This window comes from Lepeophtheirus salmonis, chromosome 7, assembly GCF_016086655.4.
Source record: "Lepeophtheirus salmonis chromosome 7, UVic_Lsal_1.4, whole genome shotgun sequence".
NCBI lineage: Eukaryota > Metazoa > Arthropoda > Copepoda > Siphonostomatoida > Caligidae > Lepeophtheirus > Lepeophtheirus salmonis.
In genome coordinates this window covers 14349392-14421480 of record NC_052137.2, presented here as the reverse complement: position 1 = coordinate 14421480, position 72089 = coordinate 14349392, and the positions used below count along the sequence as shown (strand labels likewise).

The 72089-nt window shown below is 31.5% G+C and overlaps 3 protein-coding genes across 3 annotated transcripts in view; 2 read left to right on the top strand and 1 right to left on the bottom strand.

Annotated features, from left to right (window-relative positions):
- Nucleotides 1–5664, bottom strand: part of LOC121121905 (uncharacterized) — a 13801-nt gene extending 8137 nt beyond the window's left edge. Inside the window, exon 1 of the mRNA XM_040716893.2 lies at nt 5287–5664. The gene's annotated coding sequence lies outside the window, so the exon portion shown is untranslated. The remainder of the gene's footprint in view (nt 1–5286) is intronic.
- Nucleotides 5665–26994: 21330 nt separating this feature from the next.
- LOC121122084 (uncharacterized) lies at nt 26995–39545 on the top strand. Its single transcript, XM_040717097.2, has 3 exons — nt 26995–27679; nt 38290–38532; nt 38591–39545. The coding sequence occupies exons 1-3, from the start codon at nt 27219–27221 to the stop codon at nt 39294–39296; spliced, it is 1410 nt and encodes a 469-aa protein (XP_040573031.1). The 5' UTR covers nt 26995–27218; the 3' UTR covers nt 39297–39545.
- A 6132-nt stretch (nt 39546–45677) lies between these two features.
- Nucleotides 45678–49588, top strand: alpha-Man-Ia (alpha-Mannosidase class I a). Its single transcript, XM_040716429.2, has 8 exons — nt 45678–45920; nt 46002–46310; nt 46380–46598; nt 46651–46830; nt 47049–47487; nt 47550–47833; nt 47886–48002; nt 48086–49588. The coding sequence occupies exons 1-8, from the start codon at nt 45813–45815 to the stop codon at nt 48221–48223; spliced, it is 1794 nt and encodes a 597-aa protein (XP_040572363.1). The 5' UTR covers nt 45678–45812; the 3' UTR covers nt 48224–49588.
- Nucleotides 49589–72089: the final 22501 nt, after the last annotated feature.

Here is a 72089-nt window from a genome sequence, read left to right as displayed (position 1 = left end):
TAAAGGGAGAGTGCACTAGGAGAGTGTGCCCCCTCAAAATGAAATATAAAGGTTGAAATTGTGACCATAGGCACTGGAGATGAAAGGGCAGGGGGTAATTTTCCCTCTCCAAAATGAGGGGAAACTGGGCAACAAATAATATATGATATATTCGCGGCAATATTTGATATTTCTAAAACAAGATCATCAACAAAATATATTTTAAAACAGACTATTCCAAATAATTTGCGTAACATTTTGTTACAACAAATCCCCTATGATGATTACTATGATTGTGACTAGTGTTGTATCGGTCTAGTCCAGTCTTAGGAATATTGGTCCTTGGGTCCGGTCTTTAGGACTGTCAGTATTTGAGACCGGTCGTAAATTGTAGGTCCTGGCAAGTTTAATAGAAATACAAAGGTATTTGATAACACGTGTACGACTGATGTTTGACTTCCACCACACTTTTGATATTGACATCAGTTTAGTAGATGAGTGGTTCCGTATATTGTCAAAATATGCCTGCCTTGCTTAGCAGTCGGTGCAATACATCAGATTAAAAATGATAGCAAACCCAATTACATGATGGTCTAACCTTGTATTTCTATTAACCTTGAGTCCTTAGAATGTTTTATTAAAAATCCCAATGGTTTATTCAGCCATATATTAAGATATATGAGATAGGTATAAGAAGCATTGAACATAACTTGCAAAAAATATTCATGTTTTCCATATAATATGAAATATTATTTTTTACTTAGTTATATAATAAATTTTACTGGGATGTACACTTATTATAGATTTTATTTCGAATTATTTTATTAATACACAAGCACGAACACGCTTTCTTAAAGATAACCAATGAAAAATAGCTTATATATGTTAAAATTATAAATTAAAACGATTTACTATAAACTATTAATTAAATGCTATGTAAATTTCTATTGTAAAACCTCCTTATCTATAACATTTTTGTTGTTTCAATCTGTTTGATGTAAATATAATCAAACCTACACACCCTCTCTTGACACTCTTGAAAATGCAACATATGTAAAAATACTGATTTTGGTAAATATAAAAGAATTTTTCAAATGTTTGACACTTTGATTTAATTATTGTCATTGCAATTGGTAATTTCTCATGTTCCTTCTTGGATCATAAATATAATGAATGTTGAAGATTCATACTAAGACTAACTCGCTCATCCTCTTCCTAATTCCCTTTTTTAATTCGTATTGAACATACGTTTTTCCTTTTTCTGTTACTAAGTGGGATATATGTACATCACACACCCACACATAAATTATTTTTATCATGTATATAGGATACTAAGGTGAACTTGCTAATCCTCTTCCGAATTCCCTTTTTAATTCGTAGTTAATATACATACATACATCTACATATTTTAGTGCAAACGATGAACCTATTTTACATTATTATACTAATACAAACTTGCCAATCCGCGTGACATACCTACAGGTATAATTTTATAATATAGTAGATTATGCAAGATTAATAGAAATACAAGGTTATACCATTACGCTTTTCCGACTGATGTTTGACTTCCACCACGCTTTTTACTAGTGACGTCATAGAGAACAAATGTTACTAAGAGTTGCTAAATATCGCCCTCCTTGACTGTTACTTTAAAGTACCACTATTACTCTCTATGACGTTAAAACTTGTGTGTCTTGCCTAGCAGTCGGTAATAAATCAAAATGAAAATTCTAGCAAGCCCGATGACGTTATTGTCTAACCTTGTATTTCTGTTAACCTTGGTACTATGTAACATTATAATTTAAAAAAATCCAAAATAACATTACGAGGAATATATTTTACTTTCTTTAAGGACCGACAAGTGGGGATTGAGTAGGTGGGGAAGACTAGAGTGAACCACGGTCCTCAGTGCTAAACAGTACTGACACAACACTAATTGTGACCACATCCAAGATATTTCTGTTAACCAATCGTTTATTTGAAATGTGTCCCATATCTTTGACTAATTGCAGGGTGTAGAATAACCTAAATGCTAAATAAATTGTTTTGTCTAAAGAAATACTATAACCTTCAAAATTGGGCTTTTATAAAAGAATAAAAATATGATCTCATGCTGGACAATCCCCCAAAGAAAAATTCCAATCTGGGTCTTGGACCCTATGGAATTTGGAGTGTTCGGCCTTGTTTATAGGTTTATTTATACGACACTGATTCCACTATTGGGTATTATTTGATTTGTGGTAGTCCTTATTGAAGACTGCAGTCCCGTCCAGTTCAGTCCTGGATATCAGTCTTAAAACTTAAAAAGTTCAATCCTTGATGACATCACTCAACTTTCTATGTATTTTTCTTTTTTTAAATCAGTTATAGTACTGACGGTCCCAAGGATTGATAGGATCAGTTCTAAGACTGGACCGAATAAGTAAGGACTTACACAACACTAGATATTATGAAACAATTTTATTATAAATTGTGTACTTTTATGAAGTCGTTACTTTAATTGTATCACGCAGCCTTTTATGCGAAAAGAGACATAAAAAAGGCCCAAAATCTGTTGGTAGATAGCCAATTCTTCACAACTATTAAATAATTGTTCACTGATTATTGAAACGTGATCCCAGCTTAACAACAGCTGATTCTATTCAACCAATCAATGTCCAGAAGACTGATTAAGAGAATTGAAGCAAAAAAGGCGGCAGCTGACAACAAAATACATTTTATATTTTTGTGTAAGTGAGGAAATTTCGTGATATATCAATTAACGTTGACACTCGGTACAAGACCGAACTTTTTTTTCGGTTTAGTATTAAAGAATTTTTGTCTACACCGAATTAGTAAAATTCTAGACCGGTCTAGAATTTCCAGACCGAAATTCTATATATATTACGTTTAAATTGTAAATGCTACTTTTTAGAACTGGGATTAAGAAAATGTGTTTGTTAAATAATAACTCGATATATATACCATAAATTCAAAGCAAATCATATTTCCATACAAAAGAAGTATTTTTAAGCAGCATATTAGTCATTTGTTAGGAAATAAATACAACTGTGTATCTAAGCTATACTATAAAAAATGCTCATATAAAATTTGAACAAAAATAGTTGCATGTCTACATATAATAATATATTGCATTATATTTATCGTTGGATTCAGACTTAAGATTGAGAAATGAAATACTCGTTGATATACTGGTTTGGGATGCAATTTACATTAGTGATGGGATGATTAAAAAAAAAAATCACAAATACAATTTTGATATCAGAGACGTCCAGAGGACTATATTTTAGAAGGGCCTTGTTTTTGGATTTTATTTGAAAAAAAAGTCCAAAAAATGAATTTTTTTGGAAAATAATTTGAAAAATCAAATTTCAAAAAATTCTAATCTACAATTTGATATTTAGTTTATTTTCAAAAATCTACAACTATTCATAATAAAATTAATTTTTTTGGAAAAAAATTTGAAATATGCAATTTTTGTAAAAAAAATTCAAAATCCCTAGCTACTCTCAATTTTTCCTTCTTTTTTAGAAAAATATTTCAAAAATTAAATTTATTATATAAAATTTTTTGAAAAAATAATTCAAATATTAAATTTTTGGTAAAAAGCCAAAATTTATCCTTAATTTTGTGGAGGCCTATATTTTTTCATAACCTAGAAAAGTAATAAATAGTTAAATACTCTAAATAAATTAAAAACAAAATTGCAAATTAAATATTATTTTCTCCATATCGATCCCGATGCCAGAAAAAAACATTCGATTAATCGTCCCCCATCACTAATTTATATTATTACTTTATTTTAAGATATTCAAAAATAGTGCTGGATTGCTCTAAATATACTAAAAAGACTGAAGTCTGGTCCTAATTGATTTTTTTATAGAGTGAGATATTGGTTTGATTTTGTTTTGATAAATTTTGCATTAAAATCATAGATTATAATGATAGAGATATTCAATGACAAAAAATATGGTGTAGGTCAACTAAAGTTTTTTATAAAATCAATTTTATTTCAAATATTAGCTGAATAACCATCAAATGATACATTATATTTATCCATTAGATGAGTGGCTTTTGAATTACAATCCAAAATGCAAGAATCTTTATGACGATTTTTGAGTAAATTTAACATGAAAAGGAGGTGATAACTTGACTTACAAATATATTTTTTCAAGGTTAGATGATTTTACATACAAAATTTTATTCCAATCAGAGGAGAAATATATAATTGAGTGTACATTATCCATAAAATGACTGTGATATTTAATTATTTAGGTATTATTTCGAGTATGTTTAAAACATACTTAGCAACTTTTTAGTCAAAATAAGATGAAAAAATCATCTCGTATGCCAAACAAGGGATACAATGGCTTTAATTTTAATTGTAAAGTAATAACATAAACAGATAAAAGACATTGACGTTTAAATATTTTATTTGTACTCATGGCTCTAATAACTGTTATTCGCTAACAAATTTTGTCTTATCTTTATTCAGTTACCATCCAGAATGATTTTTTTTTTTTTTTTTTTTTTTTTGGGGGGGGTTAGCTCCAAAAATTTACAAGACCGTTTTATAATTATATATATAAATAGGTTTACACCGGGCCAACTGTTATTATTACTTTCTCTATTACGCAAATTTTGAGAGATTAAGAGTAATTGTTTTACAAGATTAGCTATAGATTACTAGGAAAAACAATGTCCTATTGCCTACAAGGAGCACACAGTACGAGAAGATGATTGCTATAACAGCATTCCTCTGGACAGGATCGTCTCAGAAGGTCAACGGGGAGTAGATTTGGGCCTTAAGGAAGATGATTTACAATGCCTCTCATGGATGGGGAGTGGACTGAGCTTCTTTTTCGAGGCCCCAGTTTTCCCATCGATGACCTTTTGGGACAATCTTGTAGGGAGAAGTGCTGCTATCTTAATCCTCTTCTTGTACTTTGTGCTCTTGATGACGACTAGGACAATGTTTTCCATAATTATCGACAGGTAATTAAGTGTTACAGAACATTCTTTATAGAGAAATTATAAAAAACGACTCTTAACCAGTCAGAATTTGCATCATAAAGATGAATGAATAATAACGGTTGGCCCGGTATACATATATTATAACAATTTGGGAGGAGGCTTCAGTATCTTTAAGGGGACTCAAATACCCACAAAATGGGGCTAACGACGCCACTATACATATGCGTGTAATTGATTGGGTAACCCTGTTTAATTATATTGTGTTTTATGTTTAAGATAAATTTAATTAATTGGGTACTTTACATATACAAATGAATAAAGAATCAACCTTACCTTTTTAATCTAAAAAGAAATTCCTTCTTATAAAATATTTTAACAAGTAGAGATATTTTCTACTTTATAAAATATAGGTAAATAGACTGGGTACTGGAAGAGGAAGAGAGAGAAAAAAGGAAAAGGATGGAGCCTTAATCTAAGGAACTCTCAAAACTCTATTTATTTTCGGTCTTTTTTTTTACGCTTTGGATTTGGCACAACTTAACAAAAGTGATCAAGTATAAGAAGGTACAAATAAAAAGAACAGATATTGTTGATGAATATGCCTCGTGGTTTGCTGTTGGTTTCTTATAAAGAGGAAGGGCTGTTATATTCTAATGATTGGTCATCACAGAAGAAGAAGGGATGTTGCTCTTCCCAAAAAAATGTGTACTGAAAAAAAAAAAAAAAAAAAAAAAAAAAAGGAGAAAAGAATAGAAAGTGAGAAGTAAAGGAGAGACTGGAGAGAGGGAGCAGTAAAAAATAACACTCAGCTTACATATTGTATAGACAAACTACTTATATATATATATAGAGAGAGAGAGAGAAGGTTTCCTATGTAAAATTCCGCTTTCCTCTTGTATATACATACATATATATTTCTTATAATTATGATAATAAAAAGGCTTTCCAAAGATCCGCTGCATATTGATCCTCCTCTGTTTCGACATTAAGTGAAGGCTTTTTCGGCGGATTGTTTGGTGGGGAGTAGGATCAAAACAGTAGGCATTTAAGTATTATATATTTTGAAAGGGTGAATTATTGGAATATGTCTGAAAGTGGACGACGATGGGGTATGAAAAATAAAGTGTTTGATAGAGGAAGCATATTAGTGATGTACTTTTGTACATATTATCTATGTCTAAAGGGGAAAATAACATTAGTATCCGTAAAATGATGGCGTAAGTCCACACAGGAGGGTGTGGGACCCCGTCCCGCCCTTCATGGATTATTTGACTTTAAAAAATGGCATGACGGTCCGAAAAATTTGATTGTCTATATTAATAAAGCAAAGTTTATCTGTATGTATGTATTAAAACAGGCATAGGGTCCGCTGTCTATAGTGCTCCCTGAATTATACCATATATAATGAAAGTATGTGTGTAAAGAAAACACTAAATATAGCCATTATAAAAGGAAAACAGTCCATGAATGCGCTCTTAGTTCCTTTTTTTATCATTATTTAAACAGTCGTACGTGTATTAACATCTCACTCACTCTTTAAGCAGAATTTCACCTATCTTTGCTATAAATTGATTTAAAAAGGAATAATAAAAAACGTTCCCTCAATATTGCGACAGTATGATAAACGTATCAGTTGATATGAGTACTATAATTTATATTAATTCAAAAAAGTCCTTAGGAGCCGCGGTTTTAGGGTTAATTGAGCCTGATAAAAATTGGTTATTCGGTAACACTGATCATGAAAGATACTGAGACGTTATGACGGGAAAATTATTATGAAAGAAGAATATGTTCTTTTTGCCAGAATAGTGAAAAGAAGAAAGGGATTAGCTTGTCTAGAACATGCCTCACCAATTGAAATTGATTATATTGATGATATCAAAATTTGAATTTAAGTTCAAATACCAGACGATCAAATTGATTGAACTTGGATATAATATGTTCCTGTAAAAATTTAAACAATTATAAATCATATAAATTTTATTTTTCATAAAAAAAAATCCCAGATTGCTTTTATGTTATTGCCACACATATATGAGTTTAAATATAATGATAATATTTTCCCTGCACTAATGCTATTTTAAATATAGAAGGTTCTCCTTTTTACTGCAATAACTCATTTCCTCCCCAAAATATCATAAAACAGGCCGCTGATATTACATATTATTTAAATTTGAGGTGTACCATATGTCTCAATACAGTATAAAGAAAGAAAAAGGGAGTATAATATACTTTAGATATACCAATATATAATACCAATATTTAATAAATGGGGTCCACAGTATAAAATGAATTTAAAAAAATACAAAAAGGGAAGTACTTTATATAAAAAATTAATGTGATTTAGATGAGGTTTAATCACATTATTTTTTATTCTCAAACGGCTTTATTATTTTTTATTCTTAAGGAGAGAACGTATAGGTATTGAGGTAGTGGCTACGTGGAAGTGTGCCCACGAAAAACGGAGAGTAACACCAAGGATTTTTTGGGAGTTACCTGATATATTATTAAAGCAAAATTTGTATGTTTGTCTACGACTAATAATCCGAGAAATGCCAGGTACTGCCACCTCAATATGTAATAAAGAGAAAAACATTTCATATTTGAGTATGAAAAAATGGATGTCAGTGTAAAATTATGAGGAAAAACAACAACCCGCCAAGACAACCCCTAACGACGACCCTGACTCCACTACTAAAATGTATTTTAATAATAAATATTAGTAGATTAAAGTTATATGTCAAAATAATAAGTAATAATATCAATTGACATCATATTTTAGCCGGATATGTCCTCTTTTAAGATTGTGTTCCTAGTTGAAGAATGATTTATGTAAATAAATGTAAAATTGGAAATAAAATATGATCCAAAAACAAACCAGGAATCAAAATTTATTAATATTTTATTCATTTCGAAATATTAAAAAAACCTAAAACTAATAGAAAAAGAAGATACTAAGTGAAGTCTAAGTAAAGAACTATAAATGTCATTCAGAATTCATAAATACTGCTTCAAATCAGAATATATTTTATCCATAGAATAGGGACCCTAAACTTGCAGTACACTTTAATAACGATTTTATCCACGTAGTTTTAAATTTACAATGTGCCATTGCGTAACTCGACGATAGCTGAAACAAGAATAAACCATATGCAATCTCCTCCGCACCTGTGTCAGTGACCCAAAGGGTGCAGAGACCGTTGGCATCTCCATCCGACACTTTTCTAGGCCTGACCTCCACCCCCTGGATTTTGCCCTTGGGGTGTTTTAGAGAAGAATACCTGCCGCACCTCTAATCTAAATTTGGATTCATTCTGAGCTGCCATAATGACAGCGTGGTACACCATGGACGCGTCTTTCATCGACAAGAACTGCTAATCTGTTTGCCGGCGTGTCGAGGCTGTTATTGGTTACTGTTTAATTTCTTGTAAACAGCTGTGGATTTTGTTTTTCTCAGAAAAATTTAATATTTGAAATTTTTTTTTCCAAAACTTTAATTTTTTGTGAATAGCTATAGATTTTTGAATTTTTTTTTCCGAAAATTTAATATTCGAAATTTAATTTTTCAAATTTATTTTAAAAAAAATTTAATTTTTGGATATTTTTTCCAAAAACCACAGACCCTCAAAATATAATCCATTGGACGACCCTGATATCAAATATTGGTATTCAAGACGAGTTATAAAATAGTTGATATTCCTTATAATTTATTTTATATCCAAGATATGCTGTTTTAATTAAAAGTATATAACTTTTAATTAAAAAATATAGTAATGTTAATTAAAGAGCCACCAATAAGCAATTTGGCCGATTACTAATTATTCATTAATATAGCTATTGATGAAAATCGGGTGTATGTTTTAGATGTCAATTTTTTTTTTTTTTGAGCTGTTGTCATTACTACTTACCCCTCGAGTAGTGAACTTCCTTTCCTATTACATTATATTATATTCAACCCTGATTGAACATATTTTGTGTGCTCATAAAAGAGTAAGAGTTACCTTTTGGATTTCTTGTGGAGCTATAATTGTAAGTCCTTCTTGGACTCAAAGTAGAATTAAGGATTGACATCGCAGTAATTTTTGCCAATGCTCTTGTTTACTTCCTTCTGCCCCTCCTCCCGCGTTACAGTAGACTGTAGCTCATCCAATGAAACGTCATGACACCTAAACTGTTCTCCTTTAAAACATTTTTATAATTGTCATGTTTATTATGAGGTTTCATTTTTTTAACATGCCCAAAATACACACAATTTTCATCACTACTTATTAGTTATAACATTGTAAAATCTGATAGGCGGGACTCTATTAGCAATTAAACTCCAACTATAGTATGATGAAATGAATTATTGCACAACAGGAAGCGGTTTATGCATATGGTACTACTGAATAAACGCCCTAAATAATTAGGAGGACCTTCTACATTTAAAAAAACATTTGAGGATGAAAAACATCATAATGATAAATTTTACATTTTCTTTACATTAGGAATCTTACTACGACCTATTAAAAAAGAAGAAAAGAAGAAGAAAGATTACACGCAACAACCGTTTTTCCTTTTCTAGTTCTAAAATTAGTTTTTTCGTTACAAAATGTCATCTCTACATATACTATAGATGCAAATATTGCTTCATGATGAAGGGAGTCTTACAGAAAAAAATCTTCACTTTTTCGATCCTTTAAAAAAAATACTGTTCAAGTACGCAAAAGAGAAGCCACTTAATTATCGCCTTTTTACTGATTATTGATTAGTTGCAAATTAATCAGTGCATCGTTCCTGTTAATTATATATACAAATAATATAAATAATGGGTTGGATTATAATTTAGACCATATCAAAATCGTGAAAGTATTCAACAACTTAGAATTTAATGATTTTTTAGTTTACAAACTTCAAGTCTAATCGTTTTTGCAATTAGATGATTAGTCATGAGATATATAATTCTTTATTTTTACAATTTTAGAGACACTGCTATGCAAACCAAATTTCAAATGATCATATCTTCTGAACCTATGTTTCAATTTCAACAAATAATATATTTCATGAACAAGGCAATACATGTGTCGGACGGGTTATCACTCGAAAGGAATATGTCAACTCACCAATCATCGGTCACATCGATGCAACGAGGCATCGGTCTTTTAAACAGAAGTATTTGCCATCTTACAATCAGTTGAAATTTTTCTCAAGCAAGAAGAACCGGCAAGAAAGGCTACAATTCGATGAGATTATCAATGAGCAATTGCTGTTATTCTCAATCCAAGTACTACTAGTGATAAAGTCAAAAAGTGCCAACAAATATTGAACAGAGAAGAAAGTAAGTAAATTATTAATCCGGACAAGTACAAAGGTCATAATGATATAACAGGAAATAAATTTGCAGATTACCTATCAAAAATAGGCACTAAGAACCAAAGTGGGTTGGAATGCCTAAAAGCTACGTTAAGAGGGTGATACGGGATTTCTTCTACGAAGTCAGGTGCAAGTGATATAAAGAAGATCAAAATATAAAACAAACAAACATCATGGTGAAAGAGTGTCCAACTAAGGGGAGAAAAGATGAAACTTCTACTACAGCCTTACACAGATCACGGGTTATTTCTGGCCCACCTGAGTAAATGGAAAAATATACATTCAACATTAATAAAATTACCGTAAGGAAGAATCGCAGAGTGCAAATTATCTTATAAACAGATGTCCTTCACTCTTGTGTGAAAAGTATCAAGTAATGCAAGAAGAAGATATGTTCGTGTTTAAATTTAATGAAATGTTCAAAAATTTAAAAAAAATATTGCTAATAATTAAAAATGCCGGACAAGTAATCCGGATCTGCTGTAGTAGCACATCCCAATATGTGGTCGTGTTCTTTACCTTAGTATTTGTATATTTTTTTCTCATGTATGTCTACAATAAACAGCAATAACTTTTAACTAAAAACACAAACAGAGGTCATTGTATATGGGCCGATACTCTTTCGCTTCGTGTTGCACAACAATGGTTTGAGCAATCTCGTTCTGGTGTAGTGGAAATGAATAGTGCACCACACACTTTGTAGACCTATTGCAAAAATGTCTATACAATGATGAAAAATATCGAGATAGACCTGCATGTTAATAGTCGTAGCATCTCACAGGAGCTGAACATCTATCATAAAACCGTTTTGAACCATTTGCAGAAGGCTGAATACAAAAAGTAACTCGAATAGGAGAGGAATCGTGATTCATCAAGACAATACTAGGCCACTCACATCTTTGATGGCGTGCAAGAAGCTCCGGGAGATCAGATGGGAACCGCTTATGGATCCAACTTATAGGCTGGACCTGGCACCCAGCGACTACCACCTGTTCTTGACCATGGTAATAGTGCTTGGGGTTACAAATTTGTGCTCAATAGAGCCAGCCCTGTGAAAATTTATTGTCCGAGTTGGTTTCCAATAGAGACAAGGGTTTTTACGAAAAGCCATTATGAACTTGGATTCTAGTTGGTAACTAGTTATAACAATAACGGGGTATATATCATTAAAATTGGATAATTATAAAGCATTGAAATAAAGTGAAAAATACGAAATTACTTTTTCCCCAGCCTAATATTTTGATTTGATCTAGAAATGCCTTGTACTATACAGATTTTCTATTTAATAATTGTCAAATACACAATTATCAAGAACAAGATATTAAATATTAATTAACACATGCCATTCTAGGAATTTTTAATTATTTTTTTCATCTTCTGGAAATTTCCTAACGTTAAGTAGTCTAGACAAGACCTATAAATATATATTAAACTATGAATGTATTTTATATTTTTCCATTTGATTTGGAATGTGAGTACATATATTTTAAATTTTAATGAGCTATACATATGTATTTCGTCCTTATAAGTTATAGGTATGTACTTCACTAACACAAAAATACACATGGTTTTTTGTTGTCAGCTGTTGATCTTTCTGCTTATTCCCCATATCTTTGTCCTGTAGGTTTATTGGTTGAATTAGAATAGTTCAACTATGATCATTTCCCAATAATTAGTCAATAATAATTGTTTGTTTGAAAGAACTCTCCAACTATCAAATGATTTTGAGACTGTTTTCGGGCAAAAGGTTGCGATATGCAATACAAGCAACGACAAGCTAAAAAAATTGACCAGATTAGTGACTTTAGTATAAATAATTATGACCTTTAATTATTAAACAATCAAAACATGACAGAATCTTAAATTTTAAAAACTAATAGGATGTCAAACTTCTGTCAATAAATTCAAATTACACCATGGCATCATTTTCTCGTGATATAAACTTTGGAACTAGGTACTTTCGCCTTAAAATATTTTTCCTTAAAGCCATTATGTCTGAAGGTTATTTTGCCTTAAAATATAAATAAATAATAATAGAATTATTCCCCAAAGTTGCAATACTTACTCCTGTTATCGAAATCTCACTGGATAATGAATTCAAAAAAGAAATAAAAATAGTTGATCAAATTATTATAATATGAAAATAAAAATAAACAAACAAGACAACGATTCGAACGGAAGAAATGCTTATACACTATACAATAGACATGATGGATTTTTCATATTAGAAAATACTCATAGATTGACAAACAAGCATACTATACGGAAAGAGGATAATTCCTTAATTATTCATACGGAAAACAGCTATCTAGCACGTTTTATAGTATTACAAATTACATATTTTGATTATAAATATGCAAAGGGAACATGCATATTTTAACCAAAAATAAAGAATAACGACGTATAACCCTCATTTATTTATATTTAAAGGCGAAACATCCTTGAGCAAATTTGCTTTATGACAAAATGTCCTAAGCCTAAAGTACCAGATACCATAAACATTGCATTGAACTTGGATCTTTCATATTTCATAATGTATTCAATAATAATTATCGTTTAAAATCCTATTTTATTGTCCTGCGATAATAGTAATATGTATCTACAGACAAGTCGTGCCGGACTTTAAACCAGGGCTGTGGAGTCGGTACATAAAATACCCGACTCCGACTCCCACACAACATTTTTTAATAATGTATTTTATAGGCTATATAAGTATTATTGAGTCATTTAAGTCTAAAGACTGTAAATATAGATTTAATTTATAGCTATAAGTAGTTATTAGTTAAATGTAGTAAATAATTGTGCCAAGCATAAATAAAATATTTTCCATAAAATATATTTAAGAAGATAAATCACAAATAAAATGGATCAATATATATATATCGCTAATACATTTATAATTTTCTGAACTTAATTTATGCACTCGTAACTGAGGAACAACAATACAAAGCAACCTCTCACTGCAACGTATCAATTTTATACTAATGACATTGATTATTCACAAGACTAAGTCATGAACTAGCATGGCTAGTGGCTATGCTCTACCCAACATAATAATTTAGGCTTTGTAGATATTCGGGAATTGTGATTGTATAGACTATGGAAAACGTTTTAAATTTGTGAAGTAAACTTATAAATGAGTTAACCTTCAAGTGACATAAATTAATAGTACTTAATACCTATAATTTATATTAATTTAGAAAAAAAACTTTACAAACACTCAATTTATGCCTTAGATTATAAATAAATTTTATTTAGATAAATCACAAATTTTCTGACTCCTGATTCCGACTCCACCAAAAAAGGCACCGAATCCGCAGCCCCGTGTTAAAAAGTCCCTATGTATTTTTATTTCTTTCTCGAAAGGGGTTGTCTGCCTGACGGTTTTGCTCTAATACCAAAAATTACTCCTATGTCATCAATGAAACAATGATCCATTCTAGAATTTATTAATTAATTATTAATCCAAAAATATATAATAGATGAAAAAAATATATATATTCGTTCAATCTCTCGAGACATTCATTACACTATTTTTGTGATTCAATTCCCTTGTTGCTCGTTTATTTCATAACTATAATTTTACTAAGGTAAAAAAAAGGGAATGAAAGAAGAGTATACCCTTCATGTATGGAGTATTCCTTGGATAAATCATGGAACTCCAGATCAGTGGTTCCCAAAGTAGGGGTCGCAAGATAAATTCTAAAAAGAAGAATATAATTTAAATTCACATTCACTGGAGTGGGATCAAAGCTTAAATTATATTAATGAACATATTTTTTCTAAGTATTTTCTGGATTATTTTAAAAATTATTTCCCGGAAGATAGTGCTTTACAAAGCCATAACTGAATATGCCCCTTTTACTTTCACAACTAATCATCTGTCGTCTGTTAAGGAAAATGCCCTTATCAAACTTTCATGTGACATAAAACTAAAAACAGATTTTAATTCTAAAACACATGACGACGAACTCTAGATTTCAGTGATGAATAAGGGTGATAATTTTGGTAAGAATAGAAAAGCGTACGAGGAGAAGAGAAGAAATACTTATGGCATCATTGATTAAATAATAAACATCTTCTTCTATCAATCAAGAACGTTATCATTCCCGCCTTTATTATTCAATATTAATATAATAATATTAGATGGTGATAGTCTATAGAGAACTGAATAAAATGCCTAAAATAACGTCGCCTTCTGTCTGGATTTATGAAAATGGAGGCCCAGGAATTTGTAAAATACTTACCGGATGAGAAACAGATGGTTTGTCAGATTTGTCGATATAAATGTGCCTTTAGTCCCCTGTCTAGAATTACACGCCACTCATTATCCTCATCTCATATAAACAGCATGGATATTCATCTAAAAAATCAAGTTAATGATGAATACATCAAGTCAGACTTTAACTCTGAGCTCACAAAGATATTTATTGCATGTAATATAACCTTATCCATTGTTAATCATCTACGTTCAAAAAATTTATGGAGAAATACACGGGTAAACCTATCCCTTCCCGAGGAACCATCATTAAATTAATGGAGGATGTTGGTACTGATGTCATCCATAGAAATACATATAAAAATGTTTTGAGTCATCCACACCAAATTACGATCAAGTTATCAGTAAAAAGTATAAAATATTTACTAATTTCGAAATGGAACTCTGAATTTTGTACTATCTAACAGTAAGTATTCAATTTTTTTCAAATCTAACCCTAAAATATGATTCTATTGTAGCTAAACATACCAAGAATTATGATACACAACACATTAAATAGCAAAAACAACTGCTTAAATGGTCACAACAACGGGGGTAGTAGCTTTGGATGGTTCGCAACTAGTTTGTCTGAGACTAGTTTCTTCACTTAAAGACTTGGGTATGATAATTAGGTTTTCCAACATTACATATTTTATCAGTTAAGGCTTAGCTCTAAGAAATGGTGTTCAGAAAACTCATAAAAGACAAAAACAACTGCTTAAATGGTCACAACAACGGGGTAGTTACATTGGGTGTTGCATTATAATTAGCAATTGTGCGTATCCTTCATGATAATAGTATGTTGTTATATAAGCATAAATAACGGGGAAAATATCTTTTTTGATGCTCTTAATAAGGGATAATATCGCCGGACATTACTACATAATTGGCTTTTGCTCCAAATCTTTCAGATGGATTGATTTGTAACATTTTTTTTATTAGTATATTTATTGTCTAATTTTATGATTTTGGCATATACTTTATTATTAATAATTAGTTAGATTTCACCGGTAGAGATATATCTATCCTGTGCACAATTGTATATAGCAACTTCCACATGAAGAAGAGGGGTGATTATCTTTTTGATTAAACTCCACGTCTCGCTTGTGTTTTGCAACCTAAAGTTATGACATATTTAACTGGATTCCGATGTCAGAACAAAAAAATATTATTTAGATCAATCTATTATTTCAATATTCTGTATATATAATTTATTGTTATTAGTTATATGATTCCAATTGTTTAATTTTGTATATTTAACATAAATGTATGATGGTATATTTTTTATTATGTAGATTATATTTATTTAAAGCCTTCTTTTTTAAACTTGGAACTTCAAATATATTTCGAAATACCCTACTTTGTCGTTTCATTAGCTATTATTCTGAGAATAAGGTTCATAATGAATTATAATTTCATGGAGTGTGACGCTTTCAAATCTACTGTAACGAATTAAAAATGTCGAAGTTAATTATACGTAGTATATCTTCATTAAACATTTTGCTAATAAATGCTTTCGTTATACCCTCAAAAATAATAATAAAGCAGGCAGATGATAATCACATCAGTATTTTAAACAATGATACCATATGTATTCCCCCCCTTCTCCTTGCACGCGTTTTTCTCTACAATATTATCAACTTTAGTGATGAATGAGTATCATATGCTTAGGTTGATAATTTTGCTATGGATGCAAAAGCGTGCGAGGATAAGGGAAGAAATACTTATGGCATCATTGATAAAGTTGATAATATTGTAGAGAAAAACGCGTAAAATAATAAAGGCGGGAATGATAGCGTTCCTGTTTGTTAGAAGAAGATGTATATTATTTAATCAATGATGCCATAAGTATTTCTTCTCTTCGCTTCGTACGCTTTTCTATTCTTAATTATTAATTAAAATATAAACATCTTCCTCTATCAGGAACGTTATCAATTCCCGCCTTTATTATTCAATATTAATATAATATTAGATGTTGATAGTCGATAGAGAACTGAATAAAATGCCTGAAATAACATTGCCTTCTGTCTGGATTTCTGGAAATGGAGGCACAGGAATTTAGAAAATACTTACCGGGCAAGAAACAGATGGTTTGTCGGATTTGTCGATATAAATGTGGCTTTAGTCCCCTTTCTAGAATTAAACGCCACTCATTATCCTCATCTCATACCAAGAGCATGGATATGGGAGAAAACATTATTTGAATCTATCCATTATTTCAATATGCTGTATTTATAATTCATTGTTACTATTAGTTATATTATTCTATTTGTTTAATTTTGTATATTTAACATAAATGTTTAATGTTTATTTTTTAGTATGTAGATTATATTTAATTTAAGCTTTCCTTTTTAAACTTGAAACTTCAAATATATTTCGAAATACTCAACTTTGTCGTTTCATTAGTTATTATTCTGAGAATATGGTTCACAATGAATTACAATTTCATGGAGTGTGACGTTTTCAAATCTACTGTAACGGATAAAAAACGTCAAACGTAGCATATCTTTATTAAACATTTTGCCAATAAATACTTTTGTTATACCCTCAAAAATCATAATAAAGCAGGCAACTGATAATCACATCAGTATTTTAAACAATGACACCATAAGTCTTTCTCCCAACCCCCTTTTTCCTTGCACGCGTTTTTCTCTACAGGATTATCAACTTTACCAATGCTAGCTAAAGCAGCTTTAGATTTACTTATACCATTTGGCTGAACGTATTTGTGTTAGAAGACCTTTCCGTCTTAACTTATATCAAAAATCAATACAGATCGCAGCTGCACGTGTAGGATGATCTTCGAGTTTCTGTGTTCAAACTAAACCTAGAATAGACCTGTTTTGCTCAATACAAAGTGCATATCCATCACAATAAGCCCTTGATTCGTTTATAAAACTTTGTGCACATCCACAGCCTGTAATCTCATTTGTTTCTGAGTCTCCATTTTGACTTTATTTACCCCAAAAAGTAGCAAATATATCGTTAATTTTATATTGGAAATATATTCGATTACTTCGTCGTTGTATTTCTTATATTTTTAGATATATAATTTTTTTTTTAAATCAATATAGTCAAATAAATTCAATTACTTCTATTCTTAGCGTCGCTTCCATGGTTGTTGTGGATATTTTTCGACAAAATTGAGCATAATGGTAGTTAAGACTCTACCTCTCATATAACTATTTCCCTCTGGATTGACCCAAATAGGGTTGATATGCCCTTTAAGTAATCTATTTGTATTAAATGCACTCCAAATATTATGTTCATCTCTCAATGAGGGGTTGCACAATGTTTTAATGGTCGAACTGAAACAAGTTCGAGAACCTAAATACCTAGAATAAAGACAGCATTTTTCCTATAAAATGATAAAAATCTAGTCTATTTGTTAGCTCATCCGTGTTTTACTTTAAATTGGTAATCTCTATAATGAATTTTCTTTTCCACAGCTGTTGCCATTATTATTTAAATGAACTCCTGAGTAGTGAACTTCCTTTTTTACTATATTCAATTAAATTCAAAACCCGCATGTACTCATAAAAAACAAAGAGTAACCTTTAGGATTTCTTGTGGAGCTATAATTGTAAGTCCTTCTTGGACTCAAAGTAGAATTAAGGATTGACATCGCAGTAATTTTTGCCAATGCTCTTGTTTACTTCCTTCTCCCCCTCCTCCCGCGTTACAGTAGACTGTAGCTCATCCAATGAAACGTCATGAAACCTAAACTGTTCTCCTTTAAAACATTTTTATAATTGTCATGGTTACCATGTTTGTTTAAGGGTTTCTTTTTTAATCTGCCAAAGATACACACGATTTTCATTACTAACATCTATTATATAGAGGTCAAAAAACGCCTTTTGAAGTCTACAACTATACAAACATAAGTTTTTCATTAAAATACAACAGAATCGAAGTAATAAGTCACCCTAAAAATTGGACACCCTAGTACACACGCTAAAATCAAAATTTAAAAGAAGTTAACCTTTTGTGTGACCTTAAAACTGTACTTTATGAACTTAAAATGTTATAAAATGATTGCTTTAAGTATAAAAAGGCTTCAATGATAACAACATTTGCTATTTTCTTCTTGTTACTTTGAAAATATATTAAATAAATATGCATTAATTATGCTCTTGCATCCAAAAAGTATGGCAAAATTAAAATTTATTTCAATGCTCCACCCCCCTCCCCCTCACCTACTACTATAAGAATGAAAATGAAGGTATAACTTTCTTAACAAACATGTTTATAAATATATTTATGTTGTGAAGAAGTCTTTTTCTTTTTTTTCTAAGAATATGAGAAAACAGGATTCAATAGTTTCATGTATTAAAATCATAGTTTAATGAATTTTATATATTCCATGAATCAATAAGTAATTTGTACTACAGAGTCCACGCCACCGGAAGGGCCATGAGGGGTATCATCCCTCAATCCATTGCAATTTATATAGACATGACAATCTTTTTGAAAATAGTTAAAGGAATTAATAAATTATATCTTGACAACCGTCAGGAGCCAACATTTGAGCATTAAAAAATAGTTAAACAATTGGATATTAGTTCTAATTTCAAATATAAGTCATGAAATCAATTTATATGAATTTGAACAAAATTTGGTGTTCGAATATATTTATTATATTATTTCCCTCAAAATATGAGTGTGGTACAAAAAGTCTTACTCACATAGTCATCTGAGGGAGTCCATTTCTACAAATTTATTTTGCAGTGACATGTATTCCTAGATATATGTATATTTAATAGAATCTTTTCTACGATGAGTAACATCCACAAATGTTTGATTCAATAACTTAATACTTACAAAGAAGGAGCTTTATCTACATTTGAAAACCATACATTCCAGAGATATCCTTGAGATTTCCCACCCAATCTCTCAGTTAATTCAAACATAATTGTAAAAGTCATTGCTCTTCCCAAACTAAATGAAGGATTCCATCGATTTTAATATAATCAGCAGATTAATCCTTTCTAAACAAGATAAGTTTAGAAATGTATTAAATAATTCCTTAGATAAAAGAATTGGACCATCATTCAATATAATTTCAAAGGTTCTTGATGGTGTTATCTTACAAAGGAGAAACGATTATGAAATGACAACTTTTGTTTCAGATTATCTTTCTCCTGGACATTGAAAGTTGAATATAAATCAACTAGAACCAATAAATCATTCTGAATAATACCCCAAGTTCTATACTTTATAAAAATTGTTAACATTGAGCGATTTATTTTCAATGATAAGTACGACTTCAAAAATTTGTCCATATTCATTGAATTATCATATGAAAAGAGGATTTTGACCGCCTATCTATGTACATTATACTCCTTCAATAATAATTAATTTGGATATAATCTGGGAAATGAATTTATAAATAACTACATCATTCCAAAAATATACATAAAAACACTCTTTATGGTATTTGAATGACACTTTGATACCTTTCAGTATATTGAAACATTTTCCTAGAAATTTATTTTAGTTTCTTCTCTTATTTAATAAATAGTTACACTTATTAGCGGTTCTCCAGTTATGTATAGATTTTACTTTGAAATTCCACATAACAGTAGAATATATTACTTCAGCAACTAGCAATACAATTTTGGACTGAGCTTTGATACTTATTTGATTTCATTGAGAAGTCAGTATAGTGTTTTTGATCGTTTACATATCCGAAGAAGTTTGTTGGGATACAATTTGTTTTTCTTCAAAATGAAAAATTCTTCTGTATCACATGAGTAAAGGAACTTTTGAAATTCAGGATCATAAATTTAAAATTGAAACCTCTGAATCCCTTAATAACTAGATATATTTCTTTAAATGTCATTTTCAAATCACTCTAAAAGGTTACAAAACGGTTTTTAAAGACTGAAACATTTTAAACATAACTTTTTCATGAATAGACAAAAATTAGTAGTCGTATACGCAACAAAAATTGTACAAAAACGTTGAAAGCCAATTTATTACAAAAATATTATTCTAAACAAATTTAAAGCAAAATTATATCACTTGAATCACCTTCGAATTCAAAATTGTCATAAATTTACTCACATATTATTATTTTATGTAGAAAACCAGTAAATGCTACAATGAATAGAACTATTCATTTTAGAAACAACTAGCAAGGAGTTACTAGGCGTTGCTCAAGCCAAGGAGGGAGTGGCAAATAACATTGACAATGGTCAATGTTATTTCTTCTTAATTTTAAGACCCCTGTCGGTGCGGGTGAGCCTTATAATTATATAATTATAATTCATATTATCTGAAATTGATTATTATGAATTTAAACAAAAATAGTTTTACAAACTTCAAATAATATCCCAACACATATGTATGAAATTTTTGTCTGCATAAGAAGTTCATCTTGTATTTTTGACAAAATATTGACAAATCAAAATTCGCGAAGAGAATTAAAAAAAAACTGTTTTGCACAAATTTTGCCAAAAAAAGTAGTTCATATAATTAATCGGCATTGTAAAGTGGAATACAAACCTATCAAGTTTTTTTTCGTACTTGCAAAACTAAAAAAAGTTATGAAGAATAATGTTGTCGAAAAAAGAATCTTTAAGAACTGGCTCATTTTTGCAAATATTCTAAAAATTACCGAAGAAAATGCTCTAAAAATTAAAAATATGGATTAAGGCTTAATATTTTAGTTCAAAAATGCATCGTTTTATTACATTTCTTCTTAAAAATTAAAAATGTATGTTTGTTGAAAAGAAGTCAGTAATAAATTGAAAAATTATACTGAAATGACAAATATTTCAGTCAAACATCAATTTTTAAGTGTCAAAATTATATTCAAAGGAATGTCCTGAAAAATTTCTACGAATCCAATAGTAAGTTGGAAATCCATTTTTTTGCACCTGAAAAAAAAACCCCTACAATTATCCCTGATTTCTTTTTAAACCCCATAACTTTTGGATTTTGAATAAATTTATAAGTAAATGGCATGCACAAGCTCTATTATACACGTTTATATGTTGTATACAAATAATAACTTGGACTGTGTGTACACGTAACTTGCTCTGCGAGTGTTCTGCACTAAAGTGTCCATTTTCAATTTATATGTATAATGAGTAATGTCTTGGGGTGTGAGAAAGTTTTCTAATTTTGATTATTCCTAAAAGATTAATCAATCTCACCTCAGAGAGCATTGCACTGAGGCACATTGCAATGAACACATTTTTCTCATTAATTCATGCAATATGTTATGAATTAACAAAAAAACAATCTTTACCAAAAATCAAGAAACTTTTTTAATACTGTATATCGTGGGTCTAATGCAAAAGGGACGTAACTAAAACAAATTTTTAACACTATGCTTTCAAACTGATTCTAGCAGTGCGCAAACACTTTGCTGAAATAAATAATATATACATTTGATGATGATTCATGTTGTAATACTATGTAATTATGATTCCCAATCATAGTATGTACTCCAATTTTAGGAGATAAAATGATTAATTATTTGTCACGAGTTGCAATGATTATGTGTTAATTGATTCATTTAATTATGAGGATGATTTAAAAGTTGGATCAAACTTCTAATGAAACCGTTGGAACAAAAATCATGACAACCGCCCAATAAATATATTAGAAAGATAAAATATATTTAAAGAATAGAAGGAGTAAATGATTGAGATTCAATAGACAATGTGAATGGATCAATAGTTTAGATCGAATGTGCTGGAGCTACTCTGTACCTCGTCAAATCCTGACCGACACTTCTCTATTTTGAGTTCGTCTCTAACTAATTAATTATCAAGATGTTTTTTTCATTTGAGTAGTAAGGAACAGTAGTTCCACAAGTGGGGGTCACGAAAGGATTTCCAAAAAAGAATAATGTAATTTAAATTACTATAACTTTGAGTGGCATCAAAACTTGAATAATGATGCATATACATATAGTTTTTAAAAGTCTCTTCAGGATAATTGTAAAAAGCATTTTCCAGAATATATTTTTCAATATATGTAGAATTAAAATCTTAATTTTTTTATTAATAAAGTCAAATTAATTAGATTATATTCTTCTGGGTTGAACTTTATAGGATTAATATGGCCTTTAAGTAATCTAATTTATATTCATCTCTCAATGAGAGGTGTAAGGGTTGTACATGGTCTAGTCACATATTTTGAGGGTCGAACTCAATAAAGTTTGAGAACCACTGGTCTAAAAGATAATTACATAGTATTGCAGTATGAATCAACAATATATGTTTAATAATTTTGGGGCAAAGTGGTCATTTGCCAATGTGTCCTACACCCCCATACCCCCCCATTTTTTTATTTTTTATTTTCTTGTTGGGTCGGAAAAGTGGTTGTCGCCGATAAAGTTTTTGCCAAAGGGTACTAAAAATTGACAGCTACGTCAACTTTGCACTAACTCCACGGTATATACTAAATATATACATCCCAATTTGTAATAGATACATTTAAGTCAATCATCAGGGGCAGCCCTTATGGTGTGGGCTGGTGGGGCAGTAAAAATGTAAAATTTAATTTCTTGTGAGCACCTGTTAATTTTTGAAATTTTTTTTATGAATAGCTGTGGATTTTTGAAATTGTTCTCCTAAAAATTTAATTTTTCAAATTTCATTACGAAATAAATTAATTTTTACACCTATTTTCGTGACTTTTTTTTCATCCTAACCAAAAAAAACATCTAGAAACTAAAAATCCTTTTTTTTGGGGTGGAGTGGGGGGGGGGAGATTACAGCCCCTCCAGCCTACCCCCTGCAGACGCCCCTAATTACATTGCTATATAATACGGCCATATTAGTTTTTTACTTAGGTAGATAATTAATTATAGTGTATAAATGAATAATTAAAAAAGGAGAAACAATGACGAGGGATCGATTTTACCTTCTTTATGGATCAACAAGTGAGACTGGACTGCAGTCCTCGTTCCTCAATAAGGACTGGTATATCACTACACGGCACTCTAGTGCCCTTATAGTAACGACACTGTGTATCCCATTTCTGCCCCCAAAAATCTAAGGGGCCTGAGATAAGTTTAATGTAAACTGTTACCCTTTTTTAATGGATCAAGGAAATACATTTTTAATTTGATTAAAATAAAAAATAGAGAGAAGCTGTTGAAAATATCTTATTTTATGTCATTTAAAACAACATTAAAACTTAAGCGTTTTTCAGATATCCTCGATTAATTATTTAAATAAAGGTGCAGAAATAAGAATTGGAGATTGATGTATTTTTTGAAATTACTTCAAGGACGAGACAATACTACAGGGATTATCTACCTTGTTGAGTAATGCACCACGTATAAGATAATTTTACACCCAAGTGCCCCCTAACCAACACCAAGTATTTTTAGTTGAAAACAAAACAAAACTGGAAATTGTCTGTTTTATTTAACTTTACTCATTCTTCTTCTTTTCTTCTTCACTCCCAAAAAAAAAAAAAAAAAAAAAAAAAAAAAAAGATGGCGGGAGAGTCAGATACTAGATCTGTGGCCAATACACATTTAAATTGATGCTATTTTAAAGTATTTATATTTTTGAAAATTCTATTTTCCCTCTGGGGTGCCTTCAAGTACCCCAAGGGATATGTGTACCCTCAATAGAGAACCACTGCTGTACTAGACACGTTACAATTGTCATTGAATGATTGGAAATATATTTTTCAGTAGCAAGTTATAAAAGTCTCCTCTCGTGTACGAAATCAGTTTTTCCTTTACTCTCCCTACAATGGTACAAATAGTATTTTTTTTTTTACTCTCGCTCTTAAAGGGCGTCAACTGGGAAAAAACCACTTCAGACGTCCCTGTTATAGGATCCAGTTTAACCAAGACGAGCTTTCCGATAATGTCGGTAAGGGAAAAAAATCCAGAGCCAAATGCATCTAGCTTCTCTGGGTTTACCTCAAGAAGCACCATCTCCAGGACCTCACAAACAAACAAATTCTTTACTCTAGACAAGAAAATGACCAAGATTTTCGGAAAAGACAGAATCAGAGCTTCAAGTATCAATAAATTCCTCGAGGAGCATCTTCCGGATGAGATATAGATAACTATCAAAAATTCAAATACACGAAATTGAAGAGAAAAAAGATTCTAGAGCCAAATGCATCTACCTTCTCTGGGTTTACCTCAAGAACCACGGAAAAGGAAAAGACAGAATCAGATCTTTTGGTATCAACAAGGTCCTCAAGGAGCATCTTCCGGATTAGATATAACAAACTATTAAAAATTTCAAACAGACAAAATTGAAGAGAAAAATTTAACAAAAAAATAACAAAATAATTAAAGGGCAATTTTTCCACTATCGTTTTATATTGTAGCAGAGGGCCTACTTTTGTTTTCGTCCCTCCTTGTAAACAACTTACAAACAACAATTTTGTATCTATCTTATCATATAGGGTGCTACAAAATAATTTCCTTTTTTATAATGCGTGGTAATCAGACTGAAAATATAGTAACAAGGGGGACTTGGTTTTATTTTTAGATTCTAAAGTTTTCTTAGAAATAAAATCAGTTGATATCATGCCTTGGAATAGTGAAGAACGTGTGTTTGGCATCAAAATAAATAGTATAACCAAGAAAATGCTGTGAAAAACTATTATATAGAATGAAACTCACTTCAATTTAACACCCGATTTTTTATTGGTGCATTATAGGAAAATCCGATAATTACTTCAATTTTGTAATACCCGATTTTTTTAAATAATCATCATAATATGAAATTTGCAACGTTCCTTTAACGCAAATAACTCCACAGATAATCCTGCTAGAGGGCTAAATTTAGGACATCAGATTTGATGTCATACAAAAAATTTTAGATTCGTATAATTTGGGCAATTTATTCCTCAAAAACCAGCATTTTTAAGACCTTTACCAAATCGTCAATATTGTAATCAAAAAGGTTTTTGAAAAACCAAAAAATAATCATCCATAATTATAAAATACAGAAGTTCAGTGTATGTGTATGTTTTTTTTTCCCCCAGAAAATTTCATTTTCTGTGAATAAATAAGTATTTTTGAAACTTTTCTTTAAAAAATTTACTTTTAATATTTACTGCCGTTGTGAAACAAAAAAAACTTTTCTGATTAATAAAACTTGTCTTAAGACCTTTAGAAAAAAGGAAATTATGGTGTCGCAACCTGTATATATATATTGGTGATTAGAAGATTAATTGAAATCGAAACTCGGAGAATTGGGGTTTTTTTTTTCTAGAATCGGCATCGGGAAAATAATGTTTAATTTGTAATTCCGATTCTTATTTATTATTAGAATAGCCCCCTCCCCAAATTAAAAATGATATAAAGAAATGTTTACTTTTTACTACAAAATTTAATATTTAATTTAATTTTTCATATTTTTTTTTCAAAAAATTAAATTTTTCAATGTTTTTTTCCAAAAAAATTCATTATCTGTAAATTAGTAAGAAATTTTTCTCCATCAAATTAATTTTTTTGTGAATAACTGTGGATTTTTGAAATTTTTTTGTGGATTTTTGAAATTTTTTTGTGAATAACTGTGGATTTTTGAATTTTTTTTGAATATTTGTGAATTTTTGAAAAGTTTTAAACATCAAATTGTATATTTGAAATATAACGTTTGAATTGGGAAAAAAATTTAAAAATGAAATTTTAATTTTTCATCCGAATGATAATATTTTGATTTTTTTTGGAAAAAAAATCCAAAACTAAGCGGTACTTGCTAAATATATATATATAATCTGGTGGAAGCCCTGATAGCAAAAAGGCATTTTTTATAATATTATATTAACTATTAAAGAATCAGAATCGGTTTGGGGAATTTTTACTATAATCGCATGGGCATTGGGATTTTTTTTTTTTTAGAATCGTAAATATATATATATTATTTTAAAAGAGAGTGACTTGACTCAATTAACACAATAAAACCTAATTGTTTAGAAGATCAGTAGCATTTAACGATTTCGTCTCCATTGGATACATTTTCTGAATTAATATCATTACAATATTCTTAAATTCACATGCTTTCACAAAAAAAATAAAAAATTTTAATTTTAAAACTAGAAATATTTAAAATAATATATACGAGTACATTAATATATTAATAATAAAATATCAAAATATTTGATGTTTACAGGATCCTAATCTTATATAAATTCATAATTATGTATATTTAAAAAAAAAATGTGTTTTTTATTAATATATATTAATTGTAAAAAAAAGTTAGTTAAATAAGTATGTAATTATGATTTGATAAAAAAACCTTTCATGAAACGATGCATATATTTGTAGGCATTTAACATGGGTAGTTACATGAACCAGCTACTAATATTATAGGCGATGTATACTCGTAGGTACACACAAACGACTAATAAGGAAAAATAATTCTTATCATGATTTTTTTACCATTAATAAATGACCCAAATAGTGAATACTTCTTCAGTAGGTGAATCTCATTCCTGAATCTCAGTTCTATTTGCATACCCGTCGTCACACCCGAGGATTTATCAAGGAAGCATACCTTTTTTTTCGGGCAGGTCAAAAAGAGATCATATTAAGGACATCATTTCATTTCGTCGCTTTCAGTTCCTTTTTAGGAGCCCTGTGGGCATTCATCATCGTACCTATTACCTATATACTCGTATATTATATATACGTATTTATAAACAATAGATAAAAACAATGAAAACGAATGGATCTTTTATGTTTGTGCTTTTAACTTTTCCTTGTTTATCAATATCCCAGTCGGATTTTAATTATATATCCGGCATTAAAAACATTTTTGGAGGCCTCCTTGCCATGGACAGTGTTCACAAAAAGTGCATTCAAAAAACAGTTTGTGAAGAATTTTCGGATCAAGTCATTACAATGATTCCTTCTCCAAATGTGAATCGAAACGGTAGAAGGATATGGGTTTCTCACGTGATACAAAGACGAGGCAAACTCAGGTTTATTGGAGACTTCATTGTAAATGGAATCATTTCATTTTATAATCGCCTATCGCAAAAAAGAAGAGGAACTTTCGGAACTCGTCAATTCCTTGGATCAGGGATTGTAAATATTAAAAATGCTAACTTCATCACTAAAGGAATTGCTTTTATTTCATCCTTGATACATGGAATCCCCAGTTCTGCAATTATAAGGTAGGTAATTTGATTTATGAATAAAGAAAAGTACTTCAAAAAAGCCAATTAATTGATTTTGTGGACATAAGGAAGAGAATTACCATTTTTTTCTTTTCGTTTGTAAATGGTGACTTTTATTGAGTGTTTTGTAATGACACCCCGTACTATGTAGATTTTGAATATTAAACGGGGTATCGACACATGTTATACATATTTAAGGTTCAAGGATGTATATATCTAATAAAAAGATATAATACAGTAATATTATATATACTTCATTACTCCCCATTTAATATGTAAAATCCTTACCTATTATTTTCAATTCATCGATCTCTGATGAACTTGATGCTTATTCCTTTGACATAATTCCACTTAATATCTATATAATTACTTACTAACAATGATTACACCAGATAAATATATAAACTATGCATATGCCTACTAGAGTTTATCTCAGTCTCCCAAATATTTTTCTGTTCATTACTTTTTTTTGGTAGAGGAGGGGGTGGATCTGGTTACGGAATGCAAAATAGCTGGAACCAGGGGCTTTAAAAAGCAACTTGACCACTATTAACAGTGCTTCAGTTGTAGGGGGATTGGGGGGGGGAGTGATATCCCTCCGACATTGAAAATGGTATAAAGTCATTATTATTGATATATATTCATTTATAGGGTATACACAGGGTAGTCCAGATAAATTGGGAAACTCTTTAAAGGAGTATAACAATATTTTTATTATTATTTGAAAGCTACATTTAATGACATTCAATTATTTATAATCAGATCCACCTTTATTGATAACCTGGGCTATACGGCGCCTCATCCAAGGTTGTGCCCATTTTAGGTTAAGTGGTTCTATCGGTACCGGTCTCGGTTAAGCTTTATCAGTCTCGATTATTTTTTATACAGGCTCGGTTTGGTAATAGGGACTTAAAACAAGGGGTGTCGCAAGAAAAATATTCGGTACAAACAGAGCCGCAGCTACCTTATACACAGAGTTCGTAGTGTCCCAAGTTCTAACTGGGGAGCTGGGAATTAAAATTGCTTAAAACAATGGATTTCAATGTAGGGGGAGGGAAGAGGATTTGAGGATTGATTTCAGTCTACAGATACATAGTGCAAATGCTTCATATAAAGGGGCCTCATCTAAAAATGTATTAGTGTAGGGGCCCTGGCATAGAAAAGCTTTGGGGAACCCTGGTTAAGAAATTTATATTTCTCATATTATAGGCCCCGACAAGCTGAGTAGGGGACCTAAATTTTGTCTCCTTCTTTTTTGATGAAAGGTTGTGTGATACAATTAAAAGTAACGACATATTTCATTTACATTAAATTTATGTGGATGGAATATTAAAAGGTTATAAATATAGCAAAAAATACATCAAACGAAAATAAGGACAAGTGCCGAAACCGATAAGCAATATATTACTGTCTCGATTCTGGTCTCGGTTCGACTTTGTCGGCTCCGGTTCCTGTGTTTCAAGAAACCAGAGCCAGTACAATGGCAATACTGGATCCTGCAAGAGATACCCGCGCCAGCCAAAGTTTCCGTCACCGTGTGGCCGAGGTTATCAAGAGAGGGGGATATCATAAAAATAATTAAATGTCATTAAATTTAAAGTTTGGCATTAAGTAGCTAAACGGGCTAGAAACAGGCTACTCTGCAATAATCCAACTGTTTTTTACTAGCTCAGTGTTAGCCTGGCTGTCAAGCTCTGCATTTACTTCTTCGTCGTTTAAAAGGGAGGTTACATAATCATATTTGAAGTGAGTTATCTATTGTTTATATTATATTTTTGTTTAAAATTTCAAATAAGTATCTTATTGTGCATTCTTGTGTGCTAACTTTTTTGTAAAAAAATCCCTTGTAAAATCGTTGATCGTATAAATCTTTACATACATTTTTTTCCCCATATTAGTACATATTAAATATTAGATAGATCGGATTGTCAACTCTTATTAAATATTTAGCAACGAATGTAAAAGTGTATTTTACTACTTCGTTTTTCAAGAATAAGGTTATACTACTATGAAATTAGAATGTATTGTCATCACAAACATACATATGCGCATAGCGTTAAATAATATCTTCCTTATTCGTATACATAAAATATTGAGTGCCTATGAAAACTCGTAGATATAAGTTCTAAACGTAGGTGATTTTTTCTCTCGAATGAATAATTAATTATGAAAAATATATATAATGCACATAAAATGAGAGTTAAATTAATTAGAGCGTTAATTAATTACATGTTTTTTATAAAAATTTGATAAATGAAAGTTTAAATTAAATACAAACATATTCTTATTGATGTTAATGAGTTGATGAATTGGAGATATTTGTACCATTTTGTCTGTAAGGAACCCGGAACCGATTCAAAAGTTTAATAAAATAATGTTATAAATTTTAAAAAAAACTAAAAAATACATAGTTATTGTCTTTTAAATATTGAGAGGAGGCAGTGTGTCTTTACCTACAATGTTCTAGCACCTATGGACGTTATTTGTTTAGTCGTGTCGTTTGTTCACTCGACTATGGATAGCTGTGTCATTTCTTGATTATGGATATATAACTCAGTTCTTCATTTTCTATTAGATAAACCTGATTTTCTTGGCCGCTTGTTTAATAGACTAAAGATATATGCATCATCTTGAGGTCATTTTAATCGTTTGTTTATGTTCTATTAGGGTATAAAAGTTCAAGAGCGCGCATGGGGGGGGGGTACTAAAGGGGCTATAACCCCCTCCAAAATAAATAAATAGGATGATTGAAGTCAAAAATTATTAAAGAAACTCAGAAGAAAAAAATAATTAACCCCTCCCCCCCACCTCCAAATAAAATCCTGTAGACGCCCCTGACGTTGATTGTTGGTTTATTACTAGGGTCAGGATCTCAGCACTATATTGTGGCTTTGAAGTTTTCCTAGTTTAATCATATCTAATGTTGTGTATGTCCTTATTTATTCAGTCTAGTTCAGTACTGTCTTAGGACCGGTCCAATCGTCTTTGGTACGGGTCCTTAGGACTGTCAGTACCAGCAGAACTGCTTAAACAAAGTTGACCGACGTCATCAACAACCGAACTTTATAAGTTTTTTGGACTGATATTCAGAACTGTACTAGATAGGACCAAGACTAAACTGGAAGGGACTGCAGTTTTCAGTCTTTAGTAAGAACGAACACAGCACTACTCTATTCTAGTGTTGTGTCAGGTTTTATTTAGAACCGAAGACCGTAGTCCCATCGAATCCATATATGGTATATATAAATCTTATAATAAATATTTTTTGCAAGATTGTGCAATGTTCGTATATATCTTATTAGGCTTAATAAACTATCAATATTTTTATGAAAAAATCCTAGGATCGACAGTTAAAGACTGGTCCTAAAACTGGACTATACTTGACCGAATAAATAAGGCCAGACACTTAACAAGTCAGTTCCATTAAGTAAGGGGTTTTAAAATCATTTATATTCTCTAGTCCTGAATAAGGCCAAACATTATTCATAAATTAACTATTTTCGCTACACTAATTTGAATTACTATAATATTTTGGTAGTTTATGTCAAATTAAATTAATATCATATGGGTTCGTCATCAACTTTTCCATTATTGTGGTAATATTCCGAATATAATATGAAATACTTATATGATAGTTATAAAATTGGCTGGGTGGGTATTTTAATATTTATAAAATTGGCTCAAGGAGCCTTGGGGCTCTACACAGAGTACTTTGATAACCACATTGAATATATATATATTTTTTTTGCTTTATTTTTTGGTAAACAATTTACAACATTCTATTTTATTTATTTTATTAATAATTTTGATTTTTTAAAGAACATTGTTTGTTTACATTTATCATAAACATTCTACACTGAAGTTGTAGTTGTTAGAGACAAATAGTTTTTACAAGTTATATATAAAATAAACTTTTATTTATGTTGTGATTAGTTATTTATTTATTAGTATCTAGGTAGACCCTCAGGTCTACCTTGACCATGGAAATTCTTATTATCCATTTTTTATTGAAATGTCATAACGATTATTTAATTTTTTGGGTACACATATAACTTTCTTCCACTAAAGAGGATAATATTTAACAGGGGACAAACATCTTAATGTCCTTGAATTAATGATGATAATACATAAATGAATTATGATATGTCAAATCAACAAACCTAATGTCACTTGATCATCATTGTATTTGAGACAAAATAATGTGTATGAAGCGTAAATTCGTAAATTTAAGCTATTAATAAATTGATTAAAACATTTTTAAGTAAACGCATCGTTATCTATAGTGTATCACGCAGCCTTGCCTCCAAAAATGTGACAAAAAAGGCTCGAAATTAGTTGGTAGTTAGCCAAATAAGTCCATCACACCAACTACTATTTATCTCTGAGACAATCATTGTCATATTATTTCTCCACAATTTTTTAAATATAACTTACAAAGTATATATTTCATTATATTAAAATCTTAAATAGTACATTATTTGATACTGTATTTAAATTAAAGGCGTAGCTAAACATTTATATGGCTATATGATAGTCAAAATTTATTTATAAAAATAATAGTATGAGCTCTAATTAATAAAGTAAAATTTGTCTGTCTGTGTGAATTTATGAAAAAACTATGACATATATTATAAATATATTTTGATGTCAGAAATAAAAATGAAGTCCTATTGATGAAATATTGCAGGTGTGTTCATGAGAGGATATTGTCCGAAACGAAAATTGAGAAAGCAAAGTACTAATATACAAGTCAAAATACTGGAGTCGCCCCTGTTATTCATGTGTATGCTAAAATTTGAATAAAATATATGCGCTCCCATGTTAAAATGAATTTTGTTTGTTTTTGTTAGTGAGCGCTCTAAAGGCTAAAATAGGCATCAGTCCTCCCATCAAAAAAAAATTATCAAACTCTTATTAGTATTCTTTCATTCTTAAGGAGAGAGCACGTCATATGAATTGAACTAAGGATTGAGTAGTTACGTGTGAATGTATCCCTAAAAACAGAGAGTAACAATGAAGATTTCACTATATCAGTGGTTCTTAACCTTTTTTCTCCAATTCCCCACTTTTTAGTGAGCCAACTCTCCATTTCCCACCACAGTATCGGTATTTGACTAATTCGATTTTAACCCCTGCAATGTTTAGTTCGTCAATATACTCATTCATTTTTTGCGCCATTTTACAGGCCAAAATGGTTTTGTATTAATTTTTTTATTTACTAACAGATATCACATGGAGATAAAATACATATGAAAGGATTCTTCATATATTTTCTCAATTTATTTGGGCCTTCAAAAAACATAGACAAAATGCAACACTAGACGCATACAGGTTACTGAGACTTTAGCAATTGTTTTGCCTCGACGAGCGCCTCAATGTTCGTTTCCACATTTGAATTGGTGCAGTACAAATCAGATTCAAGGTGAATCAGACGGTTTTTTGATCTTATTTTGATCTCAATCATGCTCGAAAACGCGTACTTGTACAGGTCTCTGTAGGGAAAATACAACGAGTAGCATCGCCACAACAACGCCAGCATACAATCAATGCAGTGTGGCCCATAATGTCTTCAGACTTGAAACTAGGTGAAGAAAATGGTAAGCTTCAAAAGTTTTCAACTCGAAAGCTGAAGGGATCTCTTGTGAAGTTCACCATTGAGTTGTCTCTTTTGAAGTCTGAAATACACGCGCTGAAGGTCGTCCAGCAGCTTGTTGAGGTTGATGTTCTTAAGAACGTCGCTATCAGCAGTCTCACTGATACGCACCAACGTTGGAAAACCTGTTTCACTGCAGCCAGTCTCAAGCTTACCTGGCTTTATCCCTGCGTATTTACAAATCTTAACCTTTGACATCCAATGTAATCCCAACACATTAAATAAAAGTTTCATAAAAATATATAGACGCATGAGTAACTTCTTAATAATCGGAGCTCTGTTACCTACCTGTTATCGAGAGACGCGACAGGAGTGAGCTTGTGGGGAGCCACTGTTGACATTTTTATTCCAATGATATTGTCACTTTTACCAAAACATGGCTTGCAATACCTCATATATTAGGGTTTCTTTTTTTTTGTCTGTAAATTGTTTTGATTTGAAATTTGGTTGAAAATTTGGAAGGATAGATTGAAATTGGTGACATTTTGAAGCAGTGTCCGACCAGTCATTCCCCACTTGGAAACTCTGTCATTCCGCACCAGTTTGGAATTCCCCGGTGCACTATATTATTAAAGCAAAATTTGTCTTTTAGAAAATGCTGAATCATTCCTGACACTGTCGGGTACTACCGTCAGTATGTATGAGTATTTTTAAATTAGCTAGGTAAAGTGGGTTGCTTTTTCAATTAAACAAAGATTTGGTGTATTCTCCATTCAGCTGTTCTAATTACTTTTCGTAATTTTACCCTTGGTTGCTTTAAAGCAGCGGATTATACCTATTATGAACTCAAAAAGGTATTAGATATGATTTGGTGAAATTTTATCTTCGGCCTAATGGGCATTGTCCATACACCAATTCCTATGTAATACTTTTTTGAGTTCCTAATAAAATGTAAAAGGGTTTGATGGGCGGAGATAAAAAGTTTCAGAAAGCGATTGTGCTGTTTGGACTTTCACGAAGAACAAATAGATCTTCATCCGAAACCAAAACAAATGACTTTACTCTCCTAAGCTTTTATTGTGAGCAAGCTGATGTCATTGTTGTAGAAGAAGTGAGGGGTATAATTTTTTTGCTGTTCTGCGAAATGTGTGGCCTTATCACTGAAAATTCCAAACGTAGTAACGAATACATGGTCGACAGCATCAGAAGTGATCAAGTTTATTCCATCTATGGGATCCAACAAGGGAAGAGTTTTTAACAGAATAACCAAGAATTTTAGTAAAAGCTTGTCTTAGTATCCTGTTTTATCTTGTTAATTCTATGTATTACATTTAATTTGGAGATTTTTAGCTCGTTTTAGTGAATCTGTTCTGCATGTATATTTATAGTAGATATGGTACAACTCCGGGGCACTAAATTTAAACTACAATGTTTTTTCATGTATCTTTTTTAATAATTGCCCTGGACTTTATTATTATTATATTTATATTATCTTTTTTGTTTATTTATAAATTAAAATGAAGGAACAGAATAAAAAAATGATAATAAGAAACACCCTAATGGACATCCAATTTCTAGAGTATACTTGAAAGTATGTAAAAAAAATATTTTCTGAAAAAAGGTAATGTTTATAAAACAATTGATTTTCTTTAAATAAAAGGTCAACAGAAAGAAGGAATTGGGGGGGTAGTTGGTATTGGACGTCTCATTTATCTTTTCCTCAGTTAATGAACAAAAAATACATAGGAGAGGGGGGAAGGTTAAATTTTTGGATTTTTAAGCTGACGTTATATGTATGACTATAACTGAATAAAATATAACCTTAACAGGTCGATATTTTCTTCTAGTTGGCAATCTGAAGGGCGTTTCTTTTATTTTCCAAAGCTGTATTCATTATTCTTTAATTATTGAAGAGAAAATATCAAAATAATTATGTTTGTACACACAGGGAGGTCATATTTTATACAACTCTAAATATTAATAATAATTCATGGAAGTTATGTGGTTATAATAGCACACCTCCTTAAGATTTAATCATTATTGTATAAAAGATGACCTGCAAGGAACCGAAAAATGACATTGTAAGCCGGACGATTTGAAAAATGTTTTGGAGGAGAATACGTTAGCTATTAGCTATCATGACATTGTATTAGATTAGATGGCATCAGTAATGAGAGGAAGGAAATCCCACTCCCTACAAGGGTTGTTTGAAAAGTATGTGCAAAGTCCGGGAGATGACACAAATGGCGCATATCGAGGTTATGTTGAGTTAGTAACATCTCTTGGAATACCACAAATCAACTTTCAGCCAGATCGGTCCATTTCTTTCTGTTTGGCATTTGTTTGAATCGAGGAATTGGCAGGATCGATTAAGGCGACAGTCCTATGGATTTACAAGGAATAATCTTCTTCGACTATTTGGAAAAGAATAAAACTATTACAGATGCATATTATTTATCGTTATAGAACCATTTGAAAACCTGAGCTGCAAGAAAAACTCCGACGATTGACCTACAAAAAAGTCATTTTTCAACACCTCAGCAGTCATTACTTCTGATTGAGCGTCTCCAATCATATGATAGAAATTATGATTTTGGAAGATCAGTAGTTCAGATCCCTTATCTGATTCCAATGGTAAATTGGAAAAAATCATCGGAATTGAAGACAATTGCTTAATTTGACAAATCGTGTATTCCTCCTGTGACGAAAGCCCACATTTAATTAATTATTTCAATTTATGCAACAAAATGTTTGAGATCCCCCACTTTTTTTCCAAGCCTTTTCGTCAATTAATAAAATTGATCTTATAAGATCATTCAAAAATGAGGGGTATCCCCGAAATATTACAAAGATATAGAGGGTTTTCTGAATGGAAACTTTGTTAAATTATAGTTAAGACTTTCAGCTATCAAATGAGATATTTTTATACTTTCTGGATTTATCGTTTTTGGAGGTATGAGCCTCTGAAAAAACCGTTTTCAACTTTAAACAAGTATTACTCAAGTTTTATTGATAATAAATACATTTTAAAATTTTTTTTGGAATTTTTTAGTATTAAACTTTGAAATGAATTAATATCATTCATCTATATTTTCAACAACAAGCGGTGAAAAAAGCTTTGAATCTTAAAAATTGCAAATATTCCCGTAGAAATGCTGGATGTTTATTACTTAAATTGTGGAAAATCAATTTGACGTCAATTATTATTATTTTATTTTTTTTCAATCCGTTGCTTCGTTTAATTACACAATTGGATGTAAAATAAGTTATCCTTGGATAGTCTTCCAAATCACAGTTAAATTTAATGGGTCAAATTAAAGTTATAATGGATAAAAAAAAATACTTATTAAGTATCCTCTTAAGTTTCCAAAAAATATCTGTTGATGCGACGTACATCAATTTTATTCCGACATTAGCACCTTCAACCTTTATTACTCGCAATATGAAAGTACATACCTAGTCTTAATTTTTAACCTCTCCTTTTTTTAAAAACAATCAGTAATTGTCTGGAGAGCTTGGGAAGATAATCATATACTCCAATTTCATATTATACAACTTAATTGCAGGTATTCAGAAATGTCATCCTTTGCACTTTACTTTATTCTGTAATTCATGAAAATTTGATTCAATTCTCATGATGTTTAAAAAAGTTGTGTTGTTATATTCAAATGTTTTATTAAATTATATCCTAGATTTTGGTGTAGGTTATAACTTATATCATAAACACTACGGGAAAAAAGGCATAAAATTTTAATAATAAATTGGTAATAACTTCCTTAATTTTGAAGCTAGAGACATGATTTTGGAATCTAAATATCTTTTTTGCTATTATCTTTTAGATTAGACAGGGTTAAAAGGAAAAAATTGAGCTTGAAATGTTTTTTAACTATCTATATATGTTTCTTTCTTTATTCTATTTAAATCGTGGATATGAAATATAATACTTCGAAAAATCGAATTTAAAAAAAAATATGTACCTTTTCTAAAATCAAATATTGCTTAGAATATGCTATCGCATCAGAAAACTAGGGCTAAAATTAAATTTGATACGTAGGATATCTCTAATTTTTTTTGGTTTCCAAATCAAAATGAAGTTCCTTCATTTTAAGAATTAATCTATGTATATCAAACGTTTGTGGCTGTTGTAAATCGAAGGAAAAATTATATTAAATGAACATCTAACAATGGATATAACTACTAAGTAAAGGTAGAGAATACCCATTCTCTTAAATGACAATACAAGCAAGACTTTTTAATGTCACACTCATATTTTGAGTGATATTATCAAGTATATTGATAAAAGTACATAATCTCGGCACAACGCGCAGCGTCTACTCTAAATTCTGTTGAAATTAATATAAATAGATTCCATGATCTATAATTGAAATCAGGAATGAAATATTGGCGATGCAATAATTTAACTGTTTTGTAATGCTTTAATATTGGCTCATGGTAGTCTTCAAGAACTTGATTTTAATTTATTTTGGAGCCAAGGTCTGAGTTAAAATAAAATTTAGTCATTAATATTAACTATTTCCAAAAAGATTGTCGTTAAATTATATAGATTATATACCCACCCCCCTTGGTTCCATAGGTGCCATGGATCCTGTAGTACAAACAATTTCTCAGATAGTCATTCGACTATTTTCAAGAACAATTTTCTTCCATGCTTCAACATTGCTTAGGTAATTGTGAAAAAACACAACAAAAATTAAAGTAAAATTTGATTAAACGAGAACTTATTAGAAAAGTAATTTTTGGTTGCAAATTCATTTTTTTGTCTAGAGGGCTTCGAGTACGCTCTTGCTTAACAAAATTATGACAAAATAGGGTAAATTTGATCTTCAATTTTAATACTTCATATTTTTTGGTATTATGTGAATGATTATTTATTAATTTTTTTAAAGAAAAGGACATCATACGCGATTATTATATTTTTACAGCTAATCTAAAAATGATAATGTTTTTAAAATAATTTAACTAATTTATAAGTATTCTTGTATTTATATGACAGTGTAATGGATTTGGCAGCTGACGTAACCAATGTCATGAGTAGACATGGTGCAATATATCCATTTGTTCGTGCTGCAACAGTTGGCTATGGATATGGAAATCGTAGAAGGGACGATTCTGAAGGAGTATGTCAACAATTAGCCAAGAAATGCAAAGGTTGGTGGGACCATTTGAGTGTGATAAATAAATATGATGGGGGAACTCTTCCAAGAGTGAACGCGGATCAATCCCAAAATTTTGAAAGGTATCATATATACAATGTTAAGATAAGTTATGAAATGTTAATGTTTTCTCTTTTTCAGATCAAGTGGGGTATTAAACAGTGAAGATCCCATTATCTGGAATCAAATTAAAGTGAAAGATTTATCTTCTCCTAAAGTGTTTCTATGTAAGGCTGGAAAGTTTCTTGAGAAATTTTCAACAAAAATGGGTGCAAAAGAGATAGTTAAAGAAAGATTTGGTACTAAGGATTTTGAAGATTCTTGCAATCCAAATTATTACACTCTTAATTTAAAATTTCCGAATCAAGTTAATACTGCTCCAATAGTAAATTCTCAAACTTCCGAAAAACCCGAAGAGGTTGAAATATTAGATCTGGCTCGAAGCTCAAAAAGTGATAATGAAAGTGCAGAAGACCTACCGATTGTCGTCTTTGAGGGATTATCTGATCCTAAAGTGGATGAAACAGAAATTGATTTTATAGAAAGATTGTTAAATTCATCATTAGGCCTTCCACCAAGCTCAGTGAGAAATGCGATTCGACTCCCTCTCAGGCATGGGGAAAGAGACATTATTCTTGTAGAAATGGACTCAGAAGAGAACGAAATGATCGTTCTCAAGGAAAAACAGAATGTCAAAATAAAAGAAGGTAATAAAGATTTGGGAATTAGGAAGGCAAAATTCAAAGAACTTTGGCGCTACGTGGAGGACTTACTTGCGATAAAAAGTTATGTGATAAGTGATAACCTCCGAGATAAAGAGGAAGAAATATCTATAGAAGTCGAATGAAACTTAGCAAATTATGTTTTACATATTATTTCTCTATTGGAGTAAGGTTTTATCTTATTTCAAACTGTGTTCTACATATTTATAAAACACAAAACCATGTTAATTCCATTAAATAAAATATTTAATATAAATACAGAGTCGATATAAATATTAATTAATATAAATTATTGTTATGTTAAAATGGAATCACAATAATATTTTTCTAACACGGTGGTTCTCAACTTTTTTATACGAAAATATAAATATCTCCAAATACCATAATTATGACCAAACTCGAGTGTGACTAAATTAAGACTCTTGTCAACATCAGCTGCCTGTTATATGATTTGGGGAAGGGGGGACATGAATTACTCCTATAAAGTAGATAACCTTTTTGAAACATTCAAAATAGCATTAGTGTATAGAAGATATTAAAATTATATTTATAAATACACATATATTTATTTTTTATGCATTTTTAAAATAATTTACAACAAGGTATGGCGATAATTCTTCATTCAGAAGAAGATACAAAGACTCAAAAAGAACACATTTGTTATTTTCTAATTTGTAAACGGCTTTTTTTCTACAAAAATGTTTGATAATAATAATAGCTTTAGTCTCGAGTTGCTCGCTACTTAGGTCGACCTTAGGTACACATGCTCTATGCTACATGCAAATCACCTCCAAGAGTTCATTAATAAGACTACATTACTATTTCTAAGATCTAAAGTATGTATGTATACAGGGGTGTCCGGAAGGGTGACTTCCAATGAAATGAAGACACTTTTGAATAATTACCACTTTTGAATAATTACCACTTTTAGCACTTAGAGAACGTGTGAGAGAGGGTGCCGTCCTGTGTCCACACGTAATTACCCTTCGGATAGTTGGTCTTAGGCTATGGCAAGATGGTGCACTTAAGCACCATATAGTAGGCCTCCTCGTCGATTTTCTGTCTAGGCTTGAAAAAGAACAGAAGTATCTTCTTTCTATCAGAAGCTACAACGCCGAGGAACATAGTTTGGGCCGGATATTTGATGTGGTAACCCCTTGGACCTCCTCTTTGGTTTCCACAAGCCAGCGGTCGTTCCGGCAGTTGTTGAATTGGTCAACTGTGAAAATCTTTTTGTCCGAGAAAATTTCCACAGTTGACCCATTTGCCTTGATCCAGGTGATAATTTCCTTACACCTCTCGAGCCTCCAGGCCTTCATGCTCTCTGTTAGAAGGTGCTGTGGGGTCTTTGTGAAAGAAAATAATCCCAAGTTGTGGTTTATAGCCCTCCTGATGGTCCTAGGAGCCACAGAGACGTTGTCGGCGAAGCGATTCATCGACTTAGTGGGATCCTCCTTTATATTATTCTTCAAACTTAACAAAAACTTTATATTCCTATTTTTTGATTCATTTTATATAATCTTACTTCTACAGAAAGGTGAAATATGTTTAGGTTGATACTTTTAATATTACATTATATATTTTTTTAGTGTAGTATCAAATTCATTTAATGAGAATCAAGCAATATTTGTTTTAAATGCAAAATAATACTAACAAAAGTATACAGATATTATACAATTAAGAATTTTCGAGACCGGCAGGACATAAACCTTCTAATTTCTTAAATTAGTAGAAATATTTATAAATCCATTTATATACAAACATAGGGACCCTCCATGAACCTAATAATTCAATCCAATCACCCTCAGTCTCAGCCACGGCCACCAACCTGGCGTGAAACTTGCTGCACGCCTTGAACAGGTGATCTTTATTCATATTGTTCACAGCTTCAATAATGGAGGCTCTCAGAGAAGTCGAATTGTTGTGAACTCGCTTGTTGGACTCCCTCTCCAAGACCCCCCCAAGAGATAGTCCAAAGGATTGTATTCTGGGGAGATTGGGAACCACATTTCCTTAGACCAGAACAGCTACAAATTGTCTGGAAGCCAATTTTTACGTAGATCGATCTGCCTTCTTCCTTGCTGGTGTTCCCATCCCTCCAGACTCTTTAAACTCCTTTGCGATTTTTGTACACAATTGCAGAGGACAACTTGAGAAAGTTGATGACCTCTTTAGGCGCACAACCTGCACGGAGGGTGGCAATTATGGCTGCACGACCGTCGTACTCGGAGGACATTTTCAACGCTTTGTAAACAGAACTTATACAAAATTTTCTGCTGAATCTGATACACTGGTTTGATAGCAAATATGTCAAAAGATTATTTTATTTCACAAAGTAACTGTCTAATCTGGAAGTTTTGCAAGCAGACAAGATAAACTGAATCTGATGGCCCATGATACCCCTTCTAGTAACAATATATATATATATAAATAGTTATTGAAAAGAATTCATCTCTTAGCTCATTACAAATTGTTCTTTATCAATTTGGACCAAATTAGAACTAGCTACTAAAAATGATTTACAATAATGTCATAGTTATATTTTTGACCTGATAATATGGAAAAATACTGCTTGCTGGGATTTAAGATCATGAAGGAATAGTTGAATATTTCGCAGATTTTTAATTAATGTTAACATCAATAATTTTTTCCCAAATTTATTAACATTCGGATTAAAGTAATTTGATTTCTAATATATTCATGGTGATAAAGTTCTACTTAAGACCTTAATCGAATTTAATTTTTGCATTTTATTGTTGTTCGACCTGGATGGGAGAGTTTCGTTGTTATATAACTTATAAATCAATAAATTGATAAAAACACTGTTGTCAAGATGGAAGGAGATGATTCCTGCTAATAATAATATTAGCAGGAGTTGTGTTTTTTGTTCCGGACTGCATAGTTACTAGAAGGCATTAATTATCAGTCAAACTCAAGTCAATGTTGGAAAATAGCGTAGGGAAGAATATATAAGGAGTGGATGTTATATTAAGTAATTATGAAGGGCTTGAGAAGCTGTATAATGATTTTTTTACTATGAGTAGAGGCCTGTGGTGTAGTCAAATCCACCTTTTCCTAGTCCCATGCCTTCGACTCCAAATGTTTCTGAGTGCAAGACGAGTACTTGAAAACATTATTTGAATCAGGACTCGAGTACTACAGCTCTGCAAGAGATTAAGAGCCTTTGACTCCGAAATAAATACCAACAGCTTCCCTCATTAGAGACTAAAACTCAATTGTTTAATTTTCCCTTATTAATAAAGTCAAGGCAAACATAATTTCCTCATATTTCCGTGCAAAAATTGAGGATGAGAGATAGTCCTAAACTCTTATTCAAAATTCACTGAGCATTAAATGACTTCGTTGTAATATATCGCCAACAATGAGACATGAATTCTTGAGTTCGTAAAAAGTAAAACTTAAATGAAATATCTGAGTAATCCATTCTTTAGTACGTTTCGAAGACAGAAAAGTAATCTTTTATCACGGGAAACATTATAAATCCCTTGAATCAAATCATCTTGACAACTTATAGCAAAAGAACAAGAAGCAAAGGCACCAAAGTCTATTTAGAATCATGATTCTTCAATTTACTGTTTACACGACTTTATGGAAAAAGAAACTGAATCTATGCCAAGTTTGTTGTGTCCATGAGTACAATAATATCCGAAGTGGCACCAAATCTGGAGTACACCCTCATTAAAGCTTTTAACGAAGTAGCAAAATGAAGACCCACGTGATCAATACCTAAAAAATGTCTTGGTGCGCACAAACTTTTTTTTGTCCACTCGAGGTCCTATTTAGTTATTATTTTGAGATCTAATTAACTCCTTATTAGATAACTCTAATATATTTTAGTGTTTTAATTTTAAGAAGATGTTCATTCAAGATCTGGAAGACAAAGTTAGCTTAGTTAGACAAGATTTTTATCATATGGAGCTTTGTTAACCTACTAATTTGTTTATTCGAGTTCTAAGATGTTAATTAATGTAATAATATATAAGACTATTTTATAATTAAACTATGGAGTCCAAGTCAAGTCTTTCCCTATAAAGTTCCCACCTATGACAATAATTAGCCATTGCGTCTTAAATTATTCACGTATTGTTATACTATTAATTATTATAACTAATAACAATCAATAAATAATAATTATATTTTTGAAAACTTCTCTTCTCTTCAGTGGGATATTCAAAAAAGGAAAAGTCTAAAAATAAAACCAGGGTAATAGAATAGAGGTATGGACGTATCTAGCTAGAAATGTCCATGATAGAAGGTATGCTGTTCCAAACACTCAATTATTCTAAGGCACTGATCATGTCAATGTGTACAATTGAATATATTTTATTCTTCAATATATGTATATCATTGTCTCTTTTATTATTATTTATTAATACAAATAAGCCGCGTGGCATCACAGTATCTCTACCAAATAATAGAAATCATGGAAATTTTATACAAAAATAATAACAATTTTCTATTAAAATATATACTAAGACCTGTGCATGACATGTAATCTTCAATAAAGATTTCTAAATAATCCTATGAAAGAGTTTGTACATGCTGCTATAATAAATATCTCAATAGGAGTTTTCGGGTAAGTGCTTAAATACGGCGAAATAAAGCTATGACTATAAAGTTGAGATACTTAAATAGACTAATTATGTCTAATTTTTAAAATACATATTATTTCATCATTGTAAATTAAACAGAAACCTTTCCCTATTGTCTACATCGATTTACATGGATTTTGTGGAGTATGGTTTCATAGTTCTACATTGTCTTTATTCCCAATGTTCCAACAAAACTTGAAATAAAGATTCAACGACAAATGATATCGGCAATTTGGAAGGGTCCATAGGGAAATGAGGCATAGTTCTATTTTTCCCGATGTTCCACAAAAATGGACCTTATATATCATTCATATGTCGAAACAATCAGTGAAAAAGTATCTTTATAAATTGATAAATGTTAATATTTTACTTAAAGTATTAAAATTTTGATGATTTGGTTAAGATACACATTATGCCACGTGACTTATAAAAATAAGGGAAACAATGATGTACTGAAGAATATTATAAATTGTACATACTGACCAAGAACCTGCCATTCTATTTTTTCCTTTTAATGTTACCCGCGAGGTTATGCAGTAAATATGGTACTAGTCCAGATATTTACAGAAGTCATAGTTTGAATGTTGATAGTATCTCAACAAAAGGTTACGTGATATACCAGGTGTTAATAAATTCATTGATTAAACCGTAGATCTGAAGCAAAATTTTTTATTTCTATGCGTAGATTATAATCTTTTTTAATATCAATAACGAAAAAAAAGCAGTAATATGTTTAAAAAAATTCTATCGTCTATGGCTAAGATCAGCTATAATATCTCTTTTTTTATTAGGCAACATAGAAAATTATTATGATAATTGAAATCTACTATTTAATAATTTAAATAATTATAATGACAACACAAGAATATGCATCGAGGTAGCCAATTGTTTCCTTTTTTAAATTTAATACGTTGCAGAAAGGCATACTGGAAAATAAACAATGTGACGTCACGAGAGAGAAATTTTTAAAGAAAGATTATTATGTCACCTTACTACAGTAAGGAAGACCGTGCTAGGTTGTCAACCTCAATTTTTTTTTAATCCCACTCTTCCATAGTTTTCGCCTCATTTTTATATTTTATAATTTTTCCATCAAATATATCGATAGTAGTTGTGAGTGAAGACTTTAACATATAAAGAAATTAACAAATTGTAGTAACATAAATCCATTGATGACAAAGTTATTCCAGGAGTAAACATTTTCAAAGCAGAAGGAGAATAGTCGGAGGCAGTGCTAGCCTTAATTATTTTGGGGCTTAGCTTTAAAAATTAGCAATACCGTAATATAATTATTTATATAAATAAGGTAAATTTTGTATAAATGTAGTGTACAAGTTGCAGCTTGTATAAGAAATGTTATAAGCTGCAACCAAAAAAATGAGAATAACCATTTAAAATGAAGGATGTAAAGTACTTTGGATAAGGATAATGCAATAATTTAATATTCCTTGAAAGATAAATTTATTCATTTATGCTGTAATTTTGACTATTTTGATACAGATCACTCAAATTTAAGTACTCTCTAGTACATAATAAAGTTCAAATGTCCAGGTTTATATTACTCATAAATACATAATAGCCTTATAATTTGAATAAATCAAAATAAAATGAAAGTATTGATTTATAGTTGCTAAGTAGAATGATCAATGTTGTAATTAAATAATGCATGTAAAGGCTATGAAATTGAACCTTGTACAATTTTCCTATACAGGTTGTAACTTGCACACACCATATATATGATACATTTTTAGAGGTCTTGAACTACCTAAAAAGGGGCTAGCGACGCCACTGTATATGATAAGATAGCGACGCCACTGATACTAATAAGTTCTAAAAGTTGACCAATGATGAATTCGTTAACCTAATTGCTATAGCATTTGATAACCTTCCTGTCTCCCCTAATTTTCCCTTTTTATGAGGAAGAAGTACTTACAATAATCATTTTCGTCATCATTGTTTTGTATTAATATATTAAATATATCAATATTTTGTCATCATCAAGTCTTTCGGTCTGTTGGAAAGTTAAAAATGTCCTTCCGATCAATAGAAAAGATGGTTATCGGCCTCGTTTTTGGGGCATTTATTCTGATTTGCTTTGGAACTGTTTTTTTTATTCCTGATCGGATGAACAATAAGGTATTAAGGATAATTATTAAATACTCAATTATATGAGCATGTCAATAATTATTTTTCTCTTGTATGCATTGGCTTGAGTAGGTCTACAGAGTGTATAAAAAGTTTCAAGCTTCTGGTAGAGACTTTTTGATTCCTCCGGTTATTGACAAACCCGACGTTGTCAACTCTGACCGTGATAGACTCATGGCTCAAATTGATAAAGATGACGACAGTAAGAACGTTCTTATAAAGCCCAAAGTCTTGGAGAATAAACCTGAGATACCGGACGCTGTCATTCAACCCAAAGAACTACATCTTAAGAAATTTAAAGAAGTTGGCGATCTATCCGTTATTGAACCTGGATCTGGGGAAGATATGACTGTAAAAGATAAAAGAGATTTTGTTAGAAATGTTCGTGGCCATCTCTCATAGTGCATATTCAAATATTTTTTTTAATTTTTCTGTAATCTCTCTGATTAGATGATGAAGCATGCTTGGGACAACTACGCCAAATATGCCTGGGGATCCAACGAATTGCGCCCCATATCAAGAAGAGGGCATAGTGCATCAGTATTTGGTTCATCTCCGATGGGAGCGTCAATCGTAGATGGGTTAGATACTCTATATATCATGGGACTGATGGATGAATATAAAAAAGGACGCATGTGGGTTGAAGAAAATTTGGATTTTGATAAAATGGTACAATTTCTAGTTGAATTCAATATATGTATAACATCTGTCGTTTTTTTAGATTGGTGATATTTCCGTATTTGAAACAAATATTCGATATGTTGGAGGTATGTTGAGTATCTACGCCTTTACTGGAGACTCATTATATAAAGAAAAAGCTGTTCATATAGCAGACAAACTTATGCCTGCTTTTAATACTCCAACGGGGATTCCACATTCTTTAATTAATATGAGAACCGGAGTAAGTTTTTTTATTGATAATCGTTGAATATATAAGTAATCTTTTCTGAATATTTGGCTGATAAATTTTTTTCTAAACAACAAATATATATACTGACTGATTGGATAATACCAGTAGGATATTTTTTTTTTTTTAAGAATTGTTTTAACGAAATATGAATATAGTTAGTAATATTTCATACTGAATTAAAATTAAATACTGTCTTTATTGCAAATTAGATGTCAAAAAATTTTGGTTGGGCAAGTGGTGGAGCCAGTATTCTATCTGAAATCGGGACGCTTCATATGGAGTTTGCTTATTTGTCTGATATTACTGGAGATCCAAAGTATGTAAATGCGGTAAAAAGGGTTAGGGACTCAATCAAGAAAGCTCCACGATCGAAACAATTATATCCGAACTATATTAATCCTAAAACTGGTAAATGGGGACAACAGCACACTTCTGTTGGAGCTTTAGGCGATTCTTTTTACGAGTATCTTTTGAAAGAGTGGCTTCGATCGGGTAAAGTGGATATTGAGGCCAAGGAACTTTTTGATGAAGCTGCTTTGGATATAGAAAATAAATTAATAAAGATATCATCTGGAGGACTAACTTATATTGCTGAATTTAAATATGGTAGACTTGAACATAAAATGGATCACTTGGCATGCTTTGGAGGTGATTGCACTTAGGTTATTTTTTATTTATTTTTTTGTGTGTAATTTTATTTTTCCAATCAGGTGGCATGTATGCTCTTGCAGCAAAAGAGGAAAAAGATGCTAATTCTGAGAGATGGATGAATATTGGTGCTGGAATTACCAATACTTGTCACGAATCTTATGACCGAACCTCAACAAAACTTGGACCAGAGGCTTTTCGCTTTACTGATGGCGCTGAGGCAAGAGCTTTAAAACAGAATGAAAGATATTACATCCTGAGACCTGAAACTTTTGAATCATATTTTGTGATGTGGCGATTGACACATGATGAAAAATACCGCCAATGGGGTTGGGAGGCTATTGAGGTGGGAGATCAATCGTATTTATCCTTCTATCTTATTATTATTATTTTTTTAGGCAATTGAAAAAAATTGTAGGTCAAGTGGGGGATATTCCGGTGTAAAAAACGTATATCAGGATAACGGAGCAAAGGATGACGTTCAGCAGAGCTTTTTCCTGGCGGAAACCTTGAAGGTATACAAATAATGAATTCGTGAATAATTTAATTTGATCTTATTACATTTTTAATTTGATTTTATGATGTTTTTCTTTTTCAGTATTTGTACCTATTGTTTAGTGATGATTCTTTAGTTTCCTTGGATCATTGGGTCCTAAATACAGAAGCTCATCCCCTACCAGTGAAGGGCATAAATTCTAATTATCGGGCTTATGAAGAAACCAATTCGCATTTTTAATTTTAAGGTTGCTATTTTAACATATTTTGAATTGTGATACGAGTGAATATAATATTTACAAGATTATAATATGGTTCATGTTGATATGTAACTGTTAAGGTATTAGGCCAGAATTAAATGAGGTATATTAGCTTATCCCAAATCCTCATGTTTTTATATTTATTTTCTTTCTGTACATACAGTTATTACCAAGATACTTGTTAGTAATTATTAAATTAGTATATATTTTTTGTTATAGTTAAATACCTAAAGGAACAACTGTGATACTTTGATTTATTGTGTTGGCTTGACGAGAATAACTGCAAATATTTAAGTTTACTATTATTTATTTATTGAACTAATAAATAAATACATTCAGTAATACAATAGGTAAATACTTTGCTGAAAATACTGTAGCTTTACCTATACTTATTACATCATTCAAATTTTCAATTGATATACCTTCATATGTATATATATCATTATTAAATACATGATAACTTGTTAAATAACTAATTATATTTAATTCTTTGTTATTTATTACTGAATCAAATGGGGTCTTGTGTATAAAGTACGTATTTAAAAAAATATATATATATTTCGTTTTTATCAATGATTTTATTATTTATTATCTGCGCAAATCAATTTCCAAAGAATTTACTGCTTGATTTTTTTTTATTGGCAAAGGACAATGCTTCAATTGCTCTAGAAAATAATAATTAATTACAAAATCTGTTGATTTTTATTGTATTTGTTTGATACTGTGTGATTGTTAGACTTTTTATTATGGAAACACATTTTCAATTATTATAAATAAGTGTCGTATCGCAAATGCATTTATTATTAATTCTTTGTAATTATATTAATTTATATCTGCACAAATTGTATTGTATTAAACTAATACCCATTATAAATATATATTGATTAAATTGTGCATAATTATCATGAGAATGTAAAGATTTCATTTTTCGTCATGTTTATCTTTAATTCCGCAGAAATTAATTCTAACTAATTTTCATCTACAAAATCTCGCTCCGATGAAATACCAACACTTACTAGTCGAATAACCTTTAAAAAAACCCACAATAAACAGACATTTTATTTATACAAATGTTACATTTATTATTAATACGTTGTACAATCTTAATGTTATATATTTTTAGAGGTTTTTTTTTGATAGACAAAATAAGACGATATCAAAAAAAATATTCTTATTTATCTCCCATCTCTTGTATTGATGTGTGGGCTGTTTTTCATTATTTTTATCTTTTATTTCTCTATAAATTATTGAATTATGTTGCTGTTATTGAGATAAAAATATATCTTATCCATAGTATCTATGATTAATTCACAATAAAGTAATGTATTTACAAATTGATATCTAAATAATACATATAGTAAAATAGTCATTTGGGGAATGATTAAGTAACGTTTATTATGTAAACAACCATGGGATTCTATAGATTTGGAAGGGAAATAGAGAAGAAAAAAAAGTTATGCTGCATGAGTGATTATTCCATGTCACATGTACCTAGAATCCATAACCTGTTAATATGTTAGCTAGGTGATTAAAAAAAATAACACCTGTTAAGTATTAATTTCATATGTTGTCTTCACATTTAGTTCAATTTTCGTTTCATGTCTTTATTTCGGAGTTAGTTAATGTTGCCTTAATATATAGATAAATGAGATTTATACGTCTTTGTTATTTTTTTGGGGTAAAATTAATTTTCCCTTGGATATTTTTAATCAAAATATGTAATGTGTATTCAATAAACACATTAAATTGTTGTTTTCATTTGGAAAAATGATAAAATCATGCCCCAAAATTACAATGCATAAAATTGCATACACCAACAAAATTTCACTTTTTATGAATTCGAACAAGAGACAAAATAGGTAAAAGAATTAGCTTAATAAGAAAAACAAAACAAAGATTCGAATAGATAAATGGGGTGTGAGAAATAAAAAATGTGATTCAAAAGAATCCAAGAGATGGGGTGCCATACTCGGGCCAAAGAAAACTGAATGCACATATCATAAGTATAATATATTCATCAAGAAAGTGTGAATACTATCTTATTAATCTTTCCTTTACAGTAGATTGTAATAAATTTTGTGATATATTTAATTTGTTAATAGCTCTTATTTTTTAAAAGTTGTTCTTAGGTATAAAAAACACCCTCTCCAACGTTTCATTAACATAGAAAAAATATTTGCATAGTTCCAGAAGCATTGATATTCTTCCTTATAATAGGATTTTGAAACGTAAGAATTCAAATACTTATTTTCAATATCTTACCTATTAAGCAGATGTTTCGAAAAGTGGAACCTCAAAAAATAAATCTTTAGTTAAGAAATATAGTTTAAACAATATTATGAAACAGAAAATAGATATATCATTATTATCCTTAACGATAAAATGCTCAAAACCATTGTTTATTTCGATGCAAATGACAAAAAAAAAGTAAAAATTAATCATTTTTTGAGAATGCTTGAAACTATTTGAAATTTAACTAAAATTTTCTATATGGCATGTCAATAATTACGTATGAACTGTTATTTGTCATCCTTATTTTTTTAATACCTTAAGTTGACGTAGGGAATCTTTTGATCTTTTATGTTCATTTTACTTATAATTCTTACTTGTATGGATCTTTTATTATTCTATGAGTATGTACCTATTTTATCTTTTAGTTCCTTAGAAATATATTTAGATAGTGTATGCTTGTACCCCTAATAAAGTAGTCATTATTGAAAACTCTTTCTTCGGTCGTATCTATAGTATTTTAGGAACACTACACCAAGTTTCCTTATGTAGTCAATATTCATTTTGAATTTTTTTCAAAAATACTGCCATAAATGAACAACTCTACTATTATACCTACAGAAGAAGTAAATAGTAATCACTTAAATAAGTATTACTATTAAAAATAAAACTGAAGTTATCCTTTATTTGATATATTATGGATCAAAATTATTCTGGTTGGATAATGATGGACCTCAAGCGAGAACTCGTAAAACGAAGTGCTAGGACTCATGGGAGAACATTACTTCTGATTGAGCGTCTCCAATCATATGATATTAAATTAGGATTTTGGAAGATCAGTAGTTCAGATTCCTTATCTGATTCCAATGGTAAATTGGAAAAAATCATCGGAATTGAAGACAATTGCTTAATTTGACAAATCATGTATTCCTCCTGTGACGAAAGCCCGCATTTAATTAATTATTTCAATTTATGCAACAAAATGTTTGAGATCCCCCACTTTTTTCCAAGCCTTTTCGTCAATTAATAAAATTGATCTTATAAGATCATTCAAAAATGAGGGGTATCCCCGAAATATTACAAAGATATAGAGGGTTATCTTAATGGAAACTTTGTTAAATTATAGTTAAGACTTTCAGCTATCAAATGAGATATTTTTACACTTTCCAGATTTATCATATTTTGGAGGTATGAGCCTCTGAAAAAAAACCCGTTTTCAACTTTAAACAAAGATAACTCTAGTTCTAAAGATAATAAATACATTTTTAAAATTGTTTAGCGTTAGGCTATGAAATATATTAATATCATCTGTTTATATTTTCAACTACAAGCTGCTGAGTTAAACATTGCAAAAAAAAACAACTTTATATCCTTTTTGGAAGGCCTTGAAGATGATAAAATAAAACCGCGACCATATTTGGAATTAGGGGATCAAATTCTACTATTTCGATTTTTAACATTTTTGCTGCTGAGCAGCATTAGTAATTACTGCCTATGTAAATGCCGTTCACTGTAGTTTTTCTTTCTTTCAATTATATGAACAAGGCCCAAGTATGATGTGTCATCTATCGGTATAATTTTTTTTATTAGATTGCTGGCACCCCATTGCTAATCCCTTGTGCGTTATAATTGTCATTAGACGACTAGTAAATACTTATGGATTAACGAATAAGCATAAACTGAGGCAAGAGCATAATTCCATCATTATTTAAAAAGAAAATAAAACATATTATAGTAATAAAAATTGAATATTTTTGATTTTAAAAATATCACAGATGACGTCACTTTATGATTTACCCTCATGACGTATGTAGGCTGCTGTCCACTAAGGCTTAATTTAATATATAAGGGAGAGGCAGCAAGGAAATTCTACGATTGTATTTTTTTCATTATAAACAGAGGAAGGAAAATTTAATGACGTCACTTTTGCTACACATTGCACCTGTTCTATATGATTGTAAAGTAATAATTTTAAAATCCAGCCTTAATTCATTGTAAGGCAACACAAATTATGTGAATAAATTTACTAAATATAACTAAAACTCATTTACAGCACACAAAGGCAAATTTAGGACCAAAAAGTATAAAAAAATTAATAATTAACTTATATTTATATTAATATCTATGAAAACTATGAATACTTACCTTAAGGATCAACAAACCTTATAAAACCATAATATACCTTAGACCAATGAGAGTAGTCAACAAAAATTTACGTACCTATATATTTAGAAATACATAATTGTAAATCGTAGTAAACTAATAAGTTATCGAATATATTATATGGCTAAACAATTAAGAGAAAATAAAAATATAAAATTAAATCAATGAAGCCCACAAATAAATACATATTTGCAATACACCATTATTTACAATTGATAAATAATAAAATAATTTTAATTGTTAATGTCATATTAGTATCCTTTAAAATTATCAAGGAACATATTCTGTTATTTAGTGTCAATGAATAATGAAATAATTGTTTATACAGTTTTGTTACATCGTAAGCATTTAGTATAATCCATAATTTATTTATCCTAGTGGAGATCCTAAATCCTCACAATCGAGTGATATTAAATATAATGATAAGTGATATTGTAATTCAGAAAATGACTTTCGACTCACTAAATTTTAAAATATGTTCAACGAAATTCATATTATAACCACTATAACATTCTAAATTTATAAGATCAACTATAATTAATTAACATATTAATCATGTAAGAGTTCCCATGAACTATTTATGCATATACATATGTAGGTAGTAGGAGAGTTGAATATATTTTGCGGCTTTACAAATAAAGATTTCTAAAAAAGAGGACCACATAAATTCTACTTTTTCCAATGACAGAAGAGACTCACAAGTAATAATGGAATTAGAAGTGAGGATGAAGTGTATAGGATTACAGAAATAATGCAGCCTTAAAATGCACTCAGTATCATATATATGAGTTGTTTGTTTGTTATGCACATCAATGCCATTTAGGGATTCAAATCAATAAAATAGTTTTCTAAGAATACTAGGAGAGGAAATAGAATAGACTTTGGAAGGAGTTTCAATGGAAAAGATGCAGATGAAGGATGATAAGTCTCTCTGCTTTCTTTGGTTGACGAGTTTGTCTTTTGTGTAGCTTGCCACTCTAAGAAGACTCAGACATCACTTCGCTCAGAGACATAGAGCTCCTTCTTGTGTGGAGATTAGGTTGGAAAACAATTTTTTTTTTTTTAAACGAATTTTCCCTACGAGGATTTTCTTAAATTTTTATATAGTAAATTGAAATAAGATCTCAAAATTTCACGTAAGCATAAGTTTAAAAACTTGAGGATACAGTGTTCAAGCTCAAACTAATGATCGGGCTTAACTGGATGATAGTGCAAAAAACCACATAATTACACGTCCCCTAAGAAAGTGATTCTCAAAGTTTTTGTGCCCAAGGCACACCAAACGACAAATAAAAATTTCTTGACACACCTATTTTAATCAAATCAATTATTTGGATTATTGTAAGCTATTTTCAAATCATGTATGGTTATCACAAATCGTACGGCATACTTGAACTTGCCCCAAGACATACCGTTTGGGAATCAAAACCCATTAATACTTAATATTATCTGATGTGTATGTGGTAATGTGAATTCTATCAGTTGTGAGATCTAATCAAGCACAGATATTACCGTCTGATTTATACATTGCTGTCCTCAGCTACCGTTGAGAAAGTATTTTCTAAAGGGGGGTCAATTATTTAAGGATAGGTGTCAGAGTTTTTATAGATTTGTTTTCTTTTTAAATACAAATTTAATATCTTTAAAGTTCATTTATTCTTGTACCTTATTTTTCCTCATTTTTTGGAATAAATAATATACATATCTAAATTTCAGGCATTTAATTGTAATCATAAGGAGTTGTCAAATTCAAATACTCCTAAACGTGCGAGAAAATGAGCGGCGGAGTGCTCATTGCTTTTAAAAAACTAGTGGGAGCGAGAGCACGCTCAAAAAATTAGTAGCTAAGGGGGAACGCACTCAGGATTTCTTGAGCGGACTTAATATATTATGCTTATTAATTAATATATTTTTATTTGTGTATGATACCCAAAATCACTTCATAGAAATAATAAAATGGCCAATAAATATACTATATAAACGACAAGGGATCAATAAGAAATTGTATTTCTGTCCTTATGAAAACGGAGCATAAGTAGATGGGGGGGGGTGAAGGATAGAACAGAAACAAGGGAACAAGACCCATAATAAAGAACTATAAGAATATATTACATGGTGTCAGAAGTGGAATAAAGTATCCTGGATAATGGAGGAGGAAGCAGTGACGTATACCTTGACACCAAATGGGGCTATACAACCCAATAATACCACCTTCAGCTCCTCTGGTAGTGAGAGGGGATATGCCCTATAATTGGGAACAGTTGAAAATGAAGTTTGATACCTATATGAACTGTTTTCAAGATATTGGAGATTCTGTGAAGGCATCGATATTTCTTTCAACAGTAGGACAGGAGGCGTTGGAGATATATATAGATTTTGAAATATCAGACACCGATAAATTTAAGTACAAGGTGGTCATGGGAAAGTTCGAGGAATATTTTAGTCCAAAAAAGAATGTGATATTTGAGTCCTATATGTTCTGGTCCGTAGGAAAAGGAGAATCAGAAGGATGGGAGGATTTCTATTCGCGGATTAGGCAAATGTCTGCCAATTGTGAATTTACGTCCCAGCGGGAGATAAACTTGAGAGACAAATTGGTATTTTCTATACTGGACTCGCAAGAAGATTAAAAAAGACACTGCTGTCTAGGGCAGAACTGACCTTAGATCTATGCCTAAAGGAAATGAGACTTTATAAGAAAAAAAAAAAAAACAATTAAGGTCAATGAGGTGCATGTCCCAGGAGATGGACAGTCTAAAAATGGATAAGACAAAAAGTTACAGAGAGAAAAGAGAGCTTTTTAGATGGTGTGGAGCTAAGGAACAGCAAAAACGAACAGAATGCCCAGCTCAAAATTTAAGACAAAGCGTCGAAAGTCTGAAAAGGTGGGACACTACGCAAGGATGTGCTGGAGAAACCAGGAGGAAAAGAGAAGAGTAGAGGAGGTGGTGGATGAAACACCAGATATTCAAGAGATAAACCCTTCTCCGCAGTTTTTTCTAGATACCATTGAGGAGGAAGAGTGTGGTACAGCATGGTACATTACCATGTTGCCCAATAGGATACCTGTCAAAGTAAAGGTGGCTACACTGAAAGTAAAAACAATAGAAAAGGTAAGACCAGCAAGAGGTCCAGATGGGAATCTAATAGAAATGGAAGGCGGATCGTGGATTGAGTTTAAATGTGGAGAAAGGAAACTAAAGGGAAGAGTAATTTTTGGAAATGTAAAGAGACCACTACTGGGATATAGCGAAATTATGGGGTTAAAATTAATTTAAAAAAACTATTGATAATTTGGAATTTCTGAGTATTCTGGGGGAATATAAAATAGAACTAAGGAAGGAAAGAAGCAATCCCATGGGCTAAATCGGTGGCAAGAAAAGTTCCAATACCTGTGTATGATTTAGTAAGAGAGGATATACAAAAATTAGAAAATGATAGTATCATTGAAAAAGTTGTTGTTGACGGATCATAAGCCTTTAGAGTGTATGTTGGGAAGTAGACCATTACCTGATTTGCCTCTAAGAATGCAGAGACTTCAGCTACGTATGCAGAGGTACGATTAGGATATTAGGTACATCCTGGGAGAAACGCAACATATAGCGGATTTTTTGAGTAGAAGAGGGAAGGATGCTTCAAAGGATAGTCATCCTTCGTCAGACAAAAGGATTGAAGCTGATATTAATATAGGAATAATCGATGACATACCAGCATCTGACAAGCGTTTAGTTGAAATAGCAAGATTGACTATGGAAGATCGGGTGCTGCGGAAAGTTTTAGAATATGTAGAGAAAGGGCGGCCTGAAAATATTATCCAAATTCCAGAGGAAATTAGACTGTTTTATCAATATCGTGATAACATTTTTCGTTGGGGTAATTTAGTTGTTTACAGAGAGAGAATAGTAATACCTTTGGAATTACGGTGTAATATACTACATCGGTTGCATGAAGGACATTTGGGCATAAGTAAAACAAATTTAAGGGCGAAGGAGTCCGTATTCTGGCTGGAGTTGAATCGAGAAATAAAACAGACAATATATTCATGTAGAAAGTGTACGGATTTTATACCTTTGATACGTAGTGAGCGGCCATCAAGACCATGGAAACTTGTTGCTTGTGATTTATTTATGTTTCAAAGAAAAGACTATCTTATAATAGTGGACTATTACAGTAGATACATCGAAATGGAAGAGCTTAAGAGCCAAAGGTCCACATCAATAGTAGGATTACTGAATTCAGTATTTGCTAGACATGGTATTCCTTAGACGTTGGTTACAGAAAATGGGCCATGTTTTACGAGTCGGGAGTTTTCGGACTTTGCAAGGGAGAGGGTGTTTAATCAGATTTTCTCATGTCCAAAACAGCCACACCAGAATGGGCTAGCTGAAAGAGGCATGCAAACCGTAAATAACTTTTTGAAAAAAAATGGAGATGTAGAAGACGAGTTACTGGCGTACAGGTCGGCTCCATTGCAAAATGGAAAATCACCTGCTCAGCTATTTTTTAATTGGGAGGTCAGAACAAAGGTGCCAAGGATTATAAGGAAGCCGGATGATGAGGAACAGCCAGTGAAAATTATTATAATAAACATCATCGAGTGGTTCGAAAAATGAACTTGGAGAGAGGAGATATCGTAAAGGTACCAGACCTAAACAGAGAGGGATACATCGAAAAGAGAAATTGGGGAAAGGTGAGCGTAAGAATAGGAAAGCAAACATACGTCAGAACTCTGGCACAAGTACGAAAGGTGGAGTTTTGAAGGAAGAAAGTTTGTTGAAAGATTGTTTATATTTGTATTTAAAAAAAAAAAATTGTAAATGTAAGACGTAAAAAAAGGGGATTTTGTATATATATATATGTTACCCCTAGCAGAGTACTTTAGTATTAGAGTACCAAATATATATATGTATACATGGGGGGGTGAAGGATAGAACAGGGACAAGGGAAGAAGTTCCATAATAAAGAACTATAAGAATATATTACAATCAGTGCCGTATGTCAGGAAGATTTTTCGGTCCGCTTTACAAGGGTGAACGGTTGATTTTCAGTGGTAAATGTGGGATATTTAAACAAGGCAAATGCTACAGCATAGATTAAATCTTGCAAGAATATCGTCCAATGGACTGTCTGACCATTTTTTTCTTCAGGCAAACATTGGGAAAAATAAAATGAAAAGGAAAAACTCTAGACGGAAAGTCAATGCCAACCTATTCATAAAGGAAGGAGGATAATGGAGTATAAAATGCACGGTGCAAGAACGAGAGAAAATTTTTGAACTATACAATTAAGTCAAACAATTTAAACCTCCTTAAATATTTTTTAAATAATAACGGATGAAGATAATGAACGAGATTACAATATACCATGAAACGGTTACATCGACAGAAAATAAATTATGTTCACAAGTCTTGATGTTCTTAACTCGCATGTATACGTGGTGATGTGTTTGAAAAAAATGAAAAAAAAATGCATGTGTTCATTATCATGATTAGAAGAAGAAGTTTTTCCTCTCTTTCCTTGACGCAAAGGTGTCAATCAAACTGTCCATGTCTTCATGGAGCCCCTTGTCCACCATCACCCTGTCCATGTTCAAGAGGGTGAGGGAGGAGAGCCTCTCCTGGTCCATGGTGGTCCTCATGTGGTTCTTGAGCCTTCTGAGACAGGAGAATGACCGCTCTGCCTCACAACTGCTGATGGGCATTGAGGCCAGGATAACGATCACCTTGTATAGCTCCGGCATCAGGCGGAACACTCCCGAGCTTATTAAGTTCGCAGCAATTTGTGACGAAACCATGTCTTCTGTGTCAATATCTGCCTAGAGAAACATAAATTTTAAACATATAATGCAAAATGAAACATTATAATATTAACCTTGAATTGCTGGAGGATTGCATGGGCTGACTGGAGCTGCTCGAGTTCAAGTCTGTAGTGCTTGGCGACACGCTCAATGACACAGGTCTCCACTTCACTGTCATTGACGATTGCAATGAGATCCATTGTGATGTTTGTATCGTCGGTGGCAAATCTCCTCTCAAGCTCTAATACAATCTTATTGATTGCAACATCGAAATGTGTTTCACGGAAGTAGGATTCAGTTGTTCCTTTCCACGTTATTCTCCTTGGAATCTTCGCCTCCTTGAATTCCAAATCAATTGAGTCCTCCTGCTGACCTCTTTGGTGACCCTTCAATGTCCTCATTGTATTTCCTTACAGGGTTATATCTGAGAGAAGATCCTTGACTACAAGATTGAGGACATGGGCGTAGCAGTGGATGTAGACACACAGTGGGGCTGCTTCCTTCCACATCGTGGCAGGACCCTTCTTGATGCCGGATATGTTGGAGGCACCGTCCGCGGCCAGGGAGTCAGTGCGGGTGGGGTTAAGGCCGAGATCCTTGACAGCCTCGTGTAGCTTCTCAAACAAATATTTGCCGTCAGTCTGGGTAACTTTTACAAACTTGAGGAAGCTCTCTTTCTTGATGCCTTCACTCGTCAGATATCCCAGTGACAGACTGAATTGCTCCGTGTTTGACATATCTGATGTCTCATCAACAATCTCAGAGAACGAGTAGTCATCATCGCCGGCACAAGTCTTGACATATTCAATTATATTTTCCGTCACTTTGGATGCTATAATCTCTATCAGCTCATTTTGGATGTCAGGTGAAGTCCATTTGGGAAAACCTGCCCCAGCTGAACCAAATTTTTTGACTTCGGCCTCCAGTTTATCTTTGAAAATATGATTGTCGTGTGAACGCAGGGACAAAAGCTCCAATAAGTTTCCTCGATTGTTTTCATTAGATTCCGTCAACTTTTCTCTTGTTTCGGAATCGCCCCTAAAAGCCAATCCTTGCTTTGCGAGGAACCCAACAGTTTGGAAAAGATACCTCAAATAAGCTCGCCACTTCACGACTTCCTCAGCATGTTGAAACTGAACATGGGCGAGAACCGAGGTATTCTTTCTCTTTGATGTGAGGAAATTGATCCACTTTTCCATCGACAGTTTGTGTTTTTTGTTGTTCAAAATTTGAATTCAAATTTCTGCGATGAATTGAGATACCCGAGAGTGTTAACTGTAGTTTAAAACCTCCGTTTTATCTATCTGACTTAATTTGGCCCCAATATTGTCTTAGAGATATAATTTATTAATTTACTAATTCTATAAATGTGGCGGTGAATTTTGGCTACTTTAAGTACAATTTGTGGTGCCTCCAAAGGATTAATCAGAATCATTTTTTCATTTAAATGAACTATAATTTGTTGGAAAATGTATTCCATGTTCAATTTTGAGAAAAATTATCTAGCTTCCTTTTGGGTGGACGTGCTACAAATATGTAAATTTATTATAATGACTCAGTACTATTATGAGTTGGTCATAAGTTACATATATATAATAGATTTTAATAATTAATTATGACTTAATTCATCTATATTTACATACCTATATGATTGGTGGACGGTTGAGTAAGGTTGTTTTTTTTGGTCCGCTGAAGCGGACAAAGCGCAATACTGATGTACGGCCCTGATTACAATAGCCATTATTTATCAAGCGAGAAGAGGGAATCGACAGCTAACATCAAAATAAAAAGGGTATTCTTGTTTTAGCAAGATTAAGCCGTGTGTAGGTCAAACTACTAAGTAATTTAAATTGTGCATCGTGGGCCAGTACTTTTGCGGTTCATCCAGCATTAAGATTTTATTGTCTATTACCCAACTTTTCCATAGGCACTATTAAAATATATTTGTTAAAAATATGTGTAAGTACAAACAATAAACAAAAAATTGTTCACAATTTTAACTCTAGGCAATCTATAAGTGGCTTTTTGAAGTCTTTTAAAAATATTGTTCTCAACCTTTCTAACCATTGGTTAAAAAAAATAGAAAAAAAAACAGTGGTAAATTTACGCTTAGTACACGCCTGGATGTGATGAAGCATTATTATATAATTTTTTCCATTAGTTATAACTGGAACATTCTGATGTTTTCTGTCCTTGCGAGCTCCAATTTTGTATTTTTTAATTTTATTGAACTTTTTGACCAATGAGAGGAAACTTTTTCCTGTTTGTTGAAGATCTTGGATCTTTTTTGTGGAAAGGTTGCATGATACAATGAAGGTAACGACGTGTAGGACTGATAAATTTTATTAAAACTGGACTGATAGAACTGTAGTCTTTTTATTTTTTAGACTGATGCTACACTTATACTGTAGTCAATTTTTGAAAATTAATTAAAACGGCTGAAAAATAAATACTCTACATCTTTGATTATATGTATATATATATAATAGCTAGTAACGATAAAGAAACGCCAAGAGAATATACAAGGTTGGAAATAAGATTTACACTAACAGATGAAGAAAAACCTATTGATGGAAATAGTATAGAACTAATCGAAGAGATAATGAGAATCAAAGATGTACCACTGCTTCAAGAAGGTACTCACGATAATATTAGAGCTAACGATAGTGATGGGCTTAGACTCAGAGAAGAAACATCTATGAGTTCTTATTCGAATCATTCCTGTTTGGAAGAAGCATTTGTGAAAATTACAGAGCTCCTAAATCTTATGGTAAAGGAATTAGTACAAACGAAAAGGGAATCAAAGAGTTCGGTGCTTCAAATAGCTGGATATAAACCTGAAAAGCGGGATGGAGATACAAAAAATTATCATCTGTGTAAAACTTTGTTTTTATAAACCTTAAGTGTTACAAATGAAACGACAAAGCGATCATTATTGATTCAGGTATTGCCTAATTCTTATACCGAGGAGGTAAGAGTAAGTTCGACAATTAAAGAGGCATTTGATAAATTTGAATGTACAATAACTGAACATAATGCACTGAGAAAAATAAGAGTAGAGTTTCATTAAATAAGAAGAATTGAAGATGGAAATAGTGAAAAAATGAAGAGTTTGTTAGTATCTATTGAGCATTTTCGAGATCGGATGAGAAGAATTGGTCAAGCAGAATATGTTGATAAAGGTCTTTTGATAGAAAATGTTATAAGTCATGAATTATCTCAGAGATTATCAGAATTATTTTATATCAATGAAGAAGGGTTACAATGAGGGAAAATGCGTATCCATGTAGGAAGAGAAAGGAAGTGGGAACTCAACATCACTCACTATCGTCTATGTTCAATAAAGTAACCGTGAAGATGGAGTATGATTGTGGCTGTGGCAATAACTGTTATGAAATAACGAAATGAAAGACATTTATTATATTATCTGTAAAAGAACGTCAGAATATTATGATATGCTAAAAGAACAGTTTGTTTTCGATGTCTGAAAGTTGGACATAAAAGGTATATGTGTCCCAATTTTGTAAAATGTAATCTTTGTAACAGACACAACCATCACATTCATATACCAATCAAAAGACATAATGAGATGGAAAACACAAATATAAATAGCCTACAGGTAAATAAAGGACGATTACCAGTGGTTATGATTGAAATTCAAGATCAGGATGGATTATGGAGACAAGTTCGAGCGTTGATAGATTCTGGAAGTGATACAAGCATTATAAGAAAAGATTTAGAGTCTGAATTAGTTTTAAATGGAATACCTGGTAAAATTTGTTATGAGGTTACCGGTGGAAAGTTACATGAAGAAAAGACGAGGAAATATGACGTCATTGTTCGTTGTTGAACCAAAATCAAATTGAAAAGGCTTACAATCTGCACTTGTTTTCTATAGGCAATACATGTGGGAAATCGCCGTAACTAGAGAATGATATTTTTTTAATGAAATATCCATATTTAAAGTGTTTGTATGATAGAATAGCTAAAGAAGGTGGAGTAACTAATGTATTCATCGGTCAAGATTTTAAATATTTTCTGGAACAATTAGGCCGGATAAAACGCAAATGGAATGAACCCTGTGCAATCAAGTATCCTCTAGGATGGGCTGTTGTTGGTAGTGTTAAGGAATTGTCAACTAATTCTCTATTTTGTATTAGAAGAAAAGTCAACGTTTTTAGAATGGATGGTGTAATTGATGAAGACGAGGAAAATTTTAGGAAAATAATGTTAAATGATCAATCAGGAGTAAAACCTACTAGATTGTGCTTGTGTATTGAGAAGGAATTTGACAAGTCTCGTTTCATCAAGAAGGTGAAGGAAGGTATTAAATTTGTGAATGGTCACGTGGAAGTGAGACTACTATGGAAAAGGGGTTTCCGATAAAGCCTCCAAATAATAGAGAGGAAGCTATCAAAGCGATGAAGTCACGTGAGAAACAACAGAAAAGGGATAAACATATGGAATTATTCAATGATCAGATAAATGCATTAGAGGAGAATGAATTTATACAAGAAGTTAAAACTACAGACATCGAAGAAGGTTTCTGTTTAAATATCCGAGGAGTCTTAAAGACATTTGATGACATTGCTACATCCGTGGAAAGTGATGAGATAGCTAGTAAAAATAAGGATGGATGTAGATCGTGTTCTGCATTGTGGAGGTTTTAAAATAAAAAGATGGTATTTCAGTGCGTTAAGCTCAGGAGAATCATGTATGGTGATTCCAGTTCTAGGACATAATTGGGACGTGAAGTCGGATTATATACGACTAGGAGTAAGAGAATGGCCAAATTGAATCAAAGTAAGCAAGAAAACGATTTTGTCAGCTATTGCTCGAATATGGGATCCCCTAAGAAAAACTGTTCCAGTTTTGATTGAGTTGAGAATAGCTTTTCAATCGTTGTGGGCAAGAGGAATAGATTGGGACACAGTTTTAGAAGAAAAAGAATGGAAGACAAAAATCAAATCACTGGAACTATTGAAGGAAGTACAAATAATAAGACAATTACGTCCAAAAAATGTAATAGGATGACCTGAAATTCATGGATTTACTGATGGAGGAGAATGAGCCTATGGAGCTTGTGTGTTTCTTCGATGGAGACTGGGGGGAGGGGGCAGAATTTTTGAAGTCAGGGTTATAGCCGCGAAGTCTTACGTAACTCCTATTCGAATCCAAAGTATACATAGAATTGAACTAAATGGATTATTGATCATGCCAAGACTGATGAAGTCTATTATAAACGCGTTACAATGGGAAACAGAAAAGGTTTATAAGTGGGGGGATTCAAAAACCGCATTAAACTGGATTCAAAATGACAAAGTCTCTTTTAAGGGGCATGTGCAAGCTTGTGTGTCAGAGACTCAAGAGACTTTTTCGGCAGAATTTTTTCTTTTCGTTCCAGAAAAGCAAAACCTGGCGGATGCTCTCACAAAACATATAACCGTTAATGACCTTAAAATTAGGCATCAAGTTCCGTCATTCCTCTACAACAAAGACTGACCAGAAGATCCCCAAGATATCTATATTAATGTTCGTAACGATCCAGAAATCAAAGAGACTAAACGTCTAGGAATAAAATTTAGGGGAAAGATAGGAACAATTTGTATGGATTTTGAAGAAGGATGATAGCTTTAAGACTTTGGTAGTAAAGTTAGAATACACACTTGTGTGGAAAGATTTTCTTAATAAAGTAAATAAAGAGGATAATATGCGAGCAAAATTGAAGGTCGTTAGAGCCCTTCAAGGGAATGTGGATTTTAAGAATAAAAAATTTAGAAGGTCTAGTCTGGTCTACAATGCAATAGACGAAGTTTATAGAGTAGGTTCGCGTCCGGAGAAAATAGATTGGATGACAAATGAACAAAAATCGTCTATGATTATTCCTGGAGCCATAGTTGCAAAATGTATCGTACAACATCACCATGAGAATGTTTATCACGAGGGATCAAGACGAACCCTTGCACCTATTTTACATGATGAGCTGTGCATAATTGGAGTATCACGTATAGAATGGAAAGTTATAAATACTTGTATTGATTGTAGAATTTCAAATCGGCCCGCCATGCTTCAACAGATGGGGATCTTTTTGGACCTTTGTCGGTGAAAGTCTCTATAAATAAAAGTGTAGAAGGGCAGGTAGTCATTTTCTCCTGTTTAACCTCCAGGGCTATTCATTTAGAATTTATGATCTATGTGGTGGAGGAGAAGGATTCCCATCAGAAAAGTTCCTTTCAGCGTTACAGAGGTTTGTGACTTTGAGGGGAGTATGAGCAGGAGAAATGTATTCCGATCAGGGAAAGAATTTAGTTGGATCTCACAAATGGGATAATTGGAGTGAGTTGATGAAAAATGAAACAGAACGAACTAAGGATTTGGAGTGGAAGTAGAACTGCCCTTTCGCTAGTCACATGAATGGAACTGTAGGAAGTTTAATAAAAAGTGTAAGAAAGGCTTTAAACGGAATTATGGATTATAAAAACGTAATATTAACCCCCAATGAATGGTCTACAATATTGTACGAAATAACTTAAATGGTAAATTCGAGGCTATTATTTCCTATTAATTCAGCCAATCCTTTGGACGAAGGAGGTTTCATTATAATGTAGATCCTCTTATACGGGGAAGGAATAATAGTGGACCAACTAGATGAAGCCGAATCTAGTTATCTTCGTAAGAGGTTCCAACTTATTAAAAGAAAAACTGTTATGTTCTGGAAATTATGGATAAGATATATGCCTCCTCAGTTAATGTTGAAGGCATAATGGTTCAAAACGACAGAAAATATTAAATAGGTGATTATGTGATGAAAAAAGTATAATAGCTGGGGGAATCATGCCTTAAGGTGTCTGGAAAGCGGTCATTGTCACAAAAACATATCCTGGAGAAGACGGCTTGGTTAGCAAAGTGAGGATCAGGGCATCAACGGCAGAATGTGATCGCCCTATTTCAAAATTATGATTGTTAGCTACAGGAAGGAAATTGGAAGAAGATAGTATTCTTAAGAAAAAACTTGAAGAAAGACTCTCTGTTTAATTGCTATTTATTTGTGTGAATTTGTTTTATTGGTATCGATTTGGGTTTCAGTATTAATTTATATCAAGTGTATGACGTCATCTTGTACTGATAAATCAAATGCAGATGATTTATCTGAGAACTGGACTGGATCGACGTACTTAGTAAAGCAGGAGATGTGACTCCGCTAAAAGTTTTTAACAAAGTTTAACAAAATAGATGTATATAATTAATGTTTGTTTTATTATAACAGTTAACGAAGGAGTCTAATGGGACGAGTCCTAAAGATCACTGTTATGTATTGTCTTTTATATACTTTTAGCTCATAACGTAGGCATTTGTTTTAAATAGCTAGTAATGTACCTTTTGTTTTACGATTTGATATATTTTAATAGTTATGTCTATGTACATCCTTTTTAAGTGTAATCCCTTATACAATATATTTTTAGTGTATGATTGTACCCCAAATCAAAAGGTCTTCTTATTGGCTTTACTCCCGTCCGTTTCTTCCGTCTGTTGGTGGTGTTTGTAGAACGCTACAATCACTGACCGTTCATTCTATACTCCAGGAAGAAGAAGGTGCATCAATCTACTCTGGCCAAGATCACTCTAAAGGCTGGAGGAAGGTCATTTGGAAGAATTGAGAGGCCACTCCTGTCCCAAAGTCAAAAAGAACTCCGTCTTCAGCAATGTCAGCAACTCTTGAATGATGTGAAGTACAACAGCAACTGAATAATTTTTTGTCTGATGTAAAGACTTATATCGTTGACCCTGTTTACAACAAGCAAAATGATCGGGTGCCATGCTTTGGCCAGACTGACAAAAGCATCAGGACAGTTACCAAGACCAAACATTTGTGATGATGTTGAGGGTTATGTCATCAACTGGATAAAAAAATCCTTCAATTTATTTCCTGTTGGATACCCGTTGCCTGTTGTAGACTAATTGATGGTGTTGAAGGAAATTGTGGTCACATAGATCAACGTGAAGAAGTCCAACAAGGCCACGCACGTATTTCAGCAGGAGGTTCCTCCAGCCCATACTGCTCATATTGTGCAAGAGTGGATAGATAACTACATGAACTTCTGGTCCAAGAACATTTCGTCCCCTTTGAGCCTAGATCTGAATCCACTAGATTCCTCCATTTGGTGGCAAATTGAGAAGAAGGCCTGCAAAGTTTACCCGAATATTGATGTATATGAATACCTCCGTTTACAGAAGTGTAGGATCATGTAAAAGGACTACTTTGTCTATGTGTGCAACGGGCCCAGACTCATAATTAATGTGAATTGTTATAGTAAAAAATTATTATAAACTAAAATTTTCTATATACAACATCATACTGATAAATTATGAGGATTTTATATTTTAATAGTTAGAGGCTAGGTATCAGTACTTTTCTACAACCGGTATATGCAATAGACGTTTCAGTGTGAGATTGGGGTAAATAAAATGTGCGGTCTTTTATTGGCATCCGTCCGTTTCTTCCGTCTGGGTGGTTTGTAGAACCTCAAAATATTGAAATTACAGGAAAAGAATTAAATTCAATTTTTCACTAAAAAGATTTTTCTAACAGGCTGTAAATTTTGAAAATTTTGAGAAAAACTTCAATATCCCAAATTTCATTTTTGAACTCCGTCTTTTTTTGTAAACAACTCTTGGATTTTTATTGTTTTTACAAAAATTGAATAATTTTTTGTCTGATGTAGTTTTGATATCGTTTTTTTACCAAAAAATTTAATTTTTGAAATTCTTGGTGAATAAAATGCTTTGGATTGTTGAAATATTTTCAAAAACTTTATTAACGGGATTTTTTTAACCCCCCTAAAAAAATTTGTGATGATATTAGGGTTATTCATAACTGGAATAAAATTAATACATACTAAAACTTTGAGATACGGGGAATGGATCTTGTTTTATGTAAAAAATCAACTTATTAGTGAAGAAACAAACTTACCCTTCAGAACCTGGGAATATGGTCCGATCAGAATTAAACAACAAGGCTTAAGTACGTATTTCAGCAGGAGGTTCCTGAACCATTGAATGTCTAAAATATATTTGACTGCAAGAGTGGAAATAAATACGGTTATTCTTTTTATTGGGGGACACATTTGTCCCCTTTGAGCCTAGAGAACACACTACTATAATATTTTAGTAGAAAATTCTGAAGAAGGCCTGCAAAGTCCGCCACCCTTTTTGAAATATTGATGCCCTGAATCTTTATTTTACAGAAAGTAAGGATCATGTAAAAGGATCTTTATAGTTTTTTTTTGTTCAAAGGCAGTAATAATAATTAATTTGAATTTTTATAGAAAAAAATTATTATAAATTTAAAATTTTCTGATAATTAATTATATTATATACAATATATGTATGTATGTAAGTCATGGATTACTGGAAAAAGGCAGGTAATAATCTTTTTCTACAGAAGGATATCTGCCCTCAAGGTATAACGTACCGCAAAAAAGATCTGGCCATAATTAATATCAAAATTAAAGACCCTGCTATTTAAACAGGTGTCAGCTTGTAAGAAGGTAGCCTGGAGGGTCTTTAGCCCTCAAAATATTGAAATTACCAAAAAATTAAATTCTTCAATTTTTTCAGTGGAAAAGTTCCCCAAATTTTTAACACCTGTATAATATGATCTACTGATCAAAATTCAATATTTGAACACTTTCATTTTTGAATTTTTTTTGCTAAAAAAGATTTTTTTAAGATTTTGACAAAGAGTTTAATAAAAAATTAAAAGTTCCAGCCAAAAAATTTATATTGGCAGGGGTAGGAAGTGTTAGGAGGGGGTTATAAATATAAATGTATTGATAAAAATTCATTAGTGTTAGCTTTCTGGCAGAAATGTGCGTAAATTTAGAAATTATGTATAAGTAAAACTTATATCTCCTAATTTGGCCCTGTAGAGATAAATATTTATTAAATGCGAATAAATACTGAGTCAAGTTAGGGGAATATACATATGTATGTCAAGTATAAGGAAATTATTAAATACATTTAAAAACTAACCAGTGAACAATGTATTTAGTTTTTTAAAATTATTATTTAGTCAACTTCGAGTGATTTTTAACCTAATGATATTGTTAACAGTCCAAAAATGCTTCTAAACTAGAGCAAAATACTTTTTTCCCCCTAAAGGAACGACCAATTTATTTTACATAATTTGGTTAAGTATTGAGCGGTAGAATACCTTTATTGTTTATTTATTTTTGCTTTTATTAATACAAGCAATGCTTCAGTTGAACCTTCTGTATAAGAAATAATTTTTAACATAGATAATCATTTACATGTGAACTAGTTAAAGATTAGTCTCAATTTATAAGTATCTATTATACATTTAAAAACCATTAAATGTGATATTTTATTATATAATTGTATTTATATGAACAAATAAAACCTTTCATATTGGCTCAACCATAGACCCTCCAATCTGTTTTTTTTTAGAGTGATATATTGATTTTACTTCCTTCTGATAATTTTAATAATAAAAATGCTCATGAATATTTAATTCAATTATCCACGAATTCTAAATAAGCCAATCACATAATAGCGGTCTTCTTCCTATCGTATGCCCTTAGCGATTCTTTCTCTAGACTTGATTTATCAAAGGCAAAAGGAAAGTTTTTTTTTATTAGAAAGGGATGTAAACAAGGCAATCCTCTCCCTTCCCAGCTGTTTCTGATTGTTTTTAATAATTTTTATTAGAGACGTGACTCGTGTTATCTCGTAATAGGTCTAAAAATCAATGATAAATCTTTTAAGATAATTTTATACGCAGATGATTCAACATTTATTACAACAGGATAACAAAATGAAATACAAATCTCATTAAAAATGTTATGTATAAACATGCCAAATTTGAAGGAGCATCAAGCTTGAAAATAAACTGATCAAAAAACCATTAGTCACCTCCCTAAGAACTAACTTGATACGACACTTCCAAACTTTCGGGTGCACATACTCAAGCATTCTCCTTGACGTCACAGTCTCTTCGACTTAGTACCATTAAAGATAATTACGAAAAAATTGTGGAGAACGCAAGTCAATAGATACTTTCTTAAATTTAAAAAAATTAGAAAAACTCTGAATCTGGAACAAACTACTCGTTTCCAATGTTTTCAATATTTTGTGATTCACCCAAATACACTTCCAAGAAAATATATTTTATCAAAAAATACCTTTTCCGAGAAGATAAACGACAATACATATCTATCGATCATCTTATTACATCACTGAATAGCTCGGGACGGGGGTTAGTCGATAAAGAAGTCATTTAGAAGCAATTTAACCTTGGTCGACTAAAACGACTCATGGAAAGTGAAGAAGTTTGGGTAAATAGAATCAAATTAGCGTTCCAAGGATTAACTGTACATGGTTTATCAGATATGAATATTTTCATGACCAAATAAAGTTTTTAAAGTAATGAAGTCATTGAGGCATTGCTATAAAATGGTGGTTTCTTGGGACAGATGAATCAATAGAAATATCATTGCATTAGGGCCTGATGAACAATTCACCTATAATCCTCGTCTTAAAAATGTAGATGAACATTATAAAAAAACATACCTTAACATCAACAAACAAGCCGAAAAGATTCAAAGGAAACATTGCAGATTGGATTCTTTATACAGGTGACACTTTCTTGCCTCTTCAATTCGACCTCACCGCATAGGCAGAGTTCGTGGGTGAGCTGAGGGCATCAAAATAAAATCCTAGGAACATTAATTTAAATGTATAGAGTTAATATTCTAACGTATTAGTTTAAAAAAGGAGTGAATAGTTCATAATATAATATTCTTTAGTCATCCTTTTAATAGTAATTAGTTAGAAATGACTAAATTTTCCTAGTATACCTCTATTTATATGGTGACAGGTAATGGAGTCTTGCAATAAAACTTGGAATTATGCGGATGCCATTTGGGGCTCACCTAATAATACTATTCCTTCCAATAATCTTGTAGCAGGAGAGAAACTTCTGTTGACCCCAAGCGAAAGGGAGTAAAGGGAATCAAAAAAGAAAAAAAGGATTTCGTCGATTACTTTTTTAAGGCAAACGAAGGAACAGCTCCCATTCCCAATTATTTTTCACCGGCTGTTGTTCCTGATGTTGCTGAGCTTCCATTAGTAGAATCATCCGTTCAAAGGGCCTTGGAAATAGCTGACACATCGTCTCGTAGCAAAGTAAAAATATAGCACACGTTCACTCAAAATTATACTGCCAAAAAGGACTGATTCATACAGCCAAGCGTGGAGATCCCACACTTTAAAAATTACTAGAGCTACCATAACAAAAGAAGATCTCCTGACTCAAGAACTCAAGTCCTTTAGGAAAATAAATCCGCAACTTCAAGAAACTGTTAAGATCCTCCAACAGGAGAACAAGAAGCTAAAATGTAAATCATATTGACAAGAGTCCACAGAAGGAGAACTTCAAAAATTCAAGATCAAAGGATTTATATTCCAAAGAAAAATGTGCATATATTATGCAAAAAACTTTTTTAGTAGAAATACTTTGTTGTGGAATGTACTACCAACAGCTTGTACAGCTGAATTACAGCGTTCATTAAAATCATTATTATATTTTAGATATCCTATCAACTTTTCAAAGAAAATGAAAGACGAATTTAATCAATTCCACGGCAACTATGGCGATACTGAACCATTTGTTATGGCTAGACTGATAAAAATTATTCATGGTAAATACCCTAATGAACCTCGTGAAGTTATCAATAAAATTATATGTACTCGAACATTTATTTGACTAAAATATATGAATAAATTAAATAAGAGCCGTATAAAAAATAAATGAGCTAGGAAAATAAGAAAGATGACTCATTTTGTCTGTTAAATTTAAAATAATTAAATATCAAATTTTTATCTTACTCCAATTTTTTTATTGGAAGTTTTGAAGTAATTTATACATTTTTTATGTTTTCAGATTTTAGATTATAATTTCCTTTTATAATATTTTATTGTTAAGGTATATTTAGGTTTAAAAACTGAAAAACATTTTTGTCTGAATTATTAAGACACTTCATAACTATGAGTGAATTCAATCAATGATTTAATAGTATCTCGACTATGACGTCACGCTCCATCGACAAAGGAAGAAAGGAAAACGTGTGGTGGAAGACACACATAAGTCCAAATATTTGTAATTGATATACCTTGTATTTATAGTTACCTTGGATGATCCTTGTAAATCTTGTGAAGATTGCTTTGATTGTATTCTATGCTAAGATAATTAGTCATCAGGGTGTGAGAAAAATGAATGTATTTCTGGATATTTGAGTGCTGACCTTTTGTATCTTGAAGTTAAGTACAATATTTTGAAAAACAAACAAACGATAGAACTCTTGGTTTGATCAAAAGGAGTTTCAGTACAAGCAATATGTATTTAATCAAGAAGCTATATGAATTTTATGTTGTTCCTACTTTATCATATAGTTTCACAGTTGTGAATCATCTTTATAAAAAAATAAATTATTGCATTCAAAAATGGGCTGATCCAATTTGTTGAAATAATGTAGAGACAAGTTTGTTACATTAAAGGTCAATTGGGAATTTTTACATTGGAAAAAAGAAGGAGCATTTGATAATGTTTTATAAAGTAGTATTGAGGCTCGGTCCAAGAC

Bases quoted from the DNA above. Each gene is read 5' to 3' on its own strand.
- LOC121122084 (XM_040717097.2), top strand. From the start codon at position 27,219: ATGAAAACGAATGGATCTTTTATGTTTGTGCTTTTAACTTTTCCTTGT. The intron at 27,680-38,289 runs GTAGGTAATTTG...TTTATATGACAG, and splicing joins CCCAGTTCTGCAATTATAAG to TGTAATGGATTTGGCAGCTG. The intron at 38,533-38,590 runs GTATCATATATA...TCTCTTTTTCAG, and splicing joins CAATCCCAAAATTTTGAAAG to ATCAAGTGGGGTATTAAACA.
- alpha-Man-Ia (XM_040716429.2), top strand. From the start codon at position 45,813: ATGTCCTTCCGATCAATAGAAAAGATGGTTATCGGCCTCGTTTTTGGG. The intron at 45,921-46,001 runs GTATTAAGGATA...TGGCTTGAGTAG, and splicing joins CTGATCGGATGAACAATAAG to GTCTACAGAGTGTATAAAAA. The intron at 48,003-48,085 runs GTATACAAATAA...TTTCTTTTTCAG, and splicing joins TCCTGGCGGAAACCTTGAAG to TATTTGTACCTATTGTTTAG.